Here is a 65,000-nt window from a genome sequence, read left to right as displayed (position 1 = left end):
TAATATTCCGCACTATTATACACATATTATTTGACGTTGACTTTGTATGCAATTCTTTTTTGTACGAGATTCTATGCTATTTTAAAAAGTTTAATTAATAAAAATGGATTTAAAATATTGTCTATGTCCCGAGTTGCCATCCCCCGTAGTGTTATATTAGAATATTCAGGAAAGCTTAGGGAAGATCACTCCCTGTTTTTTTTTTAAGTTGTGCAATATAAATGCGCAATGCTCTTTTTATTTAAAAATATATTTTAACAAGTGGCGTCACCTATGTAAGTTTATTGCCAGCTAATTTGTTTTCATCAAGTGATTGGATTGGATAAGGAGTCAATATATATTGTATACATCAGCAAAGATGCTTCACTTTTCGATGAACCTTGCTGTTTGTAACTAGTCTGCTGATTGGCTGTGGTGAGTTTATTTCCCTTTAGACTTTTGCTCGTTGATTGACTCTTATTATAAAATACGAGCCGGCCCGCGGCATAACATACGCCGCTATTTAGTTGTTTCTAATTTTCAATAATTCATAATTTGTGAATTCGTGAAAATATTTCTTTAAAACACTATAAGTAGCTCGTTAAGGACCATAACCCCCCCCCCCCTTCCTTCCCCCCCCCTCCCCCCCCCCTACGTTTAAAATCGTTGGCTCTGCTTGTAAACATTTAGAGTGAACACAGCTCACTAAAACCATGTAGGGGTGGGGAGGTAGGGAGAGCGTTTGCAGCTTGTTTTCTAACGGCTCGAAGAAGAGAATTATATATATAGATAAATATAATTTTTATCAAATTCATATTTTATGTTCAAAGAAGTGAATGAGATAATGAAAATTAAATAATGAGCTAGCATTAAAACTACTTATTCGAATTTTAAAAATATTGAAGAATCGAATGTAATAATTTGAAAGTTTAGTTTTTTTTTTTAATTTAATCAAGATTGGTTTAAGTTAACTGATAGGCTGTGAATTAAGTCGAATTGGAGCGGTACTATTGCCGACATTTCAAAAGGTTTGTGTCGTTTATTTCCTAATGTAGTGTCTTATGTTACCATTTTAAACACATTTTACTTTCATATTTTGAACTTACAAAAGTATTGGAAAATTAATACGAACGTCATTCAATCGTCCTATAGTTATTAAAATGCACTTAAAAAGTGCAGCGGTTTACATCATCATTATGAGGGTTTAAAGGAAAACGGTAATAGCAATAGTTCTAATTAAAATACTGTTATGTTACTGAAGAATTTTTAACTGTTGAAAAAGTTTGGATACTACTCATTTGACTTGAAAACAGGAAACAATAACACCATTCGGCCACTTATTCTTTAAACCTCCATTCCTCCCATCAATGCGCCCTCGAACGAATTTAGAAAAATATAATTATAATTGATATTAAAAAATATACTGAACCATGTCATTTATCTTCCAGCTATATAAATTCGCAACAAAACACACTAAATTTCACCTTAAAAAAAAATAAACACTGTCTGCGTCCTTTTTATTTACAAGTTGTTTTTTTTAACTTGCTTCTTCGTTCTTTTGTCTGTCTGTCTATTTGCCATTTGTTTTTTAAATTTATTTAATTATTTTTAAAATCCATATTAATGCTTTTGTGAATTAAATATACTATGAAGGAGAAAATAAATGATTTTCTTTTGATATATAATAATAAATTAGTAAAAACTAAAAAGAAAAACGTGGCTTACTTCTTAAATTCTAGTAAAAGTATTTAATACATTTGTCAATATTATTTCACCTGCACTATGTTTATTACGTTTATTATCACTTATTATTCATTCATTCTCAGATATATTTATATCACATTATTCATTGTAACAAGATGAAGGTTGCTAATACAAAAATAAACCTCGCTGTTGCACTGCTCTTCTGTGTTGCATACGCACACGGTGAGTACATTATATTCATTAACTCACGTAGAAAAACAAATCTGAAATTATAAATAAAGCTGAAAAAACATTACTAATTTAACGTTATTTACTAGCGGTATTAAAAATGTCTGCTGACTCGAACACGGATTTAGTAGAATAGCTCGCTACTTCTAGGCCACTCTCTTCCTTCCTAACTTTATGATATTCGTAATATTCCAATTTAGGTTAAAAATGGTTAGCGTGATTTTACTGTAGCTGAATGATTTTTTTTTTATTTTGGAAAAAGAATTTTTCTGGACGGTTTTTTTTCAGCTACTGGGCTATAAAACGTTATATAATAGGTATTCCAGACTTACAACAATTTTGGCAAGAAGTCATTTGAACACACTTTCTTCAGAGAAGGTGCTTTTATGAATTAGTCTAACGCCACAGTACATACACTTATACATTTACACCTAATTCTACTTCAGCCAAGTGTCCTTGCCAACAAATTACGAGGATGGTGAGAGGACGCAATGTGTGCTCATGCAGGCCAGGGTATGTCGTCAGTCCCACAAACCCTGCTCAATGTCTAGGTAAGAATGTAGGTACATTTTAATTGGTTAGTTAATCGATCGGGCACGTGCTTATACGATGTTACTGAGTCCACTCAACTCTGATGGGAACTTGACTCACGTTAGGGAAAGTAAAGGCTGCAGGCAGTCACGCTGGCCATAATATCATTGCATATGCTTAGGTCATTGAAACGCTTCATAGAAAGATGCGCAACGGAAAAATGCGCAAAAAACTTTTGCGAATTTTGCAAAGAGAAACAGCTGTAGCCTACTAGTTATATCTTGTTTGGACAAAGACAATCGTAGAAAATGAAAAAAACAGCTTTCAAAATCATAGTCAACGGTTAATGCGGCGCAGAGCAAATTGATACGTCATACTGAATTGCGTTTGAGGGAATCACTACCAACACTAGATTAAAGAAGAAGAAGAAAAAATTAATTTATGTTATTGTGTGATACTGAATCGTGGCGATAGTTTTTAATGCAGTCATACCAAACTTAAGGTTTTAGAATTTTAATGCTAGCTCGAATAGCACTAAACGAAAATAGGGATAGGTCAGCTAAGACTATAAGGAGCTGCATTTATCATTTGATAAAGAGCACTGTTTTCTATTGCGTAAAAAACACATTTCAGACATCAATGAATGCAATGCTCAGCCATGTGAACAGGTTTGTACCAACACCTTTGGAAGCTACACCTGTTCATGTAATGCTGGATACGTTATAAGTAGCACAGACCCCACACCGTGTGACGTTAAGAGAGCTATAGAGAAAAGTACATCATTGCTTGTCTCTTAAGTTTACTAACATTTATAATTAGTATAGAACTCGTTATAACACTGCGAATTTGTAAATAATACAAACTCTACCATGTGAAAAGATACACCAAATGTGTTGGATTAATGTTACATCCCATTATATAGTACGAGCCGGCCCGCGGCATAACATACGCCGCTATTTAGTTGTTTCTAATTTTCAATAATTCATAATTTTTGAATTCGACAGTACCAACGCTGACACTGAAAATATTTCTTTAAAACACTATTAGTAGCTCGTTAAGGACCATAACCCCCCCCCTTCCTTCCCTCCCCCCCCCCTCCTCCCCCCCCCCCCCCCCTACGTTTAAAATCGTTGGCTCTGCTTGTAAACATTTAGAGTGAACACAGCTCACTAAAACCATGTAGGGGTGGGGAGGTAGGGAGAGCGTTTGCAGCTTGTTTTCTAACGGCTCGAAGAAGAGAATTATATATATAGATAGATATAGCCCAATCTCGTAATTAAATGATTTCTTGTGAACACAATACATATTAGTTCAGACACTAAAACAGTATGTTCTTAGGTCTTTTGTTTTTAAAAAAAGCACAAAATTATTTTATTTCAAAATTTAGGAAAAAAAATATTGTTTACTTGATCCAAAATACATGACTACGTCTTCTGAATGATGTATTTTTTTTCTGCAAACTTAACTTTCAGACATCGATGAATGCAGCGCTCAGCCAAGCCCATGTCAACAGATTTGCACCAACACTGACGGAAGCTTCACTTGTTCATGTAGACCTGGATTTGCCGTAAATACCACAGACCCAACAAAGTGTGATGGTAGGTCATTAGTAGAAAACAATACAACGTTTATTGCCTTTAGACTTTAGAGTTAACCGTTTTTAATGAATAGTATTATTCTCGGATACATTTTTACATTTTTAAAACAAAATACATATTATATCAACTCTACTTTTTCCTTCTTTATTATGTTAGAAGATACTTTCTTCAATCGATGAAGGATTTCGTATCAACTTTTTAAGCGTTCTATAGGCAGTTGACTCCGATTTTACACAGCTTTTCATTATGTATTAGCTTCCAATCGAAGAAAATCCACAAAACAGCAGTTGTTTAACTATGAAGTTTTCTATACACAATGGGTTGCTGTCCCAGCTATATGCCAACGGTTGGAACTTGGGAGTTTTCGGTTCAGCAACCATGACCTTTACAAATAACAATGTCGAAAATGCGCAACGTTGTCCAATCCTTGGATCAAACAATACCAAAACGTTTGATCAAGAAAATGTGAATGTTTTTTCATTCTGTCACCTCTTTGTAACTACCTGGATTTCACATGTATTTATAGTTACATTTAACAAAACAAAATGCTTTGCACGAGACAAATGTTTCATACTATTATTATCCTTTTTATATTTTAGATACAATTAATGTTAATTTATTTTAGCACTCTGTGTTCCTTTGTCAAGTGCTATAACGGAAACGCGACCGTCTACATCAGCCCAGGTAATATAAATACATACTTACATAAACACTTCAATATTTGTCAAAATCCACATTTACATTATAATCTGGCACTGTCTGAGATAAGTGTTTTGTTCCAGACTTTTTTCTCCCGGTATGGGAGGGGGGCAATTAAAATATTTGTAGGGGTGGGGGGAGGGGTCGGACTAAAATTTACTGGAAGGCGGACAAAGTTAAAAGTGGTGAGGGGGTGGTAGAATTTTTTTTTGGGGGGAAGCGGAGAACAGATGCCTGAAAGAATCTCTGAGATACGTAATCAGATGTGTTATCATCGAGACCAGTTGGTTAAGCTAGATTCGCTTATCAACCCTACTGGGTAAAAAACCGTGGACAAGAGCTTTTCCGATATATATTTTCTGGGCCAGTTTTTCCAACCGTCGCCAATGTATTCGGCATGTCTGTCAATCCAACTGCCACCAGGTGTATTCAATCTTCTTGCTGTCTTCTTCGAGTACCGCAAATTTTTATTAGGTCTATTTTTCTATTTGTCCAATGGATTGAGCAATGGGCCTTGCAATGTGTTAAACATATTTAATTGTTCATTGACGTTGTTGAAGCTCCCATACAAGCACACTTCTTATCTAAAATCCTGTAAATCAAATACGATTTTTTTTTTATGTACAAATAGTCGAGAGTATATCCTATAAGCGAGTTTATCAGTAGAGTGGATGATTATTTAAAAATTATACAGCACTTGCTTTCTCTACATTTTCTGTTGCTATAAAAATAACATTTACGATACCCATTTTACGTAAATGCTAGCTAACTTTAAATATCTAAATATTAATACACCTATACTTTATCTTAAAATAGGTATGGTGATTTAATATCATACATGTTTAGGTATAAATATATATATATATATATATATATATTTATATATATATATATATATATATATATATATATATATGTGTGTGTGTGTGTGTGTGTGTGTGTGTGTGTGTGTGTGTGTGTGTGTGTGTGTGTAAACTGTTGTGTGTGTCTGGAAAAAAAAATTAACTCAATTAATGTTAGTTCACTTTACATTGCCCCAGGAATGCTACGCAACTTGTAGGGCTGAACGATGCTATTCTTTCAAGTTTTTCAATGGTGAATGTTCAACGAGGCTCTTACCGTGATGTTGTAAATGTTAGTATAAGTGAAACATCGGTTTCCTCTTTAACATGCTACAATGAAACTAGTAAGTTTTTTGGCGTGTTCATTGCTTTTTATTTTTGCTAAATATAATGTAACAACATACACAAACAAATAGAAACTTGATGCCACGATTGTGAAGTAATAAAGTGTGATGTGACAAAATGTAACATGACACAACGCTTTGTGCTGTTACAAAATATAACTTTCCGTAACAATACAACACACAATAGAAATTTCCCGAAAAGACAGGCTAAGATTCCAATCAATGTTTACGATATTAATAACGTTTTATTTTGCCTTGAAACACAACGTTGTTGTTCAAAACTTGCTGAGGTCTGTAAACTGACTATGCATATGTTATATGGGTATATGCTACATTGTAAATCTTTGTGGACAACATTGCAAGCAGTGTTTCTTCCAGTCTTTTTTCTTTGGGGGGGGGGGGGGGCACTTGAAATTTTCAGGTGGGGGCGGTAGACTTTCTCCGGGGTGGGGGGGGTGGCGGACACGGTTAAAAGTATATATTTTCTACATAAATTTCATTTCGTTCGGGCTGGGGGGGTAGACTTTCTTCGGGGGGGGGGGGGGGTGGCGGACACGGTTAAAAGTATATATTTTCTACATAAATTTCATTTCGTTCGGGCTGGGGGGGGGGGGGGGGTAGACTTTCTTCGGGGGGGGGGGGGGGGGTGGCGGACACGGTTAAAAGTATATATTTTCTACATAAATTTCATTTCGTTCGGGCTGGGGGGGTAGACTTTTTTCGGGGGGGGGGGGGGTGGCGGACACGGTTAAAAGTATATATTTTCTACATAAATTTCATTTTGTTCGGGCTGGGGGGGGGGTAGACTTTCTTCGGGGGGGGGGGGGGGAACTCTGGAAGAAACTCTAATTGCAAGGAACCTAAAGGAATCTACAAAACAGAGAAGAAAACATTTTAATAACAAGCTTCTATGTAATAATGCACTAAAAAGGAGAAAATAAATTATTTCATTTAAATATTTAATAATTAACTACTCTTAAAATTAAAAGCGCAGTTCTCTATATTATATATATATATTATTTATTAGATACCTTAACAAATATTTATGAAGAGACCGAAGCATTTCTTTATAGTAATTTAAATAGTAACGCATATATATATATATATATATATATATATATATATATATATATATATATATATATATATTTATATATATATATATATATATATATATATATATATATATATATATATATATATATATATATATATATATAATATATATATATATATATATAATATATGTATAAAAGTGCAGAAAGTATAGTACAAGACTGCCTACCAATTTCAGAAAATGTTAACCTTATTCATGATAAATTAATTAGGCATTCAATTAAGTCAAAATTAATGCCATATTGCCAACTTTTAAACTAATCTGTCAGTTAGAAGTGCCCGAAATTTCGCATGGCCGTTTTGATCTATGATGGCAGACAGCGGAAGCAAGTTAAATAAAAGCTTATAAAGACATCCGACTTGCTTAGCATATTGGTGCAAGATTCACCGTTCATATATTTATTTTTCTAAACTTTCTTCATTTTACTTTCTCGTATACGAAGTAGGCTATAGAGAAAGTATTGGAAATTGTGCAAATAATCGAAATAATATATCACATAAAGTCTAATTTTGCTGACTACGTGTTGAAAACATAACCATTGTTTTTTTTTCCAATTTAGCTCAGTGTACTGTATATAACGATGCCGGTTATAGAGGACTCCCTGCAACGGATCTGGAGGTACTACTAATGTGTTCGATGAATTCAAATTTCCATATAAATCTTATTGTTTATGAATGTGACTTGGAAGGATGAGAGTAGAAAACGGTGCATGGACAAGAAACAATATAATATCTAACCATTCAATGTCAAATTAATTTTATATACAATTTGTGGCTTCATACATTAATTTTACTTATCTTAAATCAATCACCAATTATATTTTTTTTTTATGCTAGCGCTATTTTTTTCAGTTCAAAACGTGTTCGTTGAATGCATGTTAATGTTTATGTTAATGTGCATAACCTAGCTCCGCTGTCTTCATTCTCAAGTGGACTTTGGAAGTTCTTTTCATCAACGTTTAGCATCACTCAAGTTTTTTTTTTTTGTGACGCTAAATGTTTGAATTCTTGTTTTTATATTCTCATTCAGACGTGTGTTACCAATTGTCGTGACGATGCTCATTGTTTTTCCTATACTTTCCTCGCCGGTTTCATTTGTATACTCACCTACGCGACTGGAGCTCTTGTTGACCTAAATGTGCCGATTGATCAGTTTCTCTTTCTTGACTGTGCAAAATGTGAGTGTTATTGCCTGCAGTTTTATCTGGCTCATTGTTACCGTTTATTGTGTTTAAAAATGTAAACGACATTGGCTCAGATATTATCTATTATGATATTAACCAGAGGCGTAGCGACCCTTCCCGGCGCCCAGGGACAAACTTTCGATTTGCACCCCCCATCGAACTTTTCATTTGCACCCCCCCCCCCCCCCTCAAACTTTCAATTTGCACCCCCCCCCCCCTCTTGAACTTTTCATTTGCACCCCCCCCCCTCAAACTTTTGATTTGGCACCCCCCCCCCTCGAACTTTTCATTTTTGCACCCCCTCCCCTCTAACTTTCAATTTGGTGCCCCCCCTAATGTCGGCGCCCGGGGTCATATGTCCCACCCTCCCCGCCCCCCTCGCTACGCCTCTGATATTAACATATATATATATATATATATATATATATATATATATATATATATATATATATATATATATATATATATATTAAATTAATGCCTTATATGAAATTTATTATTTTTAAACTAACAGCTTTTGAAATTGTTATCTTGCATTATATAGGTTTCGAGAAATATGTACTGTGCGTAAATAAAAATTTTGTTTTACTACAGAAAAAAACGAGTTGGGGAAAACAATAAAGCAACAAAACACTGCGGACTATTGAAGATTGTCCAACAACCTTCTCAGAAGAATTATCTTCATATTCAAAAATAATTGAATAAAGTATAGCATCATCATTATTGTGTTCCCTTGATTTCTTTTTGCACCCATTAACATACAATATAGATTCGTATCGGAAGTTTTCATGCGATTGTTCTTAAAGAATAACGCAGAATGTTAAATGCATACTGAAATATTTGTTCTGTAAGTAGGCGTCTCTGCGCTTGTTTCCGTGTGTTTGTGTGTGTGTCTGTGTTTGTGTGTGTGTGTGTTTGTGTGTGTTTGTAAATGTGTTCGCGTCATGTTGTAAGACTCTAGGTTGTGTCACGTCAAGGGATGATCTTACATTTTTACAGTCAAGGAGACGTTAAGTGACTTGAGCGGTCCAGAGTTTGTTTACAGACAGCAAGTAGTTTTATGTCATGACTTTTTGACATTACTTTGAAGTCCTAAAGGAGTAAAAGACAGAAGCTTCACCTCTTCACCAAAGCTATCTACACTTGAGCCATCGTAAGCTCTGCAGTTATCGATTTTCCTTCGACTATCCTTTTCCATGGTTGCTTTGATTGGCGTAAATTTCTTTTTCCCCGGGGTTTATTGTCCAACGCTTTCCTCGCTATGCTGTTCCCTTCCCTTTTTCAGAGCGTCACCGATTGAGCCGTTTAATAAATCTGCCAATTGGATTTCTTAACAGGACATTTAATCCGGCTATCTTATTTTATGAACTGGATAGAGCATTAATTAAGCGTGTAATTTCTGAAAGGGGGAAGAGGAGGAAGCGAGCACTTTGAAAAATCCACTGGTGGCATTGGAAACTGGTTAAAGTATATATATATATATATATATATATATATATATATATATATATATATATATATATATATATATATATATATATATATATATATATATATATATATATATAAAACAAATTGAATCTTGAACATTGAACTGGGGTTATGAGTCAGGGACTCGAATTAAAAATAAGATGAGTGTCCGATGTATTAATTTTTGTCACTTGCATTACAATCCATTATTATCATAGCCTTAATTTTAGCCTTAATTATTTTATTATTTGTTGTTTTTATTTTGTTCCAACACTATTATCAATTATATAATTCAAGAATACAAACGATAACTACGCTTAAGCCATTATTTTTAGGTCTGTTAGGTCTGTCGGAGAAACTTGATTCTCAATTTAATATTTAGCCCTTTAACAACACAATAAACAAAAACGTTTTTATACAGTATTAGCTTTAGGCTACAGCTTTGATGATATAACGTTTTTTTCTATAACTACGTAATAGTATACAGAGTATAGAAGTAGTATTGTAATCATGCACAAAAAATCACATGTAATTTGGACAATTTTCATCGTTTTATGCCTCAGTACTTCATCTTGTACCGAGAATTGGGTACATTATTTTAATCGGGCAAAACTTATAAATACAGATGTTGGCGTTCTACGCCTAGTAATTCTGTCCGTATGTCTGTGCGTGTATGTTTGTATGTGTGTTTGTATGTCTGTAAACACGATAACTTGACTACCGTAAAAAGCTAGGTTGATGAAAAAAATTCTCAATGTAGTTAATGCTAACAGACTAAATAGGATTCAGTAACGCGAAACCCAATCTCAACATTAAACACTATTTTGATCTTATATATCCTGAATATTTGTACCTACATTTGTATTTTTAAAAAAAAGAATAATTAGCTTTCCTAGACAGAAAACAGCAAGCTTCGCAGAGTGGATTTAAAAATTTATCATTAAAAATAATTATCATTAAAAAAGTTTTAAAAAACCCACGTTTTCTGATTGAACTGAAAAGTAGAAAATAAATGCTATACATCACAATAATGCAAGCGATCACTCTACTATAAGCGATCAAAAACATGGGGCGCCGAAGTAAAAGTTTTTTATCGGTCATTGTTAATATAAGATGTAAACGTTATATTACTATTGATTAGATAATACTATTGACTTTTATTAGGGAGCTTGTAGAGAGTCAACAGCATTAGAAACTGTAAGAAAATCACGGCGCCCCACGTTTTTGATCGCTTATAGTAGAGTGATCGCTTGCATTATTGTGATGTATAGCATTTATTTTCTACTTTTTAGTTCAATCAGAAAACGTGGGTTTTTAAAAACTTTTTAAATGATTATTATTTTCTACTTTTTAGTCATTGTCTGTTTGTTTGCATTAAAATCTTGCTATCGATTTTATCTTTTCACTTTTTTTTGGGTAAACGAAGACAACTCGTAAAAAGACAACTCGTAAAAAGACAACTCGTAAAAACACGTTGTGTGAATACGTTACTGACTAGAACACATAGATTTGAACCCGTGTCGAGTGGGATAGCAATCGTGTGCCCAACCACACGACCATATCGTCTCCCCCATACTGGCCACCAGTTGTTACGGTTGTTTGTACACACATTACAGTTACTGGGTTATGTCCCTTTTTCCCCATGTTTTTACTACAACGAGCCGACCCGCGGCGTATCATACGCCGCTATTTAGTTGATTTATTTTCTACTTTTCAGTAATTCATAATTTGTGAATTCGACAGTACCAATGCTGCCACTGAAAATATTTGCTTTAAAACACTAACCCCCTCCTTTCCCCTAACCCGACCCTACACCCCCCCCCCCCCCGTGAAAGCAGCCTCCTCTTAGTTACCTCCTGTAAGTTTAAAGTCGGTTCAAACTAAATTATCTGCCCCTAATAGCCGTCATTAAACCTGGCTGTACGGTTTGTAAACATTAACGTGACCACAGCTCAGCAGACCATGTGGGGGTGGGGTAGGGTGGTAGTGATAGCGATAGAGAGAAAGAGAAAGAGAGGGAACTGTAAGGAGGCGCTTGCAGCTTGTTTTCTAATGGCTCGCAGAGGAGAATTATATATATAGATTATATAGCGGTCTAAAATGCTCAATAAAATATTTCCATGGATCAATTTAGTAATAATAACAATTGAATATTCTAATGTCATCCAAAACAAAGCTTCCCTGAAAATTTCAGCGCGCTAGCTAACTGGGAAGTGCCAGAAATTTCGATCGCAAGATTTGATTGGAAAGACAAACAAACAGAGACGAAAGCAAGTTAAAGAAAACGTGGGAAAAAACACGTGCCTTTTCCAATCGACGTTTCTTCTGTGTTGCCCTTTCTTTCACCATTTTGCCCTCGCGTGCAAACCATTCGACCATCACCATTCTACTTCCTTTGTACACAAACACCGCGTGACCACTACTCAGCCAATCGCGTGCTTGCTCCTTCAGTAAGCCAGAAGAGGGAAAGTACTGTTGTAACCCCGATGTTTTTGCGTATTGTTATCCCAAGGTCGAATCCGGTATAAAAGGTGGAGTGAATGATTGTCAGGGGTTAGTTGATAGCGGTTAGGACGAAGGCTGGTCTGTTGTGTGTAAAGAATTGAGACGGAATAAAAGTTGGAAGTTAGACACGAAGCGTTGTTTTTACAAGGGGCGGGTTATGGCTTTGTTGTGTGAATACGTTACTGACTAGAACACATAGATTTGAACCCTTGTCGAGTGGGTTAGCAATCGTGTGCCCAACCACTCGACCATATCGTCTCCCCCATACTGGCCACCAGTTGTTACGTTCCGGTTGTTTGTACACAAACACCGCGTGACCACTACTCAGCCAATCGCGTGCTCTCCTTCAGTAAGCCACAAGAGGGAAAGTACCGAACCTTGTTTTATCAAATTACAATTACTAGGTTATGTCCCTTTTTTGTACAAATATATAGGGGTCTAAGATGATCAATAAAATGTTTCCATGGATCAATTTAGTAATAATAACAATTAAATATTCTATTGTCATCGGAAACAAAGCTTCCCTGAAAATTTCAGCGCGCTAGCTTACTGGGAAGTGCCCGAAATTTCGATCGCAAGATGTGATTGGAAAACCAAACAAACAGACTCGAAAGCAAGTTAAAGAAAACGTGGGAAAATAAGAGGTAACTACATCAGCCTCTCCCCCCCCCCGCCCCAGTTTTCCCTCTCATTTACATAGTTTAAGCTAATCTACTGTCATAAAAGTACCAAAATACATTATTTATAACAAAGTTCATTTTAAACAAATACCGTGGCTTATGCACAGCGTATTATTATCTATACCAAACTATATGTAAGTCGATCGTCGCAAAACCCGATCAAGTTTGACGTTTATAGTGACATTTAGTTGCCTACATCTTCAACCACCAAGAGTTGTGTTACACGTCATAATCAAAAGCCACTAGGTCTAGACATTTTATTTGGAAAAAAGTGATTGACTTGTTTTCGTCGTCAGTTAGAAAAAAATAAAGAAAAAAATAAACCCGACCTGAAGAAATTGTTTTCACAACCAATACTTTGAAGGTCACTGAGTACACAATATTTCATCGTCTCTAAAATAGTATTTGCTTTATCTAGTCAAAGACGATATAATTAAATTAATTAATCACTTAAACACAGATAATAAAAAAAAATGAAAATTTTATTTCAGTGAAAATTAATAGTTTAGCATTAACGATTTATTTAAAATAATTGTAATTTTCTCTAATACTTATGTTTGGTATAAACTATATATAACACTTTAAAATCTAAATCAATATGTCCTGTTAAAATATGCGCTTAATGTAAGACAAAATAAACCCAACATCGTGTAATAAACCCCAAGCACTGTTGGCAAATTTGATATACATTTTTTTTCAACACTGACGCCGCTAAAAGTGTAATAAATTGTAACACTAGTACTGCGATAATCGGGTATTTAAGCGAACATACTCTGAACAAACCCTATTCCTATTCCAGTCAAGAACACTAACCCAAATTTAAGCCCTAGCCCTAGCAGCCCTAGCCCTAGCCCTAGCCCTAGCCTTAGCCTTAGCCTTAGCCTTAGCCTTAGCCTTAGCCTTAGCCTTAGCCTTAGCCTTAGCCTTAGCCTTAGCCTTAGCCTTAGCCTTAGCCTTAGCCTTAGCCGTAGCCTTAGCCTTAACCTTAGCCTTAGCCTTAGCCTTAGCCTTAGCCTTAGCCTTAGCCTTAGCCTTAGCCTTAGCCTTAGCCTTAGCCTTAGCCTTAGCCTTAGCCTTAGCCTTAGCCTTAGCCTTAGCCTTAGCCTTAGCCTTAGCCTTAGCCTTAGCCTTAGCCTTAGCCTTAGCCTTAGCCTTAGCCTTAGCCTTAGCCTTAGCCTTAGCCTTAGCCTTAGCCTTAGCCTTAGCCTTAGCCTTAGCCTTAGCCTTAGCCTTAGCCTTAGCCTTAGCCTTAGCCTTAGCCTTAGCCTTAGCCTTAGCCTTAGCCTTAGCCTTAGCCTTAGCCTTAGCCTTAGCCTTAGCCTTACCATTAGCCTTAGCCTTAGCCTTAGCCTTAGCCTTAGCCTTAGCCTTAGCCTTAGCCTTAGCCTTAGCCTTGGCCTTAGCCTTAGCCTTAGCCTTAGCCTTAGCCTTAGCCTTAGCCTTAGCCTTAGCCTTAGCCTTAGCCTTAGCCTTAGCCTTAGCCTTAGCCTTAGCCTTAGCCGTAGCCTTAGCCGTAGCCTTAGCCTTAGCCTTAGCCTTAGCCTTAGCCTTAGCCTTAGCCTTAGCCTTAGCCTTAGCCTTAGCCTTAGCCTTAGCCTTAGCCTTAGCCTTAGCCTTAGCCTTAGCCTTAGCCTTAGCCTTAGCCTTAGCCTTAGCCTTAGCCTTAGCCTTAGCCTTAGCCTTAGCCTTAGCCTTAGCCTTAGCCTTAGCCTTAGCCTTAGCCTTAGCCTTAGCCTTAGCCTTAGCCTTAGCCTTAGCCTTAGCCTTAGCCTTAGCCTTAGCCTTAGCCTTAGCCTTAGCCTTAGCCTTAGCCTTAGCCTTAGCCTTAGCCTTAGCCTTAGCCTTAGCCTTAGCCTTAGCCTTAGCCTTAGCCTTAGCCTTAGCCTTACCATTAGCCTTAGCCTTAGCCTTAGCCTTAGCCCTAGCCCTATGATATTATTCAGCATGTACTGATGTGGGGATTGGGAGTAACGCGGCTATAAATTGAATATCGATTTGTTAAGTAAATAATTTAAGTTTAAGCAGAGTTTCTTTCAGAAATAACTTACCTTGCGAGTCGCTTCGGCAAATGAAAACCCAAAGGGAGCATTTGCAAACTCATGAGACAAATATGAGACGGAATTATATTTTACAAGCCGTCCCGACCAGGCCCTGCACTGGCCTCTGTGAAAAACCAATCTGTAAAGGACCATGACAAGCGTTTTTTTTTTTTTTTATAAAAGGAAGTAATTGTGTTTTCCTAATTTATCAATGAACGTAAGGAGTGCTAAGAAACTAAAAGAAACTAAATGTCAATAATTAAAGATTTTGTGAAAAATTTTGTTTGATGGACATAAGTTTGAAAAATGAAAATTGTTTTACAACACCTTCAATATTAATTTTTTAAATTATGAATTTAGACGATGAGGACTTTAGACACAGGATTGAACTTGATATATTAGATTTATAAATGATAAATTTGTGTCTTTTTCATCCGCAAAAGAATTAGATGAGCTCTTGTAAATTTTAAGCTTGGTTCAATATATGGGACTGTAGAGATGTCAGTTATAGTATTTAGAGGGTGACACCAAATCTCGTAACATTTATTTTCAAAATTTCGTTTTATATGTTACAATTTAAAACAATTGGGCAGGGTTTTGTCACCAAATCGGAAATGCAAAACACTCTGTTACCGCTCCGGGTGACATTCGTCTTCTGGAGCCACTGCTTAGATGTGGCACTATGTCTGGCTGGATGTTAAATTTAAATGTCCGCATTTTTCACACGAGGCTCTGTCCACGACTGCAGGTCACGACTGTTGTAAATTGCATTGAATATTTTCGTTATATCATGTGTTTTAGTAGATTTGTGAAGTATGGGGAATGATTTGGATCGTAAAAGTAATAACATATTGGGTCTTGAGGCAAGGGGACTAAGATAATACAATTTTCCACAAAGCCTGGAAAAAAATGAGAAAAAAATGAAAAAAAAAAATCTGGAATGTTAGATTAAAATGGATAGCAACAAAATTGGGGTGTATTTTATTTTTTATAGGTATTCAGCGGTGATAGAGCGTAAAATATTGCGAAAGTTGAGTTCGAATCATGTGCGTGCGTCCGTGTGCACTAATCACTGAGGGTGCCCGATATAGACAGATGTGTGGTTAAGTTTTAATTCTTCATTTTGCTCTACAGAATATGAAATTAACACATAGTTACTCTTTGTTAATTATACGAAACATATGGTTTTTAATTAAAGATGGGGTGAGAGGGAATCTTGGTGACAGTAGCGTACGCAGGGGGGGGGAGCAGGGGGAGCGGCCGCTCCCCCTCTGGCCATTTTCAGCAAAGTGGCGCCTTTTTGGAAACTTTTTAAACTCAAAGTTTTAAACAATGATATTTGTTAAAAAAATAGTTTTGGTCGGCACATTTATGTAAATAACAAGATTTCTTTTCATGCAGCAATTAAGCATTATTGTACTAGTCTAGTAGTGTCTTACAGTTTGGGCGATAGTGATTACGATTACAAATTATATGAAACAGTTACAACCCCCCTCCCCCATGGACCCCTCTGTAAAAAAATATTGTCATAATACCACTGCTACTTATTTAAATCTATTTCTGTAATATATATTTGTGTAATTTATATTTGTGTAATATATATGTATGTTTAGAACAGTCATCTAAATACTGACGCTAGGTTCACTATGAGTTGGTTATCACCCCCCCCCCCCCCCCCCACACACACACATCACCACCACAATTGTGTAGAGCGACATTAATGTCACACCTAGGAATACACTGGGTTGGATAATTGACCTAAAGTGAACGGACAGTGGTGAATGAAGTTGAACCCCCCCCCCCCCCCGAATTGATCTGTTAAGTACATGTAGAAACATGCGTAATGATGTACCAAAGTACCATGCCGCCAGAAAATTAGCTTTTTAAACGTAAAACTCTGTGAATATTGTTTTTGCAATTACCAGTAAAAAGGTGTGTGATCAATATAGTGATCTAACCCTTACCTATCACTATGTTAAAAAAATGATCTTTAAAGAACACAAAGAAGCAGTAGTTAATTAAAATGTATGATCTGAACTAAAAGACCGATACTTAGTTAAATGTAGGCTGATATTCCGAATGTTTTTCTAATACGTCGAAAAGCGTGCTTTTATTCCAACTCAGATTTTAAAAACTTTCATTATGCTATAACACTTTAGCATTTATGATGACGATATATTAAATTCTGATTATAGACAAAAACTTTTTGTAAACACGAATAGTGTTAAACAATTTCATTATATTCTAAAGTAGGCCTAATTATTTATTTGTTTTGACATTTATAATTAAATGTGTAGATATATACTTATTTATATTAAGATAGTGATTATTTCCCCTATTTCACTTGGCTTAAATAATTTCCCAGGAATTATTATGTAAGAATTTTTTTTATAAGAATTACAAAACAGATTGTGTTACGTTCATTGTTTTTGGTTGTAGTGTATATATATATATATATATATATATATATATATATATATATATATATATATATATATATATATATATATATATATATATATATATATATATGTGTGTGTGTGTGTGTGTTTAGATTGATACCATTTTTGTTTTGTCGGCCTACATTGTGTGTTTTTTCTTATTTCTTCAGAGTGCTACTTTCAATTTATTTTACATCATAGCGAAGTAATGGCATACAGCTAGAATTATATATATATATATATATATATATATATATATATATATATATATATATATATATATATATAGGCCTATATATATATATATATATATATATATATATATATATATATATATATATATATATATATATATATATATATATATAATACACGTAGGCCTATATAGAATGTGTTAAAAATTCGGCGCCTTTTTTTGCTCTTTTCGCTCCCCCTACAACGGAAACCTGGATACGCCTCTGCTTGGTGATGTCGATATTGAAGTAGTTGAAGTAGATGGCGAAATCAATGTGAAATCTGATTTAATGAAAATTAGATGCCCATCTTTGTCATTGTTGAACTACAACGTACTAATTAGATTTTGACTCCTGTCTTTGAAGTGTAGAAATATAACATTTTAGATGCAGAAAAAAAAATAGTTACCGCGACAAATCCTTAATCATAAACAACACATGTGCCTGTATTTGTAAAATAACAAGTTGCCTACTTTCATCAGGAAAATCGATGAACTTGCCACACATTCATCGTTGTTTACGTAGTTGGATGTGAAATTTATTCTTGCTTTACCCTACATATTACGAATCAATGACAACATGTTCTACAGCAACCTTATCAAATTGATCTCGTTTTTTTAAATACATTTTATACAGTTTATTACCAACATTATGAATAATAAAATACAAGGCAATTTTAACTTTTTCTTTATCACCGCCATCAATAACTCAATTTAATACTAAAAAACAATGGAAGGTTCAACTTTTTCAAAAATTGACACTTAGATTATTATCAAGCGGACGGTGCGATCGCATGGTAGAACGTTCGAATGCTAACCCGAAAGTTTTGACTTCGGATCCCGTGCATGCATCCTTAGAAAGTACTAGCGTTCACCCATCTCTAATGAGTACCTGACTGACGTTAGGAAAGTAAAGCGGCTTAGAATAATGCTGACCAAACTGTCCTTTATATGCCGAGATAAAAGAAGCAGGTTAACTATACTTCACCTATGCCATGGATCACCACGTGGAAAAGGGTAATTTACTTATTTAAATCGTGGTTATAGCGATATTCTAAATCTGTATAGTAAATAAATGCCTTAGTACAGCAACCTACCATTATATAGCATATGCAGTCTCTGAATAAACAGAGAATCTATGTAAATAATTCTCTTCATGGGGACGATGCGAGACACCACGTAACCGCACGCCGTTACTCACCAGGTCTATAGATATATAGCTACCACCCCCAACATTCTGGTGAGCTAAGGTTCACCCCGAATATTTAAAATCGTAGAGCCGGGTGGAATTAGTAACGGCTATTTAGATAATTTAGCTTTAAAGCTATTTGAAACTTAGTTGAGGTAAGAAATTCTGCTTGATCTTCTCATTGTCGTCCTTAAACTGTCGTCACGGACGGCTGCTTTCATGATGGCGGGGGGGGGGGGATGGAAGGGAGGGTAGTATCGATTTCACTAACTATAAAAGTAGGCCTACTGAAAATAGAAAATAAAACAACTAAAATAGCGGCGTATGCTACTTCGCGAGTCAGCTCTAATGCATTATAAATGTGCACTTGTAAAGAGCTTTTTTTTCTCTTCACCTCACTTCTTTTAATAAAATATAATATATAGTTGATTATTAAAACTTCGAATAGTCTACAGACCGTAGTTAATGAAAATTTATTTTATAATAAGTGCATATGAACAAAATGTTGCAAGTGTTAAAAAGTAAGTTATGTTGTCAAGATTCAAACCGTTAGGGAGGCTATGAAAAGACAAGACAAGCGCATTAACTAAAGAGAGTAGTGGATATATGTCAATCATAACAGTAGATTTTAATTGAAGGGTCTTTTCAATCAATACATTCATATTGTGGGCTAAAACAATTTTGAAGAGGTTTAAGTATGACATAAATAATATATTACGACTGTTATACATACATATGGCGATGGCCTGGTTGCTTGCCAAACCTGTTTGAAATTCCAGGTATTATGCTCCCTCCCTCACCCTCTTCACAGACGGAGCTACACTTATGTGTGCATGCACCTGACATGAGTGAAAGAAATAATAAACCTTAAACCTTATTCAGATCTACCTGGTTAATGAGCAAATGCTTGAGAAAGTAGTGGCAGAGGAGTAGCGAGGGGGTGGGGGCGGGGGGTTCGGACCGCACCGGGTGACACCATTTAGGGGGTGACACCAAGGCAAAAAGATGGCAAAATATATAGAGAACATTTTGAGGGGGGGGGGGTGCAAATCGAAAGTTTGAGGGGTGTGGGTGCAAATCGAAAGTTTGTGGGTGGGGTGCAAATCGAAAATTGAACGTTTGTCTCCGGGAAGGGTCACTACGCCTCTGGGGGCGACACCATTAAGTGCCGCCACTGGATAGTAGCCTTATGAGAGAGACACAGAGTGTGGGAGAAATGCATACAGAAATGGTATTAAAGTTTATCTTTGCCTTTTTAGTGTAGGTCACAACGGTGATTGAACAAATTATTTCAATCATGCAGTTCATTAAATTTGAATTGTATAATTTTATAAGCTTTAAAAAACACTTAAGTTCAAAGTGTTAACAACACACACAATTTCTGGTAAGGGTCTACAGAAAATAAGCTCCTAGATGTTTAGCTCCTGACCTAAATTAAGGTCATGTGTATCATTACGCATCCGACCCAGCACTGAGTAAACTTTTCACTTACGTTTCAGTTTTAATCTAAAAATGTGTATTTTTCTTCAGCATTATTTCTTGTGTAGGCCTACATTAAGCTGCTGCCTCACATAACTGCTCGTCATAAATTCTTAAAACACACTACGTTCTTCGAATAGTATTTGCGCAGTACGCAAACTCAGAAGGAGCTTATATGCAAATAAGGGTATATAATTCCTCTTTTTAAAGTTTAAAGCCATATTGTCTTTGACTTACGGGAATCAAATAGGCTAGGGCTTTTTTTAAGCCTGGAATTTCCCAGTCTGAATTAGATCGGGAAATTCCTAGCAATTTTTTACGTCAATTTGGTGTTACAGGAAATATTTTACTCTTAAAACATCAGAATAGACTTCAAAACAGCTTAAAGTCTTAAAACTCAAATCAAAATCGATAAAAAAATTGACAAAAAATAACCGCTAATAAACTATCTTTTTTTAAACTGCATAAATACAATGGATAAATTAAACCGTCACACACATTAAGGGACAGACATACCTAGCAACTTAGCTGATTAACATTTTTGTTATATTAATGGGTTTAAAATCGACCGCTCGATCGCTTTCTCTATTTGTATCCTGCTGCTCTACTTTCCTACTTTATAAAGGGATGTAACCGTATACAAATGTAAACTCCTTTCTCCCCATTATTCTATCAATAAACGAAAATTATGAAACAAACTTTTTAATAAACGAAACCTTCAGTATATTGTATACTATCTCGATCAAAAAATATTCCTTCATAACTGAAAGTAAACAATTTTAATATAACTGTGTAAGTAAAAAAAAATGACAAAAATCAATCTTTGATTTAACTAACTGTAAAATTTGCCTTTGTGCCCTGACTGACAGTGTGACAACGTGCGACATTTTTAGAGTCAAGTATTGTTTATTTTTTAATAGCTCAACACATAATTCTTTTTCAACGACTATTGAATAAGTCGAAATATAAACCAATTAATGCCATATAGATGAAAAGTTGTGTTTTTACTTGTGAGAGTGTGTGGGTGTGAATATGAGTCTGGGTGTGAGTGTGAATGAGTGTGGGTGTGAATGTGACTATGAGTATCATTTTTAGTGTGTATGAGTGTGAGTGTGTGAGTGTGAGCGTTGACGTGGACGTGGACGTGGACGTGAGCATCTGCACAAGCACGAGCACGAGAATGAGTATGATTATGAGTGTGAGTGTTAGTGTGTGTGTGTGTGTGTGAAAGTGAATGTAAGTGTGTGTATGTGTGTTAGTGTGAGAGAGTGTGAGCGAGTGTGAATGTGAATGTGAGTGTAAGTTTCAGCTGAAGGGCAAGTGCATGTATATGTGCAAGTACAAGTGCTGATGCAACTATTTCTCTGCCTCTTCAGGTTAGCTTCTTCTAGGTCTAGGGGTATATATGTATAACACACAATACAACGTGTAAATAACACTAAATAACACTGCTAAACAAAAATTAGGAACTATATATATTAACACAAGTAAACAATCTATATATATATATAAAGCAATGTATGTGTGTCTGCCTGTGTGTGAGCGTGTCTGTGTGTCTTTTATGCATTACCAGTCCTCTTATCACATCGTCGTGAAAAATTTGGGAAATTGTTGAGAATATTCCTAGGGAGGCTTCTGTGAAAAAAATCTTTCAAATTCGCAGCAGCAGGGCGCGATTTGTTTTTTTCTATATATACGGTATATAAAAAAAATTAATGTCGACTGCAGTTTCACACCATTCACCCGATCGATATAAAACTTAATTAGAGAGAGTTAATTAGAACAATTAAGGGAAGGGTTCTGTAAAAAAAAAATTAATTTCGCAAGGGCGGCGCCACGGGAGGGTGCGATTTTTCTCTATATACGGTTTATAAAAATAAAAGTCGCTTTCGATATCACACCGTTCATCCGTGTACCATAAAACTTCGGAGAGATGATTAGAATCGTCAAGGGCAGGGTTTAACAAAAAAAAATAATTATTTTGCAAAGACGGCGCCCACTAGGGGGGGGGGGGGAGCGATTTTTTTTCTACACGGTATATCTATCGGATTGTCTTCTATTCCCGCGGCAACGCGCGTGGATGGGTACGCTAGGAATGAAATAAAAATGATACAAAGATCTACCACACAAATGAATATAACACCACGTCAATAGCTACGCCCACGTCCACAGTACAATCATTACTGGGACACACACTTGACACACCTCACGCGAACACTTCTCGCTCGATGTAAACACACGCAAACAAGGGCTACACTTATACACAAAAAGAAGGGTACCTGTCGTTCGAGCACACAACACACAATCAGGGGACATGTAAGTGATGTAACACTTCATACTTCTCTTTTACTTTGGTAGCAAAACGTAATTCAATAATATTATTGGGTGGGTATGCTTTCTGAGCATAAAGGTGATTACCTTACATTGGTATGTGTAATCTTCAAACCCTGATGCATGTGATATAATTGTCATTTCGTACGCTAAAATTTGGCGTGATAAACAATAGTGCTAGATAAAGATAATATATTTCATTACCATAATATGTTGGTGTATTTAAATTGACTTTGTGATTTATTTTTTTACGGTAGCTTTATTGATAACGTTACTTTTTAGCGCAATTTCCATACTGGACAATAGCGATTATTAACTCGTCATTTCTGGTGATGGATGGATGGATGTGTGTCCGCAGCTTTAAGTCGTATCTCCTCCTCAACGAAGCAATATCGAGGACTAGTTCCAAAGCAAATATGTTAAGCAAGTTACGAGGATGATTGTGGGCCAAAAAAAATCCCGGAATTCCTGCCTGGATTTCCCGGACAAGCCAAAAAACCTCGAAAAAAGGCAGTTTTTTGGCCCATATCTCGGCAACCAGACCACTTAGCGACTTGAAACATTTACCAATCGATTCCTGTCATAATTTAGAACAATATTGCCGAAGAAAGTTTTCAAAAATATCCTTTCGTTCGGTCACTAAAAATTAATTAAGAACATTTAAACTGAGCATCGTGTAGGCCTAGGATGATATTTACTACTTTTTTAAACTGAGCATCGTGTAGGCCTACTCGTTAAAATAAAACTATTTCCGTTGATATAGGTTAATATAGTTGTCTTTTTTTTTAGCGCAAAAAAATATCCTTTCGTTCGGTCACAAAAAATAAAAAATTGTTATGGATAACATAAAGAAATTGCGCTTAAATTGTCACTAGACTTTTCATTAACTTGTTTTTTAAAGGAAGCAATAAATTAGTGTGTAATCTGTTGTGAATAACTCGATGATGCTTAGATTACTGACGTTGTTTACAGACAATATGCGGCTTACACAGCTTTGAAGTTGTGATTCCTGTTTTGTTCTGTTTGATTGTCTGCGTTTGAAAATAATAAATAATTCATTTGAATAGGTATGTCAAACTGCCGTAAAAAAACGGATTTTTCGCCCTCGTCGCCTAAATATAGTAGCTTTTCAGTTCATAGTTTCGATAATAAAAAGGGCTCGTATAGTAATAAGCTTGATACCATTAAAAAGTAGATCTTAAGCCCTCTAATTTTGTGTAATTTTTATAGTTGTTGATATTGAACAATATAACTCATTTACATATTGAAAACTATCACCGAGATGACTTTTCAACGGCAGTCGAGTAACGGATTTTGACCCCTCTCTCATTCAACTCGCGGACCTTTTTTGACCGTTCGACGTATTTATTTACAAATACCTGTAAAATGTGCAGAATTGGATAGCCTTTAGTGGGATACTAAACAAAAAAATGCATAATAGACTAAATATTTTAAATGTTAAAAAACTAAGAAATTTGAATATTATCATGTTATTCTATCATCATAAAAATTTTTTATTAGTATTTTCAGAAAGGTGGTCCTTTTTCTGTTAAAACACTTATTTTGTTTATCGTTTCGGAGCATGGTCAAAAAAGGCCAAGCTCGACAAAACACACTATAGCGATCATTAAAATAGCTCTAGGCCCGGTCGAAGAAAATGGCCGTTTTCTTCATTAACAACGCACACCAGCTGTTTTAAATTGATGTTAGCAAGTCTTAGAGGCTTGATAGTACAGTAAAATAAATAAAAACATGTAGCTACTTAATAAAAAGTGTGTGAGTCTAGTTTTTATACTTTATTTCTTCAGTATTTTTTTTATTTTTAAAGCTATAACGCCGTTCAATGATTAGACTTCCACGTAATTTTTCAGCTTCGCCCGATGAGCTAAACCCCACTTCACTTTGTATTGGAGTCTAATTTTTTCTGATTGATTAGTTCAAATATTTTTGTTTTTTCTGACAGAGGGTACTTTGAAAATTAATTACAAAATATTTTTAAAATCTTTTTAGAATAGCTGAAACATTTTTTTTCTGTTAAATATAAAAGGTCACGTGATCGTACACTTCGTCGCCAGTGTCAACAATATATGGGTATAGTTTAAAGTAGAAAACCTCGCAAATTTGATGCATGAGTTGGGTTTTAGCGATGATTTTAAACTAAATAGTACATGATGTGTAGATTGAAATACTTTACGTTACCAAAGAAATCGATTTTTAGTGTGTTCTTTTATTTCAATTTTAACTATGTGTTTTGTTAATGCCTCAAAAACTTACCTAGAATGGGGTGGGGGGGGGGAGCAAGATATTTACTACAGTTGTAACAATTTCAATATATATTAATGATCAGTGCACGAGTGCAGATATATTTACATTTTGCAGTCAGCTATGAAATAAACCCTTATTAGATTCCTTTAAAAGAATATAGCTCTTGTCTACGAAAAAAAACCATTATTACGTTCTCTAAATTATGTTGACCGTTTATGGTGACTATTGTGGCTATTGATTACATATTTTTAGGTTAGAGTTGTCACTTTTTGTCACAAAAAACCAGACCCAATATTCAAAAAGACGACACACCTCAGACGTTTTTGTCTTTTAAAAACACTGATTTCGGTTGAGATTAGGTCTCACAACACAATCTCTTCATATACTGAGGTCACAAAAACAGTTCAACTCTACTTTACCTGCCCAGTTTTCAACCAACTCAGACATATTTTACCTTTGAAAACACAGATTTCGGCTGAGAATTGATCTGACAACACTATCTTTTCATGTGCTGACGTGTCACGTGAACTTTACACCTACCCAACTCTACTTCACCTGCCCTGTATCCCGCCAAGTTCCGATAGTCATCCTATTTATTCACATCTAAAAAAAAAAAACTTGAAAAAAAAACATTATCTGTCTAGAACCCGTGCTACTCGCATAGAAGCCTATTACACTAATACCTCAGCTATCTAGGATCGTGACGTCAATAACGTATTAGTGTTCTCTATATTAATATTTTGAGTCTGCTTACGGAACTTTATTTACGCTTATCGGCCCTAGATCTATATCCTTCAAATTAAATTTTATCTCAAATTAGCAAATGAAATAGCTAAACAAACAAAGATTTATATAAAATAATGAAGATCTGAAATAATTTAGTATTATAACTCATTATTATCTACATCTAGATAGAATTATCCAGATTATACGACTGATTTGGTTAAGTCGGCTTTTCGCCGTAACTCTTGCTAGATCTACATCTAGATCTAGAACCTAGATAGATAAATCCCTTGTATTCTTGAACTAGATGATCCATGAAGCTAAAAAGCAAAGATTTATATAAAATATTTAAAGACTAAATAAGTTTAATAAAGAAACTCAATAATTTTATGTGTTTTTATATTAATTTTATTTTTACTATTTAATTTTGGTTTGACCTAGATCTAGATTCTAGATCTATAACTTTTTCTTCCTTTGACAGATTATCTGTTGATCTAGAGACATTTATTGTATACTAAAATAAAAAGGACTGTTACAAAATTGATAATAGTGTTGAAAATAAATAAAAATAGAAAATGGACGCATAGTAAAAGATGTAGCCGACAGAAAATTAGCTTTAAAATGCGTTAAACTTTTGAATAGGCAACACAATCTTTGATGGAAGCCGCCATTGTTGTTGTAAAAAGTAAATACATCATGTGACGTCACTACAAGTAAAGTCTTTGTTCTTAACTTTTATTATTTAATGTGGTTAACCTACCAATGAATCAATCAATCAATTAATTAACGTCTTTAATAAATTTGTAATTAACAGTCTGTTTAAAAAAGAAAATTGCTTTATACCTAAATACCATTTTACAGCTCTACACATAGTGCAGATTCTCTCCTGTAACCAAAAGGACAAACAAAAAAACATACCAACAAATACATTATAAAACATATAAAAAACAAACTTGAGTTTTAGTAGTATATAGATAGATAGATAGTCTTGACAGCATATGTGGGGTTTGATGTATATGTTACGCTTGATTTAACTACAGTGTTAGAACTTGTAGGTGGTGTTGTAGTAGTAAAGACAACACTCGGGACACACTTCACAATGGAAGAGCAGCTAAGGATGTTTACATTGTTGGAATTACATATAATACTCACTGATTGTTCGGACACCCATTTGACTTGCGTAGACCTACCACTACACTGGCTGGATGTAAAATGAAAATGACCGCAGGTGTCGCAAGTTGGATGTACGCGACTACAGGTCAATACGGTTGTATAACTGTTAAGAACCAGGTCCTCAATTATACAAATAAAACTCATTAGAAGAGCTGGGACCGCTTTGTTGAACATCGCCAGAGAAATAGAAGTAATCCATTGATAAAATGAAAATCAAGGGAATTGTATGCTGATAGTTGTTGCTACAGAAGCTAGTAAAAAACCTGAAACGAATAATGGCCTTGAGTTTTATATTTTCTGTTTAACAAATAACTTGTAAAAGCTAATATATATGCTAATAAACCTCAAGTTTGTTTGTCCGTTTGGTTACAGGAGAGAATCTGCACTATGTTTAGAGCTGTAAAATTGTTATTAGGTAGGGAACAAAGTTTTTTGTTTAGACAGACTGTTGATCACACATTTATTTAAGGACGTTAATTTATTGGTTTATTCATTGGTAGATTAACCATATTAATTTTAAAAGTTCAGAACAATGACTTTACTTATAGTGAATAGCAACGTCAATTGATTTATTTACTGTTTACAACATTAATCGCGCCTTGCATAAAAGATTGTGTTGATCATTCAGAACTTTAACGCTATATACAGCTACTTTTCTGTTGGCTATAAAGTTAACAATGCGTCTGTTTTCTATTTTTATTAGGTTTCAACACTATTATCAATTTTTAACAGTTCTTTTTATTTTAGAATACAATAATAATCAGCTGTCGAGAGAAGAAACAGTTATAAGTCTAGATCTAGATCTAAATCTAGGTCAATCCAAAATTAATTTGTTAAAAATAAAATCAATTAAAAAATCGCGTAAAATGTATTGATTTAACTATTTTAGTCCTGGAATATTTGATATAAATCTTTACTTTTTAGCTTCACGGATCATCTATATCAAGAATACAAGTGATTTATCTATCTAGGTTCTAGGTCTAGATCTAGCAAGAATTACGTCAAAAACTAGAACTAGACTTAATCAAACCAGTCGTGTATTCTAGATAATTATATCTAGATCTAGATAATAATGAGTTTCTTTACTAAAATATTACAGACCTTCATTATTTTATATAAATCTTTGTTTGTTTAGCTATGGAAATGCATAATTTAAGATAAAATTTAATTTGAAGGATTCTAGATCTAGATCTAGGCTCTATGCGCATAAATCAAGTTTCATAAGAATACACAAAGTATTAAAATATAGCACAAAAAAAAAACATGAATCACACCACTAGTCTAGATAGCTAAGTTGTTAGCGTAATAGGCTTCCATCCGGGTGGCACGAGTTCTAGACACATGTCAAAGTTTTGTTTTTAGATATGAATGATAAAGTTGCCTTTCTAAACTTGGCACGATACAGGGAAGGTGAAGTAGAGTTCACCTGTTTCTTTGTCCTCAGCATATTATGTGATAGTGTGGTCAGATGCATGCTGTCTATAGAATAAAGATAACCCAACCGCAACTACAGTATTCTCTTTACAAAAAAACCAAAACTAACAAATGCACGAAAATTATGTATTTTAAATTACAAAAACAAATTATTATCTGCTGTGGGCCCCTAAACTTAGTTTTTTTAATTTATACTGCACATGTTGCAGGCAACAAATAATGTATGCGTATATTCAGCAAGTCAATACGAAAACGTTTCTGTGTTTTTTATCGATTTATGTGTCTTTGACATTACATGACAGTAAATTGATGTTTATGACTTTTAAAGTAATCTAACCGCTACTTAAAATCGCAATATACTAGCCATGTCGTGTATGATTATGGTTTGTTGTGTTTGGTAAGAATATTATTAGCCTATAATTACCTAAAACATAACCAGAGGTTACATTTAAATAAAATCGATTTAGACGTTGTAGCAGCTGGTCAGCTATGAAATAATTTAAAGTAAACTGTTTGGGATTTTTGTTATAAATGTTTCATGCCTATCGGATGAACGGTGTATATAGAGAAATATCGCACCCACCCGTGACGCCGCCCTTGCGAAATTAAAAATGATTTTTTTACAGAACCCTTCCCCAGATTGTTCTAATGTACTCAACAAAGTTTTATGGCGATGGGATGAAGGGTGTCAAACCAAAAACGTCTTTCATTTTTATATACCGTATATAGATGGCGTAACGAAGTAAGTATGTTTGGCTGGGGGAGGGGGAGGCACCGGTGAAACAGAATGATGGGGAAACAACAAAGCGAAATTTAGTTGTTTTTTTAATTAATACTGCACATGTTGCAGTCTACGAATAATGTGTGCGATTACAGCAAGTCAACACGAACACGTTTCTGTGTTTTATCGATTGCTGTGTCGTTAACATTACATGAGAGTTAATTGATGTGTAAGACATTTAAACCTATCTAACCGTTACTCAAAACCAAATGACAATCCATACAAAAAATCTGATCAACTAAAATCATCAACTACACTATTAAAATTTAGGTGTGAGATATTTTGTCTGAGATATATCTGAGATCAATTTTGGTATCATTTGTCTTGATATATTTTGACCTGGTATCTTTTGTCCGTGAGATCATTTGTTCTTGATATCATTGTCCTGTGATCATTTGTTCTGAGATCATTTGTCCGTTAGATATTTTGCCTGAGATATTTTGTCTGAGATCATTAGTCCTATAACCATATATATTTATACTAGCGTGCCCGTCACCCGCGCGATGCCGCGGGGTAGAAGTAAGTCTGACGGAATATATAATACGGGTTTCATCAATGCGTCAACAATCATATGTCCTAAGACGCGTGTTTTCTAAAACTGAGGTATTTAAATGCAAACAATGCATGCGCTTGGATCATAATTATCGGGACACTGGTTTACCTACACTACAGCGAAATAATGAGGTAGAACACACTTCGTTGAACACCCTTGCGTCATTCTTTAAGTGAACAGAATGTTTTCTTTGAAACGAAAAAAATTATTTGACGTGTTTTAAAAACCAGTGTGATTGATGCAATATGTTAGCGTTACTAATGATTTATTATTAGATGCTCGGTATCAATTTCTGATTGGATCGTCTAAAAATAGATACTAATTGCATCATTCGCAAAGTGACGAAACTGTTTGGATTTTTTTACGGACAAAATGAAACATCCCAGTTAATAGTCTAAACTTGGATAATTATTCTGATTATTAAAGTAAAACGTATTACAGGGCCCTCGGTGGGCCATGTGAGCCTTTGGGGGCCGAAACTGAAATATTTGTTCGCAGCCAAATCGCACCCTACCAGGGCGCCGGCGGATACGCCTGATTCAATTTAGTAAGCGACTGTAATGACCCCTCTTATCCATTGTCTATCACACTGTTTAGACAGAACGTAGTGGCCGTATATCGCTCACGGGAAAGACCAGGGCGCCAAATTGCATCCTTCAGTGTGCCACCCATACATATAGAGAAAATCGCACCTCCTGTTGCGCGGCTCTTGGGAAAATAAAGTGATTTTTTTAAAGAACCCTTCCCCAGAGTGTTCTACTCAATTCCCCAAAGTTCGATGGCTATCGGATGAACGGTGTGAAACCGCAATCGACTTATATTTTTATATACCTTATATATAGAGAAAATAAATCGCGCTCTGCCGCGGCGCCAACCATGCGAATTTGAAAATGTGTTTTACGCAGAAACCTCCCCATGAATTTTTTCAACATCTTCCCGAATTTTTATGGCGATCGTGTTAACGGTGTCACTGCAAATCAATTTTATTATTTTTATATACCGTAAATGCAAAAAAAATCGCACGCTCTCGTGGCGCCGCCCTTGCGAAATTAAAAATGATTTTTTACAGAACCCTTCCCCAGAGTGTTCTAATGAACTCACCAAAGTTTTATGGCGATGGCATGAATGGTGTCAAACCAAAAACGTCTTTCATTTGTATATACCGTATATAGAGAAAAACAATCGCTCAAAACATTGCTTTATATATATATATATATATATATATATATATATATATATATATATATATATATATATATATATATATATATATATAACTACATATGTATACTTTCATTTTTATATACCGTATATAGAGAAAAACAATCGCGCAATACATTGCTTTATATATATATATATATATATATATATATATATATATATATATATATATATATATATATATATATATATATATATATATATATAACTATATATGTATACTGAGTTTATCTATGTCTTTGTTTCTGTATGCTGAGACAAGCGTTATGTAAAACAATTTCTGCAGTTTGAAATAATTTATTAGCGTCAAAACGATAAGGAAAATTATAAATACCTTTGTTTAATGGTTATCAGATGTTTTGTCTATAAGAATATATCACCCGCACGGCGAAATTTTTATTCTCGTTCAAATGAAATTTTCGATGTTAGTAATTAACATAACGGATACCAGAGCATCACTCCAACAATGAAATAAAAGCTTGTTCTAAAAGATGGAAACATACATATATATATATATATATATATATATATATATATATATATATTTGTTTCCAGTTAAATTTGAAGTTGAGGTGGTTACTTAAGTTTTGGTTTAGAGAAAAAGTCAACACTATCAACCTAGCGCCCGTTTTATCTCTCCCGGGCCATTTATCTCAAATTAAAGAAGAATTATTCAAAATAAAATTTAATAAAGTGTTATTAGATTTTTAAAAAAATGTATAAAAAGTAACAAGCTTTAAGTTAATAATGAACTACACACGAGAATGGGGGTGGGGGGCTCTGGGGAAGTACCTATATAGTAAATGTATACTTATATACTTGTCCGCCCCATCGAAAATTTAGTACCTCTACCAACCCTGAAAATTTTAAGCACTACCCCCACTCCCACCCACCCAACACACCCAGGAAAAAGTGTCTATAAAAACCGCTGTCTGCGTGATTAGATTAGAGATGTAGGGTCTACCTTTAATCTGTATGATCTGCGACCAGTGTTTCTTTCAGATTTTTTACTCCATGTAGTTGGAAACTTGAAATTCCTTAGGGCGGGGACGAAAAAAGGTTACGACTAAATTTTATCCGAGGTAATGGAGGGTGCACACTGGTGAATTATAATTTCCATATACATTTTAATTTGTCGTAGGGGGGGGGGTGGTCGGTGGTGGACGTTCTGAAAGAAACTTTGAATGTGACCTTTATCAATGGTCAGCTTAGACGTAAGGTGAGGAATATGATCTGCGACTATATTTATTATGAATGTGCAGCAAAAAGTGTAGATCAAGGTTAACAGATTAAGTATTAAGGATGAATAATTAATCTATATCAGCTTTACAAAATCAGTAATTCTCCTTTAACTTCGAGTTAAATCAGCTTTCGGTTCAGATGAATACATTTTCACCACAAAATTAACTAATAGCTTTAAAAGTTTAACAAAAGTCTAACATTAATGTCTTAGGGCAGGGGTCTCCAAACTACGGCCCGCAGGCCAGATGCGGCCCGCGAGGTCCTCTCATCCGGCCGGTGGAGATCATTTTGTCCACGGAAAAAAAACGTTTGTTGGTGATGGCTGAGGAACTTTGCCAAGAAAAACCAAAGACATGCCTGGAAGAAACTGGCCCCCAAAATTAAATTTGATAGTTTAAGTTTGGAGACCCCTGTCTTAGAGGACTAGAATTTTCTCCGACCCAAGAGTTGCGCCCCTCTGCGGTTTAGAAACGAGTGAAGTCCCCTGGGCGGCAGTTCGACATTTCACTATCAAACCGTTATCGTGCGGATGATTTCGATTTTATGAGTTTGGTGGGTCACGTTTTGTGGGGTAGTCTATTTTTAACACCTGTTGTCTGCTGAGTCAGAGCATATAAACACTTGACTTGTTGTTTTCCCAACGTGACAAATCGACTTGGTGTTCGACAACATATGCTGTTCCTATCTGCACCATCAGTGATTAAAGTCAAAATGAATTGTACAACAGGGAGTCTGAATTGTTTTCTTATCTCAAGTAAATTGCTTTTGTTATGAATTGAACTCAAGTTTTGTAAAATAAGGGCACAGTTGTATATTTATAATATTCTAGTTTACAAAGTTTGGAACACAATATAAAGTCTGTATAACGACAGCGTGGTCTGTAGCTAGAGCCCGTGACTGTTAAGACAGATGCTCGGATCCCATGTTCTGGTCCATCAAGCTCTAATCAACGCTTAAAATAAGGTAGGGAAACTACGGATTTTTTTGCATAAAACTGACCGCATTTAAACTACTTGTGCCAAACCCCTTAACGCCGACTGTCGCGTTTTCGCGACATACCGATTTAGCGCATAGCAAATGTGCATAGGTACATTTATCCCAGGGGCGGAACTACAGTGCCGCCAGACCCCGCAATGCGGGGGGGGGGGGCCCGAGCCATTTAGGGGCCCACAGCCGACCATAATCATTTTTTTGTAGTTAAAAAAAAAATTTTCTTGCATTTTTGACTTGATGGTTGTTTTGTAAAAAGATTACTGTAGATGCGATTTGATTATCTCTATTCTAAAGACACCCATCCCACGATCTTGAATATTCTTTTTCCGTTTGTTTTTAAACCACTGTGAAAGCCGATTCCTCTTTCTCCTACCATCAAACACACGCTGTTATCGGCAAAGTTCTTTTGAAAAAAAAACAAGGTTATCCTCCGCGTGAGCTGGGCACATACATACATATGTACACGTGAACACCGTGTGTCTGTCTTTTATGCATTACTACAGCCGTCATGCTACCGCATTGAAAAGTTGGGAAGTTTTTGAGTACACTCCCGCAAAGGTTTCTGTCACAGGCCTAATATTTATTTTAAAAAAAATTGAAGTTACGACTTCCTACGGAAATGTGTAGTTGAGCGTCCCGAGATCCCCATGGGTTATCTTAACACCCGGGGTCCATTTATTGGGTATCCTGCACAGGGGGGATAGGTGTACTACTTGAAACATCAGTCTCTCTGCATTAGGGACCTCCACCGGGGGGGGGGGGAGATGTGCTTTATTTTTATAGTTTAGCCAATGGCACCTTGATAGTGGTTTTGTAAATAACAAACAGATCTACTACAGTAGTGATGTTAACTAGTAGCTAAGACATGCTGTTGCGTAAAACAATATACACATGAGATGTAGTGCGAAAGATAGGCAAACTTTCAACCACTTCCATGACTTATTTCCATTTTTTAAATAGTCAAATAAGGGTCATAAACTCCTTTTAATAGATTTTTACTAAACAAATTAAAAAGCAATTGCTTCTCTTAATTATTATTATTTTTTTAAAAAGTAAGTACTAAAGAATAACATTGTGTAAAAAAGAAATGTATTTAAAATGAATAATATAAATTAAAAAAAAACATAAAAATAAACATAACACGAGACACCATTACTTATACAAACTTTCATGTTTTATATTATTTTGACCGACTAGAGTCAAGAGGATTATGGCAGAGTTAAAATACAAGATTTTCAAAACAGACTAATGCACTCAATTACATGACATTTTGTAATTTGTTTTAATTGAAAAAATACATTATTGTTCAAAACCCGATCAGGCCAGAAATGAATATCCTATGTTCTTATTTTGTTTATATATATATATATATATATATATATATATATATATATATATATATATATATATATATATATATATATAGGGGGGGAGGGCCCAAAAAATTTTTTTGCGGGGTGGCCAATTTTTTCTAGTTCCGCCACTGATTTATCCTACTGCTGCCGGTCGTTCTATATTGGGTACATCTAAACGGTTATATGGGTACCAATGGTCACGTTTTCAAGTCGAAATTTATGACGTCACACTCTCTTGACTCACGCACATCGTAATTTTTTTTGACTTTTTCGAATTCAGCCTACTTAGATTGATTATTATTACTAAATAGGTGATCCGTTTTTGCTACAAAAAATACTAATAGATTTTATATTCACTCTTTTACGTATGTAAACAGTATAAATCTCATATGAGAATACTTTTGGAAGTTATCTGCCCATTACGGTTTGTCGCGTTTTCGCGACATCCGGCAATAAGACATAAAATGGTACTTGGGTACCTAGCAGATATAACGAAATACGATGCATTGCCAAGATGTCATTTTTTCAAGTATGGTTATAAAGAAGTAAAGGATTTACAATAGGAGAACATAAACAAAATAAATGGACAACTGGACGCGAGGTGGTGGACCACTATCCTGGATACCTCCAAAGAAAGGTCTTCACAACGACCTTGACAATAATAATACTGATCATAAACCTCCACCTCGTAATAAATACAGTAAGGTTGAATACTAAAAAAAATAAAATGTGCAGTGCTATTGAAGACACACATTAGTGGCATTATACTGGCATTTAGTACCGACAGCAGTGTTATTAAGTATCCACATCTTCAGCACTGAGTACCAACATCATTGATACTGAGCAACCACAGTTTGAGCACTAAGCACTCACAGCAGTGATACTGAGTACACATTGAGTAGCCACAGCAACGTTATTGATTACCAACAGCTCCAGCGCTGAGTACCCACAGTAGTGACACCAATAACAGACTACAGTAACACAGAGTACCAACAGCTTCAACAGTGAGTACCCACAGCTTCAACAGTGAGTACCCACAGCTTCAGCACTCAGTACACATGGCTTCAACACTCAGTACCCACGGTTTCAGCACTGAGTACCCATACCAGTGGCAATATGTAGCTACAGCTCTGTCATTGATAATCTATAGCATAATCATTTGCAAAATAAACGTTATTTGATCCAATAATTCACTTTCCTCATTACTTATGCTCTCTAAACACCACAGCATTAAATACGTAGTTGTGTTCGTTTTATTTGGTCTGCGATATGTTTATTTATTTTTTTAAAGTTATGTTAATAATGTTTTATTATTAATAATTTTGTTTCAATTACAGATATATAAAAGTTGGATCAAAATGAAGTTTACAAAAAAAACCATCGCAGCCATACTGTTTATGTGCATATCATACGCACAGGGTGAGTCTATTGCGATTGGAAAAACATCATGTCATGTCATGTTTGCCTGTCGTCCCTACTGGGACATAGGCCGCTGACAAGAGCTTTCCAGACGTCTCTGTCCAGGGCTAGTTTCTCCAACTGTCCCCAGGTGTATCCAATCTTCTTGGTGTCTTCTTCCAGGTCACGTCTCCAGGTCTTTCTTGGTCTGCCTCTCTTCCTCCTGCCTTGTGGATTCCAGGAGAGGGCCTGTCTTGTTATGCTGGATACAGGCTTCCTGAGTGTGTGGCCAATCCATTTCCATTTTCTCTGGAGGATCTCTACTTCCACTGGCAGTTGATTTGTCCGTTGCCATAGAACATCATTTCTGATGGTTTTAGGCCAGCGAATTCGCAGGATCTTTCTGAGACATGCGTTTATAAATGATTGTATTTTCTTGTTATTTATAGCAGTTATTCTCCATGTCTCGGCTCCATAGAGTAAAACAGGTTTTACTAGTGTGTTGAAGATCCGGATTTTTATTCTAAGGGTTAAATCTCCCGAACCCCAAACATTTTTTAGTTGGTTGAAGACTGCTCTTGCCTTACCCGTCCTTATTTTTATGTCTGCTTCTGTCCCACCCTGCTTATCAACAATACTTCCAAGGTAGGTGAATCTATCCACTTCTTCTAGGGCTTCTTCTGCCAGTGTTATAGGGTTGTTGTTTGATGCATTGACTTTGAGAACTTTACTTTTCCCTCTGTGGATGTTCAGACCCAGGCTTGTAGAAAAATTTGCAACCCTGTTGGTTTTATCCTGCATTTGCTGTTGTGTGTGAGAAAGGAGTTCCAGGTCGTCAGCAAAGTCCAGGTCATCCAGCTCGCTCCACAATGTCCACTGTATACCGTTTCACATTTTCTCTGTTGACATCTTCATAACCCAGTCTATGGCCAGTAGGAACAGGAATGGTGAAAGTAGGCAACCCTGCCTTACTCCGGTCCGTACTGTTGGCCATGCACTACTCTACATTTGAGACCTTCATATGAAGACATAATAATGTTGACTATTTTCTGTGGCACCCCGTAGTGTCTCAACAATTTCCACATTGACTGCCTATCCAGGCTATCAAAGGCCTTCTCATAGTCTATGAAATTAATATAGAGAGATGAGTTCCACTCTTGGGTCTGTTCAATGATGATGCGCAGGGTAGCAATTTGGTCTATGCATGACCTTTCCTTCCTAAAGCCCGCCTGTTGATCTCGAAGCTGGGGATCTATGGCTTCCTTCATTCTGTTTAATAATATTCTGTTGAAGACTTTACCTGGGATGGACAAAAGTGTTATCCCTCTATAGTTAGAGCATGCACTAAGATCGCCTTTCTTTGGAAGCTTTATGAGTAGTCCCTCCTTCCACTCCTCTGGTATTTGTTCATCTTCCCAGATTTTCTTGAAGAGTGTGTATAGTAGTGTGGTGCTAGTTTCTATATTTGCTGTCATCTGGTGCTAGGGCCTTGTCGTGGCTTGGCAGCTTGCGTACCCTGACGACCCCCAGAGCTATACCAGCGGGATTGTTAACTCCTGGCAGGTTCAACCAAGCTGGGAAGGTCTGCGCGGGTAGGGATCAGACCAAAGCTAACACCCTGGTCCTCCAGGTTGGGGGTTGAGCATAAGGTCAGCAACCTTATATCGTAAAACAATTATCGCTACAGAAACGCAGACAGAGAGAAACAAAGCCAGCTCGGACCGATGGAGAATTCATGAAGCCGGGTGGTGAAAGCAGTGGAAAAACATAGTTTTGCAATTTTGTCCGTATATTTGTGTGTGTATGTGTATGTCTGTGAAAACGATTACCGTTACAGCTAGGTTGATGAAATTTAAAGCATGGTTGAAATATCTAATTCTCTGACTTCCGTCAAATTTTAAAATATTCTGTTGACCTAAGCAGTACTTTACTCAATTTCCTAGTCATGTCCATATCCCAAGTTGCCATCCCCAGTAGTGTTATATAAGAATATTCAATAAAGTTTAAGGGATATCACTCCCGCTTTATTTACATTGAGACAGATTTTGGTTTTTGCAGTTCTAGATTTCTAATTATTAAAGACGTTTATTAAGTTAACTAAAATTTTGTGGCACCGCAGATCTTGCAATGTTACTTTAACCCTTTTCTCATTGTCCGATTAAAATTCCATTTTGCACGCCAGTAGAGCTGGGACGACATGCAAGAATATGTATTTTTTTTCTAATTAAAAAAAAACAATAATAAAAGGTGAGATAACAATATAGAATTCTAGCGAAATACTTAATTAATGCGAAGTCTGGCACAAGCAATTGGGGGATTTTTACTGTTAATCTATTTTGTGTCAACTTCATTTCAAACGAATTACTAACAAGTGAAAAATTATTCTAACATACATTGTTTATTGTATGGTAAAATGATTTTATTATATTAACAAAAAAAAAATTATTAAAAAGTAACAAAAATATATTAAGGCTTGTTTAACCTTTCAAAGCTATATGCTGGTAAAAATAAACATCAAAAGCATGTGAGCCCACTTCCTCTTCTTAATCCCGTTTATGCCCAAGACACATGTGACAGATAAAATAGAGTTCATTTGATTCATTGACCTCGGCGTTTGAAGGGATAGTGGTGTTAGCACTTTTCCCAGCCGCCACTGATTTGAATCCGGATTGGAGCTCGAGACTCACTCGATACTCACGGCATGCGGTCCCCGTGAGCTCACATGCGGAGAATATATTCCCTTTCTTGGGAAGGTCATTGACAGATTTTGTTACGCAACGTTATATAAGAACTATTTCTAGTTTTAATTACTGGACGCCCTGCCTTTTTTTTAGTCATACCAGCATACAGCTTTTGTTACGTCACAGCAAAATGATTTTTTAATCCAATTTGTTAGTACATGTTTGCATATGTAATTTTTGTTGTTGTTGTAATTTGTGAAAACAACAAACGCTTATATATTTATTTTTTATTTTTGTGAAAATTTTAATCTTTTTTTTTTTTCAAGAAGCACCCACTTTTAAAAAAAAAATTAAAACTGTTATTTTAAACAAAATATTACATATTTAGCTTTAAGAAATCTGAATGAAATCATGTTCTTAAACATCCATTTTTGGGTAGATACATGTAGAGTGATTTTCCTATAAAAAAATTGGTTTATTGTATTGGAAAATTGTTTTTTTTTCTATTGCTTGTACGATTCTTTCGTTTAGATAGTTGGTACTTCCGAAAAGTTAAAATAAAATTGACATTTATATGATCAAAATATCGTAAGAAAAAGCGCTGTTATGAAGTAGAATAAACCCATAGTATCGAGACATATTATACAGACATTAACAATTAATTCTTTTTTGTTTTAGCCCAGTGTAGCTGTCAGCAAATAACAACGGTGGTCAATGGACAAAATGTGTCTTCCTGCAAGCCGATCTATATCTTCTACCAAATTTCTCCTCCTAAAAGTAATGGTGAGAATAACGATATTTTAAAATCGATAAATTAATCAATATATATGTAAAAATAATTTTAAAAATTAGAGAAGTATTTGGTCCTAATAATAAAATAAAATTACCTACTATTTTATGATTTACAAAAATTAAGGTGAATACACTAAATAGCAAACATGACAGCTGAAATATATCGTTAATTTATTTATAGGTATTATAATGTATGTTATTAATTAATTTATAAAAGCCTCTTAACAATACCTTTACAAAGGAAACAATGATAAAGTAAACACAGTTCCCTAATTATTCTTCAGGTTAGAATTAATCAGAATTTTTATAATTTGTAATATCTACTTGCAATACACTTCGTATAAATAAGACATTTTTTATTTAGTAATATCAAATGAGTAGTTGCTGTAAACTAAGGGAAGTAAAGTTTAATTTTGGAGCATTCAATCCTAGATCTGTTGGTTTTCCCAGGTAAAGAGCATCGTAAAATTATATGGCAGAACCAGTAAAACACGCTTAAGCGATCACACTTTATTTCAAATAGACCTATTAGGCAGATGATCTGGATTATTGTGACTATGAGCTTATGTTATAAACAAATATATTTTATAGGTATTTTGCTATTGTGTGTTATTGTATCATTGCGATTGTTCTTATGCCGCCCTACCAAAATACAAGTTTTTAGATTTTTAAAAGATTGTTTATGTTTTGCGTATTGTATTAGTCGAAAATTGTGATTGACCAGCTGGGCATAAGGTACAACGTAAACAAAGTGTAGATCACACATTATTTGATACACATACCTGCTATCTATTGTTCAATTTTTTTCAGACATTGACGAATGCAAAGCTCAGCCAAGTCCATGTGAACAGGTTTGTACGAACACCAATGGAAGCTACACCTGCTCATGTAATGCTGGATATGTCATAAGTAAAAAAGACCCTAGGCGGTGTGACGGTAAGTCTCAGAATTAAACACATTTGTAATTCCTCATCAGAATTTTTTTTATTTTTGAAATACATAAAATACTCGGCTCTATGGTACTTTTTGTCTGCAAACTTAACTTCTAGACATCAATGAATGCAGCGCTAAGCCAAGCCCATGTCAACAGATTTGCATCAACACAGACGGAAGCTTCACTTGTTTATGTAGACCTGGATTCGCCGTAAACAGCACGGACCCAACTAGGTGTTATGGTATGTCATCAAATTAACGCAACAAAACATTTCTTGCTTTTAAATGTATAATAAATATCGATGTTGTGTACAAAGGGAAAATTGATAAAGTAAACAAATAGTTTACTGTGTTTTACGTAAGATTAGTATTTATCAGTGTGTAGTATTTACTGATATTGTATACATCTTTTCTTAGAGAAAATTGTATTTTTACAGCACCAAAAAAAGTAATGTCGAAAATGCGAAATAAAAAGCACTTTATAAAATCGGCTCGAATTTCTGTGAATAAGTACAGACACACGCCAATATATATATATATATATATATATATATATATATATATATATATATATATATATATATATATATATATATATATATATATATATATATATAATATTTATAGAATATTTATAGAATATTTATAGAATATTTATAGAATATTTATAGAATATTTATAGAATATTTATAGAATATTTATAGCATATTTATAGAATATTTATAGAATATTTATAGAATATTTATAGAATATTTATAGAATATTTATAGAATATTATATATATATATATATATATATATATATATATATATATATATATATATATATATATATATATACATATATATACATATATATTTATATGTATATATATAATATGTATGTATATATATACATTATATATAATATAATATATGAAATTAAAATTATATATATATATATATATATATATATATATATATATATATATATATATATATATATATATATAATAAATATTACATAAATATCATATATATATATATATATATATATATATATATATATATATATATATATATGTATGTATATATAATATGTATGTATATATATACATTATATATAATATAATATAAAATATGAAATTAATATATATATAAATATATTAATATAATATATATATATATATATATATATATATATATATATATATATATATATATATATATATATATATATATATATATATATATATATATATATATATATATACATATATATACATATATATATATATATATATATATATATATATATATATATATATATATATATATATATATATATATATATATATATAATATTCATATAATACTTATGTCATATTTATATAATATTTATATAGCTAAAACGGACTCTGTTTCTCCTTCTGGTAGGTAAAACACAGATATTTTAAATACTGCCATATATTTTTTACACATAATGTACTGTTTATCAATTATTTCTTGGAGTCAAATCCAGTTTAGTCTTCCTTTCCGTTTGCGGACAAGGGATATTTTAGCCGATCACTATTGAATCAGACGCGTCCGCCGGCGCGATCCTATGAGCGCTTTGGTGCATACGTTCGTTTTAAAGATTTCGATAGACTATGGATAAGTGAGTTATTATAGTCCTTCGCTAAAACGAATCTGGGCGTCCTCCGGCGACCCGAAAGGCAGCTATTTGGCGCCAGTGCCTTCCCGTGAGCGCTATGGCTCCTACAAAAGGATTAATTAGTTAAATAGACTAACGGTAAGATGGGTATTAAAGTTGTTTATTAAGTTGTATCAGGCGGGTCCTCCGGCATCACGGCAAGGTGCAATTTGCTGACCCGAGCTATAACGTGAGCGTTATTGCCTGCGTTATTGATTGCGTTAATGTTGGCATATACATCTGTATTTTTGTTTGGATTTGGCTTTTGTTTGTGTTTGCTTTTGTGTTTGTGTTTGCTTTTGTGTTTGCAATTGCGTTTATGTTTGTGTTTGCGATTGCGTTTTCTTTGTGTTTGTGTTATGTTTGCTTTTTTTTTGGTTTTGGTTGGTTGTGGTTAGTGTTAAGTTTAAAGTTTAAAGTTAGAGTTCGGTTTAGGGTTATGTGTTCTTTAGTCAAAATTCAATGCCGGTTATATTGATTTAATTTTATTATTGTAGGTTTTTAGGAAATTATTGTTTTTGTAATGAAAGGAAAATAAAAGTAGTGTTTCTTTCTACTTTTTTCTCCGGGTAAGGGGGGAAGCACTTAAAATGTTCGTTAGTGTTTACTATTTATTTAAATTCTTTTTCTTCCGGTGGGGGAGGGGTTGGGGGGGGGTGGTGGAGACGGAGACTCCCTAAGAAATGCCTGGAAAACACAGAATAAAAAACACCTTAGTAGCGTTAAATTAAATTATTTATTTCACGTATACATTTTCTGAGTAACGTTTGTTATTTATTTTTACCTTGTACAAGTAAATGCTTTTAAAAGTAAATATTTTAAATTTAATCAGTTGTTGGAAGTGAAATTGGGCATACGCTGTTCCTTTGTCATATGTATTTATAGTTACATTACACACTGAAGTTGTATAGAAAACAATGTTTCCTAATTTTTATCTTGTAATTTTTATAGTTTACTGTGTTCCGTTATCAAGTGAAATAATAGAAACCCGAAACGCTACATCAGCCCTGGTAATGTATTTAAAGTGCATACTTATATCCATACTACCGTGCTTACTAACATCAATATTTACATCATAATACATATCCATAGGTATCTGAATATATAACTATGATTTATTTTAGATGACCCAGTTTCCCGTTTAGACATAGTCTGAAGACAGCACTGAAAAACACAAACCGATATCCCATATGCCGCTCCAAGAAAATTATAGTCTTTTAACCTCAAATTAATCCTAGTTCTTTAACCTAAATTCACATTTTTTTACATTCATTTATGACTTCCGTTCGAAAGAAAAGAGGTTGGGGTGGGGGAGGGAGGAAAGGTGGTGGCTTAAGTCATAATGATGTTGAGTACGTTTGCAGAAACGGAGATCGATATAGGTTGGCTAAGAGGTAACTTTAACACATGAAATATAAGATTGGCATAATAAAATCAAACGGAAAAAACATATTACTAATAATATATTCGCAATTCTGTCAGTCATTCCGGAACGCTCTAGAAACACAAGTAATATATATATATATATATATATATATATATATATATATATATATATATATATATATATATATATATATATATATATATATATATATATATATATATATATATATATATATATATATATATATATATATATATATATATATATACATATACATATATACATATATATATATATATATATATATATTAAACACGAAAACACCTTATAACTTTGTTATGATCTTGTCCAGATAAACCCCAATATTTTTATCTATAATTATCCATATCTTTAATAATCCACATCCACAACTTCATCCACAATTACATTCACATCTGTATCTGTATCTGTATCTGTATCTGTATCTGTATCTGTATCTGTATCTGTATCTGTATCTGTATCTGTATCTGTATCTGTGTCTGTGTCTGTGTCTGTGTCTGTGTCTGTGTCTGTGTCTGTGTCTGTGTCTGTGTCTGTGTCTGTGTCTGTGTCTGTGTCTGTGTCTGTGTCTGTGTCTGTGTCTGTGTCTGTGTCTGTGTCTGTGTCTGTGTCTGTGTCTGTAGCTGTAGCTGTAGCTGTAGCTGTAGCTGTAGCTGTAGCTGTAGCTGTAGCTGTAGCTGTAGCTGTAGCTGTAGCTGTAGCTGTAGCTGTAGCTGTAGCTGTAGCTGTAGCTGTCTCTGTGTCGGTGACTGTAGGGGCCTATCTGTATCTGGACCTTTATCTGTATATGCGTCTGCGTATACGTTTGTATTTGTGTATGTTTCTATGTCCAAATAGAACATTTACTTAAAGTTAAACTATTTTTTTGCCACAGAACTGCTACGCAACTTGTAGGGCAGAACATTGCTACTCTTTTAAGTTTGCCAATGGTCTGTGTACAATCAAGCTCTATGCTGGCAATGCTGTGGATCTTAAACAAGAAGTATTTGGAGGATCATTTATCGCATGCTACAATGATAAATGTAAGCGTTTCGTTGTGTAAATTAGTCTTGCTAAGCGTAATGTAAAATCCTTAACCCTTTTAGAACCACAAGGATTACAGGCATAATTTCAAAAATCTGTGCACTCATGTAGTAGTAAAATGACACGTAGATTAAAAAAAAATGTTAAAGGTTTTCCGAGATCTTAAATAGTTTTTGAGATACAGCATGGGCCATATGTGTCCCTACGGTCCTCAAAGGAAAATTATCGAAAATAGGTTACGTTGTGAGTTATGTCAATATGTTTATTCTAAAAGTGATCTAACATGTATTAGTTGTTCTGGTACATTAGGAATTGAAAATATCAGTATTGAGAACATATTTATGTCCTTTATGAGTGTATAGTCATCTATGAATTGAGCTTATGGAAGCAGTTACGTGATGTTATATAACATACACGAACATGGCAGATATAATACATATTGTCCGCTCTCTCAATCTTTTCTGTTGCATATTGTGCATAACTCCTGCGTTTTTCGTCCTTTGATTTATCAACCTCTGTTGGGGTTGAAGTGAAATTCTTGCCTCTACGAACAGGTCTTGAGGTGATATCTCTTTGATGTAATCCCTAAATGTGAGCTCTTGCTATAATTTGCCTATATTCAAGCTTGGTTTTGCATTGTAGCCAGCGTTGAATTCTTGTCAAATATAGGTATAAATGGCTTTTTGACTCCAAATCATTATCTTGGCAACAAATTATCAATGTATGAAACATGCATTTAATTTCCTAAAATCAATAGAATGTTCATTTCAATCAACATCTATTGTCAATTTTCGATAACCATAGTCAATAAATTTTATTGGAAACTGTGTTTTCAGAAGCCTCTACTTGAAAATAATACCTTGCTCCATTCTCCATTTTCAATGAGCACAAAAACGTTTGGTTGTTAATGTTTTGAGCAAGTCTAGTTCTATTGATGATAATGATATGTGTCAGCTTTGGGTCTAGGACATTACCACCCTGTCAAAGTCCCCCTTTCCTCCCCCCCCCCCCCACCGATGCTGAAGTTCCCCTGATCTTAACGCCAAACTTCAAGCCTATAGCTAAGTCCTAACTTATTCATAACTGGAAGAGGGGTAATTGCTCGGTGGTGGTAATATCGGGTTGGGGGATGTCGGAGGGGTAATTGTAACTATTAACGTTCCTTTTGAGGGGAAACCCTAGTGGTAATCGTATATTATTTGTGCGCGGTGTTCTAAAAATCTCATACAAGGTAACATGTATTTTACGAAATGACAGCGCGGCATGTTCACAAATACTGCGCGGACCATGCAGATTTGAGGGAATTATGTCACTATAGCATGTGACATAGACGATGTATGCAATGTATGCAAAACAGAATGACTAGAATAAGGTGTAGGGCTTATCGTAGTAGTGTCAATCTGCTCTGGCACTTGAACAAGTCGTTCTGTTATAGCTTCTACACTTACTTTGTCGGCATATTTCTACAGAAAATTCATATCTTTTTCATAAAGGAACAAGTTATTTTCATCGTTTTTATTGTAAATAAACATTATTTGCTCAGCATTTTGTTTAGTTATAGTAAAAAAAAGCTCTGCTACTATTTGTATTCTAATGCCAAAACACATGCTTAGCAAGGTTGTAAAAAAAGTTAGCTCCCTTCCGGACCGTAGGGACATATATGTTCCAAACAAAAAAAATTACTTAAAAAAAACAAGTAAAGCTATTAGGGAAAACAAATGTAAATATAATACCTAAATAGTAAACGTTTGAAAAACCGCCAGTAATTTCTTTGTGTTACAGTAACTATTTTTTATATAAAAATGTAAACTGTAGTTTTGCGAGTGGTATAAAAATGCAAAGTTCCCATAAATATGACAACAAAACTATCTCATATATACTGAAAGCAACTTTATTTATATTAAGTCTATCATGTAATACATGTTTTAAAGCAAATTCAACAACTATGTTATTCCAATTTCATTTGGTGATAATTTAAAAATTTGGGACACCGGTGTCCCTTGGTCCTCAAAGGGTTAACTGGCCTTTCCTAATATGACCTAAATTGACCGAACCTATGCTAAAGAAATAATTGCAATAGCATAACTGTAGCACATTTATATTTCATAGCGATTGTTATAATCATTTTTTACAAGAACAACATATTAAATTTAAAAGTAAACTTGAGTTTGATCTAAAGTGGTTAAAGAAATGCAAATTTGAGTATTCTGGCTGAATGTATTTAGAGACAATCGGAAAATGTGTTGCCTGCGTAGACAATATTTAAAAGATTATCAGATAAACTATTTCTTTTGCCTGATCGTTTTCATAATGTATCCAAAAAAATATTTTGTTGAATATGAATTTAAAAATCTACTTTTTTTATGTAGCACAGTGCACTTTAAAAAGCGAAGTAGAATCTATCATACCCATCACTGACGTGCCGCACGAGGTAAAGTTATGTGTTTTTGGACATACACACGTTCAAATAAATCTAGATTTTTAAGAACGTCATTAAAAAAGAATTATATCAGAAAAATGAAAAGTGACAAGAAAGAATATAAATCTAATTATTCAATGTCGATTCATTATTTTGAATTTAGAAATAATTTATTTTGATATCTATTTTTAGGTTTTATATTTTTACTTATTTACAAACAATATCCAATCATACTTAAATTTAAACTTTTTTTTTTCTACGTTTGCATTTTGGGTATCAGTTTAAAACTTGTTTGGTAATGTTTGTACATCCTTTACTTCGTTTGCTTGTGTATGTTTTTTTAGTTTTTTTCTAGTCCAGCCCTTCAATTCATTGATGGTGTCTTCTTCGTTCTTATACTGCACGGGATATCCTTCTACATAATGACTCTGACTTCATCCAACTTTTCATTCTGGATTTGGTACCATAGCCTGTGCCCGTCCGAGAACAAACTAATTGGCCATTAGGCAACCATGAGCTTTACCGACAGGAATACGCCAACCCCTATAATAGTGTCTGACCAGAGAATGTATTGAACTCTTCTTTGACAGCTGTTGGTGAATGTCTGTACATTCCCCGTGGTAGTTTAAGATGAACACCTCTCTGTTCCCTACAGCAAAACAGGCTTAATTGGTTTTAAAATGCAGCCATGATGGGGTCCATATATTTGTATGTTGAGGAAGGCAGCCTTAGCTTAATCTATCCTTGCTACGCATGGTACCACCTACTAATCTAAACTTAATTTATCAAAGCATAAATAATAATGAGGGAGGGGAGGGGGGTGGAGTGGTCGGGTGGATAAGCTCATGTTCGCTAACCCGTAAAATTTTGAGTTTGAACCCTCGGGCAGGAGAGACTCGTCATATATATATATATATATATATATATATATATATATATATATATATATATATATATATATATATATATATATATATATATATATATATATATATATATATTTGTATATGTCTGTGTTTTTTAAGAAAGCTCTTCATATTCAGCTTTTTTCATACAAACAATCAAACCAAATGTCTTTCTCCTTCTTTATTTACCCATGTACGTATTGTCTTGAGTTATCTCTTCTCTAGTCGGGAATGATAATCTTAGCCTTTCTATTAATTTAACTCTTCATGTAATGAGGATGTTTTTGCATTTCTCTTACAGGATTGTTATTACTTCTGCATTGGAGATCCCGATTGTATCGGCTATCACTACTATCCTGGCGTTTATTGTATTAATACTTATACGGTTGGATCCACTGTTGACATAAAGAACTTTCCGGTGGACAAATTTGTCTATCTTAGTTGTGAAAAATGTGAGTGTTATTGGTTCATGTTTAACCTATTATAATATTAATGTATGTTCTTTTTAATTTAAAAAATGCATTTCCAACACAATTGATTAAATGATAAATATTACTTTAAGCGTAATGCCTTTTATAATTGTAAGCTTATGTTTTATAGGTTTCGAGAAAAATGTACTGATCTTAAATGAAAACTGTCTTTTACCACAGAAAACAGTTGGGGAAGACACGTCTACACAGAAAGCAACAATGTACTGCCGGACACTCGACATTTGTCTGTTTAGCCGACTTGTCTATATATTGGAAACAGTTGAATAAAGACTTGCATTCTGAACGTAGTGTCCTCTTTTAATTTTGTTTTAAGTCAGTGAGACACTTGAGGATGTAGAACCGTGTAAGAAACGTGCAGGCGTGTGTTTTTAAAAAAATAATGTTTAATGGACAATGCAAAAATTACATATTACATTATATGTATGTTTAAGTAGACTTGTCGGTCTTTGTTTCCCGGTTTGTATGTGCGTGATAATGTGGGAAGATCAATCGGCTCTCTTTTGAATAACATTTTGTTAAGTAAGACATGCATTTATGAGAAATGTTTCTTTAAAGAAAATTTTTAAAAATATGTACCTATTATATAGAAATATATGCTCGCCATGATGAATACACATAAATTATAATGAGTTGATAATTATATCAAAGAAATCCGATGATAAAATCTTTAAATAGTCATATACTCTTTTGTATTACAAAAGTACAATTGTTAAAACTTACGAATTTAAGAATGGTTTTGTCTAAACTATATTAGCAGGATGTTGATTAACTTGTGTGACACTCAATTGCAACACAGAGTCATTAGTCACAGCTTGGGTGAATGACAGATGGGCTGTCATAGTGTCTGTACTGCGGGATGTCAAATACGTAAACAAAATTGTTTTAACAGAAGTGCCTTGTTCCGTGGTAGTGGATGTTATGTTGTACTTATTGTTGTGTATATATTAAGTATTTTTCTATTGGGTCGTCAGGCCATAGGTAGTTAAAAGTGTAGTTAATGTATGTTGTGTTGTAACAGCAATAATTGCTTTTGAATAAACTAACGCCCCCAACACAAGTTATTGTTTTATAAGGAAACATCAGCTGTATTCGTTCGTCTGTATTAAAAAAAATGAAGTGGGCATTATTTTAAAAGTCTTTAACTCTATGTTAAAACATTTAGAAAACATAATGTTATGAAACGAGTCATCATGGTTGGTATATGATGGTGGTGATGGCTGCAGTTAGAGGTTCAAGTAAAACGCAAACAAAATTTCAGCTAGGCAACTTTAATGGTAACCACTTTAGGTCTTGTCTAACTAGGAAATAAACTTCGACATCAATAGTGACCAGCCTTAGGGGCCAGCCCTATCACACATTATTTAACACAAACACGACTACATGCTAGCAAGCCTAACGTTCAACTGTCCTATCTTTCTGGCCCTCACCAGCTTGGGGTCCCTGCCTCGAATACAATAGGGTATCTAATTACGCGTTTCCCCAAATTTGCATACCAGGTTAGTTGGGTCGGGCTCAGGTCAAAGACCGGCGACCTGTACTTCCCCTAGCCTGCTCATCGCTAGGTAGGGCGGGGTGATGGGGGTGGGGCGTTAATACGCTGTCCTATTTCAGGTTTGGGATGGGAGGGGAGTGGGGTAGATACTAGCTAGCAGTGGGACGAGGATGCATTGTGTCCAAGTTCAGGTGTGGGACGGGAGGGGGTGGGGTGAATAACCAACTAGGCTAGCATCAATAATAGACTCAGTCATAACACATAACCTTTGATGTTTCAAGAATGGGTTTCAAGTTGTGAGAGTGTGAGTGTGTGAGTATTTGAGTATGAATATCCTTTTAGTGAGTCTGAGTCTGAATGTGTGAGTATCATTTTTAATGAGTGTGAGTGTGAGCGTGGGCGTGGACGTGAGCACGAGCACGAGCCTAAGCATGAGTATGGTTGCAAGTATGCATGTTTGTGTGTTTGTGTGTGTGTGTTAGAAAGTAAATGTAAGCGTGAGTATGGGTATTAGTGTGAGTGATAGCGAATGTAAATGTGGGTGTAAGTTTAAGCTTAAGGGCATTGTGTATATGTATGTGCAAGTGCTGATGCACATATTTCTCCGCCTCTTCTAGTTCTAGGTCAAACCACCTATGGTCAAAGCCCCTATGGTCAAAGCTCCGCTGTGGTCAAAACCCATGGTCCTTGAGACGTAACAGTGATAAATCTATACTTTGCAATTTCAGGTTTAAAAATTAAACTGTAATTAGATATTTTGTATTTTGTTTAAGTAAACCATCTTCAGGGAATGAGAGTACATGTCCAAATGAAGTATTACTATTATAAATCTGTATCTGTCTTCAAAAGCAAATGATGAAAACTGTAATACTAAAGCGAACATAACACTGTAAATTGACGATAAATTGCATGCCTGAGGAAAATAAAATTTAGTAACAACAACGTCAGATCCGAGGTTTATTAACAAAGATCGATTTATGTTGACAGCGCTGTGTTCTCATTACAGCGGTGGGATCGAGTCATGTATCTATTGCCCTTGTTATTGAATTGTGTAAAAAAAATTAGATCGGATAGACAAAATAATGTCTGATGGAGTAGGTAAATGCCGTATTACTTATTGTGTTAAATTCCACATCACACATAATGTATCTGATAGTATTAATACATTGAGACCACTACGCTATAATTATAATACATTTACATATTTTGGCTAATTCGTGTCTGTTTTGTGTTCTCTTTGTGGTAAGTGGTTAAAGGTAAATATTTGCTCTCTTCAGACATGAGTTCAGCATCCAAAGTTGAGTAGATTGGGATGCTTTGATTGGCGCTGTATTCTGTTTTAGGGTTCAGGTCATAACTTTCATCAAGTACAGTTTGTGAGTGTTATATAAGAATATTCGATAACGTTTAGGTAAGATCACTCCCGATTTATTTTATTTTAAAATAAGAAAATAAACCGTCAATTTCTCATTAAGTAGGATTATATCTTACCTTGTGTAGAGAAAATCTATAGTCTAGCTAGTTAATACAAAGCAAGCGTGCAATAGGCCCCCGCATCCACTAGCATATTGCTTTTAAAATATATTTTTTTCTCAACTTTAAAAAATCGAATCTTCATCACAGCGTTGAATTGCACATAACATATTTTGAATTTTGCAACAGTGCAGATAATACAATTGAACTAAATTTTAAAAGCTTTAAATGTGTTTCCGTTTTAAAAGCAGGAAGCTGATTTTTCAACCTTCGGATACGGCTGGATTATTTATGGTTATGCGTTGAATTTTGTTTACACGAGTTTTCGGGATTTAATTTTGCTGAATAATTATTGTCTCAGGCTTAGTGTTTTTCGTCTGTAACGTTTGTCACAGATGTTAATTATACCTCAAGTAAAATGGGGCTTTTTGGTTTAATTTTCAAAATGCTTCTCGTCACGTTAACTAAGTATGTTTGTGGCACCACAAATCTCGGAATATTAATTTAACCCACTTTCTAATGTCTAATTAAGCTAACACTTGCACAGTGGAAGTTCTTAGATGACAATTTAAAAAAAAAATTTCTGATCAATAGCATTAATATGGAGACAATTTAATTATTTTAAACGTCACAAAAATTTATTTATTTTGGAAAAAGGCTTTTGTTATATTCACAAATCACACACAAACCACAAATTTAAAAAGCGCTCCTAAAAGTATAAACAATAAATTTTGTTTGTGTATCCTAACTAAAGCCATATACTTGTATAACTAATGATATGTGTACACTGGTCCAGGAGATCCAGGGTCTACATTATTCCACGAGACTTGGTGCCCACACTGGTCCAGGATATCCAGGGTCCACACTGGTTCGGGATATCCAGGGTCCACACTGGTTCGGGATATCCAGGGTCCACACTGTTCAGGATATCCAGGGTCCACACTGGTCATGTAGATCCAGCGTCCATAATAGTCCAGGATATATAGGGTCCACACTGGTCCTTGAGATCCAGAGTCCACACTGGTCCAGGAGATCCAGGGTTTACACTGGTCTTAGAGATCCAGGGTCCACACTGGTCCAGGAGATCCAGGGTCCACATTGGTACAGGAAATCCAGGGTCCACACTTATCCACGATACTTGGCGCCCAGACATGTCCAGGAAATCCAGGGTCCACTCTGGTCCAGGAGATTAAAGAAGATCTTCTTGATCAACAATAACATCTACATCATAATTCTCCACCTTCACTCAGGTCACCTATTTCACTAAAGTGATTCCCTATTTATAGCAGTTCATGCTAAACGAGAACCTTCCTTTAATTTCTTTATGATTTTGCTGAAACGTGAAGAAAAACAAGGTACTATATAATCACTAATGCTGATGTATAAAAAAGATAGTACAAAAGCAGGTCAACATGTATGAAGTTGCAGTACTGCAACAAACGTTTTTTTAATATATAAATAAATAATGAATTGATTTAAAAAAAAAACACAAACCGTATGTAATACTAACATTAAGTAATAAGAAATATATTTTATTTAAATCCCAATACAAGTTTATCCGATTTTGCTGAACTTTGAAACACCAATGAAAAATGCTAAGATAAAAAAGGTTGAGAGCATGCACGAATTTGAGATTGGCTTGGCAATAGTAAAACTTTAAGTGACTTAGACATGCTCAGGCTATAGGTTAACATTGTAGTAGTCAAACAACGCGATGCACAGAATCAAACATGTTTATGCTTATATTTAATTGGAAGGTAACTGGTATGTTGCAGCCCTGTATCGGTATGCATTTAAGGGATAAAATAATTTCTCCAGGCACAGAAAAGGTTGTAAAGCACCAAAAGCTGTCAACAATCACATTACACTCTTTATATTCCGTATACGTGAAGTGATTTTTAAAATCATTCTGATAACAGCAGTCGGCAATTTTTACGCTACAGCATCAATACAATTGTATTTATAAGAAAATGTATTTACCGTATCCATCTCAGCCTGACCTTGTCCCATTATGTACCTATGTCATGCAAAAAGTAACATATAATTTAAATGTAGAATACACATAAAATGGTATCGGATATCAACAGGCGGTCAATTACACTAGGTAATAACTCCATTGTCTCCACCCATAGATGAATTACAACCCTGTAAATAAATCTCTAAAAATTACCCCCTTCCCCACTATGAGTTTAATACCAGCGTCTTGGAAATACCTATTATACATTATAGGAGTTAAGTGATAAACTGTGTATTTTATAAAAATGCCTGGACATTTGATGGGATGGCTTAATAGTGCTGAGTGCAAAACATACGTGTGTCGTGCTATTTTTAGGCATTCTACACGAAACAATACAGGGAGACAGTTAGTGCACCTACAAAACGTATTTATTAAATCTACATTTAAAACAATTATATCAACATTATAATATGTTTTGTGTTTTTTTTTCAAAATAAAAAACAATCATGTTTGATTTTAATACATATTCTAAATATTGGCAAAATAAATGTTTGTAACCTACATCATTATCACCATCTCTCACTGTGCCCAAGACACATTGGAAAGAGGAACTACCCTTATGAAGGATATTTAAGTCAGCACTTTGCCCATTCAACTCACGTTCTCTAACAAGAGTCAGGTACCCATAAGAGCTGAGCGGACTCACATAAGTCCTACAGACTCGATTCAGTGATCCGAACGCGAAACTTTCAGGTAAACCGTTGTATACTTCACTATTATACCAGTCTGGTCCCTATAGTCTATATACCCAGCTTTTTAGGCCGATAAATGGAAACAGTGTACAGCAGATCTTGGCATTCCATTTGCTCTGGCCCAATCTAAAAGTCTAAAAATTCTCTCCCACCGTGGTTATAAGTTGTTTCACCTGGTTGTTTTCATCAACGTTTTATTTCAACAAAGGCAAGAGTATAATTACATGTAATATTTTACCCTCAAAATCGTAACAATCGATATTATATTAATGACACAATTATTTTTAAAATTCAACTCCAAAACCATCTGTAAACTAAGCCTAAACATAGTGGAAACTAAATAACAACGACAATCTAAGGTTTAGCTAAAATTATTCAAAAAGCAATGTTAATTTGTAATTTAGCATTGGTTTTCAGATGTTTTTAAATGAACAAGCTGTGAGTTTTAATTTTTCGTAAAAAAATCTACAATTAATTATTTTATAAAGTCTATTTTTGTTTTAAGCCCGCTTTTCAAAAGCAACCATTTAAGTTAGTTAAAACTAACATACTTTGAAGTGCTATTGATTTGGGTGCATTTTACAATCACAAACCTTAAATAGAGCTATGTAAACAGTGAATGGGGGTGTAATAAACACTGGTAAATCTAACATTAATTGAGCCGTACACCCTCTAACGATGATGTGCGGACCTTAAATAGATATTGCATTAATTTCTAATATATTGACTTTCGCCTGGGATCTCAACTCAAGACTTTCAGGCTAGTGGTTCTACCAATACAACAAAAGTACACTTTACATTGTAAAATCACAATGGATTGTTGGCCCCCTAACCAACGCTATACAGAAGCACAAAAATTCTAGCGGCCTAGAATATTGCCGACAACACCATGTGTTTCATTGTAGGAAAAAGAGGGCTCGGCTTTCACAATGGTTTAAAAACAAAAGGGAAAAATAATAATCAAGAGCGTAGGATGATGTCTATAGAATAAAGATAATCCAACCGCAGCTACAGTATTCTCTTTACAAAACAACCAACAAGTAAAAATGCACGAAAATTATGTATTTTAAATTACAATAAACATTGTCTGCTGTTGGATAACTAAACGGACTGCCCCCCCCCCCCCGTCTGTTCAGCCCCTGCCCTCCATCCTCATCAAATCCAATCCGCCTTCAAATCAACCTACGCAAATACTTTCACTGTAACAAAACACATTGTTTTTCAATATTTAAAATAAGATACAAATGTATGTATGGTCTTTTTGTTACAACCAACTCCAAACAAACAGCTGTATGCTAATGTAGTTTCTTTGTGCAAAACATTCAATGCATTTATATTCAATATCATTATTCGTGTTTTTCTTGTATCGTGGTGTAAATTCGTTGTGCAAAACATTCATTGCATTCTAAATTAATATGTTTGTTGGTCTTCCAAAGCCATATCGTTTTCAAAACACTGTAACAAAATATTGAAATATACACAGGTCTTATGCACATGAATAAAGCAACGTACACGGCAAGAGTCAGATGTATCACATGTGTTTGAGGGGGGTGGGGTTGACAAAGCCCAACCCCACCCTAATCACTTCTACCCCCCCCCCCCCCCCCCGAACGAAATATAATTTAGATAGAAAATGTATACTTCCACCAGTATGTCCCTCTCCCCCCCTGAAATTTTCAAGCCCCCTTCCCCATCCCTTTGAGATAAAAATGAACTGAGCCCCTTAGGCAATAGTTTTCTTTTGGCAGCTCCCCATATTCAAGGCTTGGGTCCATGAGGTGTGTGGAGAGATACCTTATACATTAGGTTCTCTCAACTTAGGGCCCTGGCTTTGTGCTTGGGTTTCCAATGCCTAATCATCCAATAGATTATTAGACCATGGAACAAAATTTAAACATTAAAATCAAAATTAATATTCATCATCATCATCATCATTCCTTTGTGGCCCCTGGGGAGCAAAGGGCTGCAACCACACATCTCCATCGGACTCGGTTTTTGGGCTGCCCCCTGTATCTGTGCCCATGTGTGCCCAGCTGTTTTCACCTCTTCTTCAACCGTTCTTCTCCATGTCTTCCTTGGCCGGTCCTCCAGGTTGGGGGTTGAAACATAAGGCTAGCAAACTTATCTCGTAAAAAAATATACCGCTACAGAAACTGCAAAATTAATATTATAGTACGTTTATTTATGTAAATTAATATAAGTTCTATGTCTACATAACAATTTAGTTTGAGTTTGGACACCTTTTTTCTCAACAATATTTTTACATGACATCTTCTACTTCTCGTACCGCAGTTACCTCAACAAAAATCTAGGCACATTTGGGCTAGTCCTTTAACAATTATACGTTGCATAGATAGTTCTTGTTACAACGTTTTTCATCTCTTTAAATAATGCAGTGGTTTAGTTTGAGTATTCATGTCAATTCAATGCTTTATGTTATGTTGTATGTGTTTGTCTATATAACAAAAAAGGTGAGGTTTTTTTTTAGATTTCTTTTTAGTTTCTTTCCTCGAGTTTAACTCTAGTCATGCAGTAGATAGGAGATAATTTTACACCTTTCTGGCATAGTAATCGAAAAGTGACCTATATATCTTAGACCATTGGTTTTTAAAATCTATTGGGCGTTACAGAACCCTAAATAGTTCCTTAAGCGCTTCCACCGAACCATTCGTAACCATCGTCAACACTGTACGATCCGATAGCGTATCAAATGAGTCGAGTGCGTATCGCAGAACCCCTGAGACTGACTGACTGACCCAACCTCAGTAGCTTGATCGAACTCAGGTTAATAACCACTGGCTTAGAGAGTGGGACAGTAATGTATAGAACAAATTGGTAAATGAAACGTCATGTTGAAATTATAAAAATAAATAATCCTAAAATTAAGATAAAATTAAGGTACATATATCAGTTATACAAAAACAAGTATTGTCATTTACAATACATATGAAACAGCTCTCCTAGGGGTTATAAACTAGGTTATACATGAAAGTTTCATTTGATTGTTATAAATGATAGCTACCTATGATTGTTTTCTCGATCAGCTCTTATTTAGAAAATTTAGTTGTTTTCTCGGGGGTGGGGGAATGAGATGGTGATTAACATTAATCTGTTGTTTTTGGTTTCATACCTTGCAAAAAGTAGCACGCATTTTAATTTTTGGAAAAATAATGTATTGAAGGAAATCAAATCAATTTAGACGTTGTAGAAGATGGTAAGTTACGAAATAATTTAAAATAAAATATTTGGGGTTTTTGTTATAAATATACCATACAGGTAGTGTATAGATGGTGTAACAAAGTAAGTATGATTGGCGGGGGGGGGGGGGGCGGTGAAACAGAATGAGGGGAAAAAAACAAAGCAAAAACTTAGTTTTTTATTTATACTGCACATGTTGCAGACTACGAATAATGTATGCCTTTATTCAGCAAGTCAATACGGAAACGTTTCTGTGTTTTATCGATTTCTGTGTCTTAACATTACAGGACAGTAAATTAATGTGTATGACTTTTAAAGCTATCTAACCGCTACTTAAAATATACTAACCATGTCGTGTACGATTATGGTTTGTTGTGTTTGATAAGAATATTATTAGCCTATGAAAATAATTACCTAAAGCATAACAAGAGGTTTTACGTTGTAATTAACAACATTTTCAATTTCAATACGGACCATCCTAATATATGTGCGCACTAATCTCTCTCTTTCTCTCTCTCTCTCCCTCTCTCTCTGTCCGCAATATTTTTTGGCAACGTCATCAGTATGTTCAGCGATATATGCAGGACTAAAAGATAAGGACTTTTGTTGAAAATAATATGGGGGACGTTATAAATGTATAAACAAAATATTCTTTAAACAAGGAAAATAAAAATAAAGGCATATTCGAATGTAGAAACACATTTCTAACTAAAGTGTTTATTGTAGTGACATGAACAAAAAACAAAACAAAACAATAACGTTACTTGTCACAAGGTAAAAATGCGGAAAGAACACAAAAATAATGGCCCATTGTTTTCCATAAACGTGGACAAATGAATCGGCCTTATGGATAAACTATCGGTCAGCCTCTACTCGCACGGCGATGGCTAAAACGTGACCACGAGTGCAATTCTCCTCATATATATCGAAAACAAATTCCCAAGTTGGAACCCGTTGAAAACTCTTGGAGTTGTACATCGGCCTTTAGGGGTCAGATAAAATAGTGCTACCCACGGTAAAACCTCGGAACAGATACCATATGACAATCAATAAAAAATGTCAGATCAAATAAAATCATCAACTACACGATTAAAAATTATGTGTGAGCTATTTAGTCTTATATCTATTGTCCGTGGTATCGTTTGTCCTAATATATTTTGTCCTGAGATTATTTGTCCTGTCACTATATATATATATATATATATATATATATATATATATATATATATATATATATATATAGAGAGAGAGAGAGAGAGAGAGAGAGAGAGAGAGAAAGTTTATCTATGTGTTTATTTCTGTATGCTGAGACAAACGTTATGTAAAAAAAACTGCGAAGCTGGAAATATTTTATGAGCGTACAATACGATAAGGAAAATTACAAATACTTTTGTTTAATGGTAATCGAAAATTGTGTGCACGTCTATAAGAATATATCACCAGCACGATCAAATGTACAGACCCAAAGTCTATTCTCGTTCAAATGAAATATTTGATGATAGCAATTTACATAACGCATACCAGAGCCTCACTCCAACAATGAAATAAAAGCTTGTTCTAACATATGGAAACATATATATATATATATATATATATATATATATATATATATATATATATATATATATATATATATATATATATATATATATATATATATATATATATCGTTTCCGGCAAAATTTGAAGTTGAGGCGGTGACTTTAGTTTTGGTTTAGAAAAATAGTCAACGCTATCAACCTAGCGCCTATTTTATCCCACCCTCTACGGGCCATTTGTCTCGTATTAAAGAAGAATGATTAAAAAATTATATAAAGTGTTAATAGATTTTTAAAAAATGCATAAAAAACGTTTAAACGTAAAAAGATTTAAGTTAATAATGAACTACAAATGAGAATGGGATGGGGGCTCTGGGGAAGTACCTATATAGAAAATATATATTTTTATACTTGTCCGCCCCATCGAAAATTTAGTACGTCCACCAACCCCCGAAAATTTTAAGTACTACCCCCACTCCCATCCACACAAGTCACCAAGGAAAAAGTGTCTGAAAAAAACCGCTGTCTGCGTGATTAGATTAGAGATGTAGGGTGTACCTTTAATCTGTATGCTCTGCGACCAGTGTTTTTTTTTTCAGACTTTTTACTTTATGTAGGGGAACTTAAAAGTTCCTGTGGGTGGGGGTGGGGGGGTGGGGGTGGGAGTGGAAGGGTTACGACTAAATTTTATCCGAGGGAAATATAATATCCTTTCTATATACGTTTTATTTTGTCGTGGGTGGGGGGTCGGCGGTGGACGTTCTGAATGAAATTGTAAATGTGACCTTTGTCAAAGGTGAGCTTAGTCGTAGGATTTATGGGAACGATCTGCGACGATATTTACTAAGAATATGCAGCAAAAAGTGTAGATCAAGGTTAACAGATTAATTAAGGATGAATAATTAATCTATACCAGCTTTACAAAATCAGTGATTCTCAATTAACTTCGAGTTAAATCAGCTTTCGATAACGAGTTGATAGAAATCGGTACAGATGAATAAATTTTCACCACAAAATTAATTATTAGCTTCAAAAGTTTAACAAAAGTCTAACCTTAATGTTTTAGAGGACTAGAATTTTCTCTGACCCAAGAGTTGCGCCCCTCTGCGGTTCAGAAACAAGTGAAGTCCCCTGGGCGGCAGTGCGACATTTCACTAACAAACCGTTATCGTGTGGATGATTTGGATTCTATGAGTTTGGCGGGGCACGTGTTGCGGGGTAGTCGATTTTGAACACCTGTCGTCAGCTGAGTCATTGCATACAACACTTGACTTGTTGTTTTCCCAACGTGACAAATCGACTTGGTGTTCGACAACATATGCTGGTCCTATCTGCACCTTTAGTGATTAAAGTCAAAATTAATTGGACAAAAGGGAGTCTGAATTGTTTTGTTATCACAAGTAAGTTGCTTTTGTTATGAATTGAACTCAAAGTCTCTTGTATAATAGGGGCGCACTTGTGTTTTAATATTATGGCGTTTTCTAGTTTACAAAGCTTGGAACACAATATAAAGTCTGTATTATAACAGCGTGGTTTGTAGCTAGAGCCCGTGACTGTTAAGACAGATGCTCGATTCCATGCTCTGGTCTATCAAGCTCTAATCAACGCTTAATAAGGTAGGGAAACTACAGATTTTTTTGCATAAAACTGACCGCATTATAGCTACTTGTGCCAAACTCCAAAGAAACTGTTGAACTTTACATCACCTGTGCTATCGGCAGTCGAGGCACCGAAAAGTTGTCTTATTTACTTGTATATCAATATTGACATAGATTGTTATTTTAATGCGTTCCTACCGCTTCTTCCATATTTACTTAGTGTTTGAATGGAAAATAACACTTTAAATGAAATATATGCAAGCGGTTTTTTAGACGATTTAGCAAACATAATGTAGACCTAGTATTATCAAAATATGTAAATACTTATATATATATATATATATATATATATATATATATATATATATATATATATATATATATACATATATATATATATATATATATATATATATATATATATATATATATATATATATATATATATATATATATATATATATATCTGCGTGTGTGGGTGTATGTTGTATGTGTGTGTGTTAGTACATCTCATGTGGCAGTATATTTAAATTACTTGTCTACAGTAAATAGAATACAAACGTTAATAATGTCTTAAGATGCATTGCGAATTTGCGACAAATTCAATCAGGTAATATCAATTGTGCATCCAAGCGAGGTGTCATAAATCGAATCATAAAAATATAAAGCAAAAAATAAAAATAACCTAAGGCTAAATAACATTTATTTATTTTTATCTAGAGTTCATGCGCTGGGCTATCTATCTTTCTTCATATTAACTACGATAAGAAATTTAACTGGGAGCAGAAGTTTAACTGGGACTAGAAATTTAACTGGGACTAGAAAGTAAACTTGTCACTAAAAGTTTGTGACATTCAAGCACTTGGCGAGCACGGCTTCCGGAAAGATGCGCAACGGGAAAATGCGCAATGAGAAAAATGTTCAAACAGAAATTTGCGCAAACATATAGAGCTAACAGGAATGTGCACACACAGAATAATGCGCAAAGAGAAAAGTGCGCACATAGAAAATGAACAAACAGAAAATTACGCAAAGAGATTTTTTTCCGCAATCAGAAAATTGTGCAATGCGTAGTTTCCGCACACTGAAAAAACACACAGAAATGTTTGCACACAGACAAATGCGCACACGGAAAATATCACTCAGATCATTTGGCAATTGTGAGTATGACCATGTGTGTGTTCATGCTTGTATGTTTAAGTTTGTATGTTTTTATGTGTATATTTCATTCTCATTTCTGTATACTTTAATACAATTTAAATAATTGCAACAGCTCTTTCTAAAATGCATAGAAACATAAAGTGCTAAGATCTTCTAATCATACATTCATAGATGCTATTGAGCGAAGGTGTTTCGAACATAGATGATCGGCCCACAAGTTGTCTGACCATAACGAATGCTTGTCCATAGGCAGTTTATCAACATCTCTCTCTCTCTCTGTCTTTCTCTCTTTTCAATTTTAAAAATGTTCGAGGGGTTGGGGGCTAATAAAATAGAGACACTAAGGTAGAGCTTATTCCTACATCCGGCAATGTAAATAGGTTCCCTTCATTTCATATTGTATTGATTTTGCTACAAAGTGAAATAACCCCCACTGAATCTACACAAATGTTTAAACAGAGTTTTCAATATGCCATACTCCTGCTTGATCACTTTTGACACAAATTCATACTTAAAAATGAGTATATGTGTGTTTCATTTCACACAATTCCTATACGATTCCGTTTTTTACACCGGTCGGACAGCTACGATTTAGGTGTTTTTTGAGAAGATAATTATAATTCACAGCCGTGGTTTTCTTCTAGAAAAAAAACATGATCTTATCTCAGGTGAGCATTTTTACCTAAAAATAAGTTGTTTATGCACTATTTTGTTATATTTGTTCTGATAAAATTTAATTACGATATGTAGCAATTTCGATACGGTGCGACCTTGACATCAGCTGGGACTACTGTATAGTAACTTTTCTCTAGTATAATAATTGTAGATTGAGCTATTCCTAATGTCTTTTAGCTAGAATCTAGTTACCTGTTGGTTCTTTTACCAGCTTTTTTTTTTCTTTTATAATTTTTTAAAATACTTGTAATTTCTAGAGTAAAAGAGTAAAAATCTGTAACAATCGTAATACTCATTAATATATACGCAAATATATTCAGTGTGTAACTATAATAAGCCTATATTAAAGAAAGCACATTGTGGCGTTGCTATTCAAGAAAAAAATGTGTCATGATGTATAACAATAATAATTTAGTATTAGACTTATGTTTACTAGTTGATCTTTGGAAGACGTGCATGTAATTCATACGTATAGAAAGTGTTTGGGTCTAATAAGCTTAGAAATTATGATATTAATCAATATTAAAAGAATAAAAATAAGAATATTAGGCATATACCTACATTCTAAGCATAAGTTTAATTTACTACATAAAGGTACACATAAAATAATATTACCATAGGTAGTAGTGAATAACTTATTTTTATAATAGTAATCAAAACTAGCTTATAAATTCATACAATTTATGAATGATTAGATATTGTTTTAGTGTTGACATGGTTTTATTTATTTTTACAGCATCTACTTTTGTCAAGAATAAGCGATACATTATGTTGCAGAAATTTATTATGTTGCAGTACAGTTCTGACTAAATAAAAAGTAGACTTAAAAAAAATCAAAATAAAAGTGAAATTGGTGTAATATTTGGTCAAATATCTTATGACGTTACAACATAATAACTGTAGTAAACATTGTAGTGGTAATTATTGTCGAAGAAAAAAATGGTATAATATTTTTCTGAAATTCGTACATATAATACATATACTTGCACATAAAATACATACAATAATAATAATCATAAGTATAATAAAAGTTGCACTGATAAATTATTTTTATTTCAATTATAATTTACTTAGTGCGTGTGTGAAGATATAAACAATTGACTTCTTACAGTAATGTCTCTGGTATCTATGCACTGGACAAAGATCTAATGATGGCTGAATGTCAGCATAGTAGATATATTCTTTTTTCTTTTCTATCAACAAGTTTAAATATTTAAAAACCACTTTGCATTTAGAACAATAACAAGTTGAAATTATGCTAAACAAACTGAGACTAAGTATTGACTGGCACAATCAAAATATTCATAATTACTAAGAAATATTACATAACTGGTAATAGCAACGTGGTGCGAAACATGTAAACTGCTTTCTTGTAAATAAATTTCTAATGCTCCTAATGTGGGATAAATAAGTGTATTTCTAAAATCAATAATAACAAAATAAATTTCCAATGATAGCTGATTTATCATTTTTTTCTGATTACATATTTAAAAATACCGTTACATAATGTAGCAAAACTGCTACATTCTGTCATTTATGCTCTTTAAACACCACAACCTACCAAGTAAAAAAATATTTTTTTTTGAAAAAGCTTTCAAAAAATTAATTTATGTAATGAAGGGTTTCACAAGTTTTATTACAAACTTGAAACGATTTTATCGGTTTGTAAATGTATATAATAGTCGAGAACAACTAGTTATTAATAATTTAAGCATTATATACGCCAGAAATGAAAATCAATTTCACAAATAAGTTTAACTGACTATTCTCTATATGGATTTTATTTTGCTGAATTTAAACCAAACGTGATAATATTAGAAACATTGCGTTCATTTTAAAAATATGTTTATATCTCTTTCAAATATTGGTAACATACATTTCTATAATATGTATCGAACGCGGTGTCTAATGATTAGTATTGATATAAGTAGGCTACGTATTGATGTTGTGCAACCAGCTCATTAAATATTTCATCGTGTTCGTTTTATTTCATTTTCGCTGTTTATTGTTTAAAAAAAAGTTATGTTAATCATGTTTTATTATTACTAATTTTGTTTCAATTACAGATATATATCTATATCACCTTAAAAGTTGTATCAAGATGAAGTTTGCAAAAATAAACATTGCAGCCATACTGTTTATTTGCATATCATACGCACAGGGTGAGTCTATTACGATCACACACGGTTAAAAAAAATTGATGAAATAGTAAAAGAAAATGAAACAGACGTAACCAATTCAACGTTGTAGTCTTGCGGTATTAAAACCTTCTCGAGATTTCCCTTAGTCGGAAAAAACATAGTTTGCAATTATGTCCGTATGTTTGTGTGTGTATGTGTGCGTATGTCTGTGAACACGATTTCCGTTACAGCTAGGTTGATGAAATTTCATATATAAGTAAAATATCAAATTTGTAGTTCTGTAACAACTTTTCATCGATTTCCGGAAACCGGAAGTGGAAGTTATTCTTTTTTTAGATTTTCAAAAGCCTACAACTTAAGTAGTGTTTCATTAATAGATAAACGGAATTTGAAACATGGTTGAAATATCTAATTCTTTGCCTTCCGTCAAATTTTGAAAAATTTCCGTTGACCGTAAGCAGTACTTTACTAAATTTCAGAATTCATGTCCATATCCCGAGTTACCATCCCCATTAGTATTATATAAGAATTTTCGATACAGTTAGGGGATACCACTCCCGCTTTATTTACATTGAGACAGATTTTAGTGTTTGCAGTTCTAGATTTCTAATTATTAAAGACGTTTATTAAGTTAACTAAAATTTTGTGACGACCGCAAATCTTGCAATGTTACTTTAACCCTCTTCTCATTGTCCCATTAAAATTTAATTTTGCACGCCAGTAGAGCTGGGACGACATGCAAGAATATGTAATGTTTATCTAATTTAAAAAAAAACTATATTGTTAATTAAAGGTGAGATAACAATATAGAATTCTAGCGAAATACTTAATTAATAACGAATAACTAACAAGTGAAAAATTATGTTCACATAAATTGTTTATTTTATGTAAAATGATTTTATTATATTAACAAACAAAAATCATTAAAAAAGAAAAAAAAATTAT

The 65,000-nt window shown here is 34.3% G+C and overlaps 2 protein-coding genes and 2 long non-coding RNA genes across 4 annotated transcripts in view; all 4 read left to right on the top strand.

Moving 5' to 3' along the window:
- Nucleotides 1–374: 374 nt before the first annotated feature.
- Nucleotides 375–2,456, top strand: LOC131948879 (uncharacterized). Its single transcript, XR_009388088.1, has 3 exons — nt 375–414; nt 1,806–1,905; nt 2,358–2,456. It is a non-coding gene; the product is annotated as an uncharacterized LOC131948879 (long non-coding RNA).
- Nucleotides 2,457–3,918: 1,462 nt separating this feature from the next.
- LOC131948820 (uncharacterized) lies at nt 3,919–8,945 on the top strand. Its single transcript, XR_009388080.1, has 6 exons — nt 3,919–4,040; nt 4,666–4,724; nt 5,780–5,925; nt 7,602–7,660; nt 8,072–8,219; nt 8,820–8,945. It is a non-coding gene; the product is annotated as an uncharacterized LOC131948820 (long non-coding RNA).
- Nucleotides 8,946–22,557: 13,612 nt separating this feature from the next.
- Nucleotides 22,558–48,353, top strand: LOC131947504 (matrilin-2-like). The gene is made up of 11 exons (XM_059308761.1): nt 22,558–22,576; nt 35,669–35,750; nt 39,089–39,193; nt 40,013–40,138; nt 40,252–40,377; nt 41,520–41,546; nt 42,758–42,816; nt 44,107–44,254; nt 46,625–46,686; nt 47,881–48,031; nt 48,230–48,353. Coding segments are annotated over exons 2-11 (867 nt in total). The 5' UTR covers nt 22,558–22,576; nt 35,669–35,689; the 3' UTR covers nt 48,232–48,353.
- An 11,459-nt stretch (nt 48,354–59,812) lies between these two features.
- LOC131948008 (fibrillin-1-like) overlaps nt 59,813–65,000 on the top strand; it is a 13,151-nt gene continuing 7,963 nt past the window's right edge. Inside the window, exons 1-2 of the mRNA XM_059309498.1 lie at nt 59,813–59,880; nt 63,981–64,076. Coding sequence (XP_059165481.1) covers nt 64,016–64,076 — 61 coding nt within the window. The 5' untranslated portion in view covers nt 59,813–59,880; nt 63,981–64,015. The remainder of the gene's footprint in view (nt 59,881–63,980; nt 64,077–65,000) is intronic.

This window comes from Physella acuta, unplaced genomic scaffold (genome assembly GCF_028476545.2).
Source record: "Physella acuta isolate Inbredline_101_S28 unplaced genomic scaffold, ASM2847654v3 ptg000007l, whole genome shotgun sequence".
Classification (NCBI taxonomy): Eukaryota; Metazoa; Mollusca; class Gastropoda; family Physidae; genus Physella; species Physella acuta.
The sequence above is the reverse complement of the archived record's forward strand: the minus strand, read 5'-3'. Positions and strand labels throughout refer to the sequence as shown.

What these genes read in the sequence shown, in the direction of transcription:
- LOC131947504 (XM_059308761.1), top strand. Translation starts at nt 35,690, where the DNA reads ATGAAGTTTACAAAAAAAACCATCGCAGCCATACTGTTTATGTGCATA. An exon ending in GGACCCAACTAGGTGTTATG is followed by an intron (nt 40,378 to 41,519) that starts GTATGTCATCAA and finishes ATATTTATATAG; the next exon opens with CTAAAACGGACTCTGTTTCT. An exon ending in GGACTCTGTTTCTCCTTCTG is followed by an intron (nt 41,547 to 42,757) that starts GTAGGTAAAACA and finishes TAATTTTTATAG; the next exon opens with TTTACTGTGTTCCGTTATCA.